We start from the raw sequence: 72089 nt of genomic DNA, 5'->3' as shown, positions 1-72089 counted from the left end.
TCTTCATCCACCGACAGAAATTAATTGCCCATAACAAGGCTGTTGACTGAATGAGGTCCCCTCAGTATCCATCAGCTTGACCTTAGGCCTCCATACCATCGCATCAACAGGAGGACAGCAACTTATTGCAGCATAATAGACGTCACTATTAGCCTTCTCTCGCGCCTTTCTCTTACGCGGGATAAATCCTTCAAATCCTCCTCTCGGGTCTTCTAACCTGTCAAGACCTGTATAAGATGAAACACGACGACATTCCTCCAACTTGCTCCCAAACTGGGGTGGAAGCGTTAAATCAATAGCAGTAAATGATTTAACGGAAGGAATAGAAAGAATATTATCAAGATCAACTAAAGGAATAGCAATACCTCTAGTCGGATAGGATTGGTCTTCATTTACCTTCTTAACGTCATATGGAATAGGCATGAATGACGAATCAACACTGTCCATAGCTAATAGATTCGATTGAAAGCTTTCTTCACCCAAACTGCTCGATCGAACAAACCCTATGACTGTTCGATCGAGGTCTTTTTCCTCAGCAATGCTCTATCGGACAGTCTCTGTAGTTGTTCGATCCAGTTCCTCTTCGAATAAACTGTTCGATCGAACAAAAAAATATGTTCGATCGAGCTCCTCCTCAAATAATTCATTCGATCGAATACTAAAGCTAGCTTGATCGAATTTTTCATACGGAACAACATTAAAGTCTTCATTTGATACTTCATTTTCGACAATATCATCAATTTTCGAGTCATACATATCAGCATCTTGCTCGGCAGCTACTTGAGCCAATTGAGTCTCAAGTCTCTTGATAGAAGCATCTCTAGCTTGCGCAGTTTCTTGCACTTGTAGAGCAAGTGCCTTCACTAAAGACTTCAATTCAGCAATCTCTTCCTTGTTGATAGTGGAGGGAGGAACCTACTGTGGCGGAAAAGAAAATGAAGGCCTTTGAAAGCCTTGCTGCTGAATCAGATGTGGCAGCGCATAGTAATTCTGCGGCGGAAGTGGAGAATAGTTTGGGTAACCCCCACTTTGAGAACCATAACTACCTTGTCTATACTGTCGATAAGCATAGACTCGGTCATTCTCCGCATAACAAGTAAAAACATCGTGCCCCACAGCACCACATCTCTTACAATGGACCACCTGCTGCGCCGTAATATGGGACTGAGGTGGACTACCCTAAGATCGTCTATTCTCCAGCTGGTCAGATCTTTCATTCTGAGCTTCAAACAGTGCTATAATTCTGTAGATGCTAGACATCTTGGCAGAAGAATCAAAGGTACTCAAGCCTTCCCTTTGACGATCTTTCTCCTAGAATCCTGTCTAGGTAGGACCTGTAGGACCTATCAAAACAACACTAAAGGAAAAAGATAAGAACTGCCTCAAGGAATAAATCCTTTGAGGCGCAAGACAGATGAAAATGGACAGATAAACAGGCTAGTTGCCTCCCCGGCAACGGCGCCAAAATTTTATAGGGCAGTCGTATAACTATCAAAAATAACTAACTAAACTAACTATATAGCTAGGGAAGTCAGGTCGATCTCCACAGGGAGGCAATGTATCTATCTGTAGTCCGTCTATCTAAGTCACAAGTGGGGGGTTTTGTATTTGATTCTCTAGACTACTGAAGGTTTAAGGGCAAGAGAAATAAAGTTCGAGCAGTTAGAGCGAGAAAATGTGATAAAAGTGATCAAGTAAAAGAGAGTATGTCAGGATTTCGGTTCACCATGGCAGTCTAACAACTCAATTGCAAATAGCCTAAACAATTTACTCTGAGAAGGGCATGGGAAAGGTCCTTCCGGTCCGCTATCCACCCTAAAATTCCACTAACTTAACTTCCGTCCTCATTAGGGTAGTCTACTGTTCATAGCAGGTCTGTTTATTCCAATCTTCCGATCCAGGAACAAAGTTAACTAAATTAAAATAATTTAGAAGCATGCATTCAACTAAATTGGTGTTACAGTTATATTGCTATGGGGACAGATTCTCACAAATAAATCGTCTAGTCTATTCGCTACATCGTCACAATCCTACCATGGATTCCCTAATCCCGACATAAAAGGAATTAGCTACTCATACTACTAAGGGTTTCAACAATAATAATATAGAGTGTACTAATTAAAGACATAATGAAATAACAACGATTATGCATAAACTGATTAGGGAAGAAATAATAAAGAGAGAAAGAATTAAAGCAAACAAATAATAAGATTAAGATTAAGAAAGAAAGGATGATTACAATCAAAAGCAATCCGGCGTAAGGATCAATCCACAAAAGCAAAGAGCAAAGGTATGAGATTAAGCAGTAAAGTGTATTAAGAAAAGTATTAAAAGGTAAAAGAAGAAGTGTCTATTAACCTAGTTACGACTCCCTTATATAGGGAAGTGAAAATTAACAAAACTAAACCTATCACGGGATAAAAATCCCGAGTATAATAGCTAAATACTCGATCGAGCAAATCCAAGCCAAAACCTCTCGATCGAGTACTTTAGGTACTCGATCGAACACTTATTAAATAGGCACTACTCCATCGAGTAGAAAAAGGAGTCGATCGAACACAATTGTACTCGATCGAGTACTTTCCAGCGCATAATTTCTACTTCCCGCACTGAATTTCAAACGACTGCCATTTCTTCGTTACTTAGGCGAACATGGTGTTTCTCATGGCGTTGGAAAGCAAAGACGACACGCTTTCATCTCCAATTGGAATCACCTGAAAATATGTTGTATAACTCGAGACATGACTTTTCAAATTAGGCACTAGTAATTTGAAGTTCTTCCTTTGCTCGCCTAGCTAACTTACTTCTTTGCGCATCTCAAAATAGTAGTCTTAAGGCTCCGACTCAACTAATCTCCTAAATGCATGCATAGGGACAGGTATTAAGCTTGATTATGCTCCTATTTGGTTCATTCATGCAAATAAGACAAAGTAGACAATTCGGGGGACATTTGTAGCTAAACACTACACAAAATACATAGAAATGCGTACAAATGAAGTACGAAATACTTATATAAAATGCACGCATCATTGCATGTATAAACACTATTTCTTACTCAGTGTTAGTAAATGGAACACCGAGAGACGTTTTTAGACCCACTCGAGGTATTCGACAAGGAGACCCACTTTCGCCATACATATTTATTATGTGCGCCGAGATTTTAGCAAGATCTCTATAAAATAATAGTGATGTTAGCTCTAGTGATATTGGTATTAGAATTGGATCCGGGGTGGAGAAAATTCCGTTTCTCACTTTTGTGGATGACACTATCATTTTCGCTAAAGCCTCTAACCAGAGTTGTAGAACTATTATGTCTATTTTAGATAAATTTTGCACGATTTCCGGACAATTTGTTAATTTTGACAAATCCACTTTTCAATGCACTAGAAATATTGAGCGTTCTCTTCGTGAATCATTTAGAGGCATTCTTCATATGAACGAGGAAGCTCATTTGGGTAAGTATTTAGGATGTCCTATAATTGATAGCAGAGTGACTAAAAATACTTTCGAGAACATTATTCGATCTTCTTGCACTCAATTATCGAAATGGAAAGCGAATTCTCTATCTCAAGCAGGTAGACTAGTTCTTGTCAATGCTAATTTAGCCGCAAAGGGAACTTCTCAGATGTAAAGCTTCCTCCTCCCTTCATCGATCCATAATAGATTAGATAAAATTAATAGAGACTTTCTTTGGAATAGGAATCCTTCCCAGGGTTCTCCTAATTTGGTTGGTTGGCATAAAGTTTGTTTACCAAAGTCGGTTGGTGGTTTAGGAATTAAATCTTCTCAAATGACTAATAAAGCTCTTCAAATGAAACTTTTATGGAAAATTCTTATGGATAAAGAAAGTATATGGGTCAAAGTGGTATCTAAAAAATACTTGAGAAATTGTTCACTCTTTGATCATAAGCCTAATTCAGCCTCTTCTTAGCAATGGCGTAAACTAATGAGTCTTCAGACTCTATTTAGAAAAGGACTGAGATGGCAGGTAGGTAATGGTAGCAACATTAAGTTTTGGTCTGATAATTGGGTTTTTTTACACCCACTTACAAGCAGTATGGTTGATGATGATAGTAACCGTGATCTTATTCTTTTGGTTAAAGATTTCATAACCTCAGAAAAGCAATGGGATGTTTTTAAATTATCCAGTTTAGTGAATAATGATATTATTAATCAGATTACTAACATTCTAGTGCCACATAACGATATTCCAGATACCCTTATTTGGGGGTTGTCCGTAGATGGAAATTTATCTACCAAAACAGTAACTTGGTTAACGCAAGGTTTGTTCGATCAAGCTCTTGACAAATGTGAATTTCAGTGGATTTGGAAATTAAATATTCCTCCTAAATTAATTTTTTTTCTTTGGAAAGCTTGTGTTGACGTCCTTCTAACAAAAAGTAGACTTCTCAAGAGTCATACTGATGTCCCACCTCATTGTGTTCTGTGCAACAATCCTATTGAAAACAAAGATCATTTCTTTTACGAATGTCCCTTGATTGGGTCTGTCATCCAAGATCTGAACATTATTAGTTTCAACGAGTTTTTGTCAAATTATGATACTATTACAAGTCAAAGTTTTCTAAAGAAACTTAATTATCTCAAGGATTTAATTCCAAAAGATTACTTTATAAAGATTATTTTTATTTGGTGGAATGCATGGTTCCATAGAAATGATATTATCTTTAATAATGTTAATTTAAGTATCAGCAAACTTATTATTTTATGTAATAATAGCACTAAGACATAGAATGTGACTAGATTTAAGGATCTCAACAATCCCGAGGTAGAAGAGTCAGCTAGAAACAATTTTAGTAAGGAAGAGATTTGGTGGGAAAAATCTACAAACGGTTTCCTAAAGCTAAATTTTGACGGATCGAGAATAGAAGGTAATAAAGCTGCTTTAGGTGTAATACTACGGTTTTATGAGCCTCTGGGTACTCTATCGAGTGGGCCTTACTCTGTCGAGTAAGGGTGTTTTGCGATTTAAAACAGTTTCTGACCTGTTGGGTACTCGATCGAGTAACCTCGATACTCGATCGAGTAGGCGGCACTCGATCGAGTATGTCAGCTACTCGATCGAGTAGCCGCTTTACGGGGGGATGATTTGTCGGGTTTTGTTAATAATGCGATTTAATATATAATCACTTCCGTCACTTTCTTAATACACTTTTACAAACCTAATTGCTTTCAAAAGAGAAAACAATCTACGTTCTTCGCATCAATCGCATTATTGGCAAATCCCGGAGCTTGGAAGGTCGGAATTCGTCTTTCTTTATACCTTTGTAATCCTTGCGTCGAGGGTAAGATCTACGTACTGTTTTTATGGTATTTCGTTAAAGTTAGTTAAACCCTAATTTGGGAATTTGGGGATTTTGTTGTATTTCTTGATTGGTAGTAATTGTATGATTGTATGTTAGGAGGAGGATTTGTAGAAGAGGCCTTTTGATAACAGCTGTTGAGATCGTCTAACTGTGTTGCTTTTCCGGTAGGGTTTCCCTACTCAGTATTAGTCCCATAATATGTGGTGGTGATTTGTGATTGTTGATTGTTATCATACGAGTATTGTGACGGTTGTTGGTGTTGATTGTTGTTTAGTAGTTGTGATTATTTGAATCTGTCTGTGTTCCTCGGGGCGCGTCCCTGGCTGAGTGGAGTCACTTGCGGGAGTGGCTTCACGCCCATTATTCGCCTTCTGAGGAACCCGCCACAGAAGGGATGTGCACATTAAAGAATTTGGGTTTATCGCTCAACGGAGATGAGCGGGGATTAGGTGGGAACGGCTGCGGTCCCCCACTGGCGGGGTGGAGTGACCTGTTGCGATGGGCACTCTGGCAGGGCTACACTCTTTAGTGTGTAGTTAGTATTGTGGAGTTGGGAATGGAGTCTGGAGTATATCTGTAACGATTGAGGTGTGTTGTTTGTTGTATTGTTGGATTATATAAATTGTGTGATTAGTACTGACCCCGTTTATTGTTTTAAAAACTGTGGTGATCCATTCGGGGATGGTGAGCAGTTGTTGAGCAGGTATGAGTCGAGTTACATAGGATAGCTGGGTTGTGCCACTTTCAGATGATAGAGTCTTCCACTGTAGCCTGAGTAGTTGTTAAACATTGCATTAGTTGAGTAGACAGTTGGTTTTGAGAACATGTAACCGTATTTTGGTATTTGGTTTTGGATTGTAACCTTTCACTTAACTTTATACTATTTAAATACTGTTTCGTTATTGTCTTATGATTATCATTGCCTCGGGCAATCGAGATGGTAGCATCTTTATACCTGAGTGATCCTGGTAAGACACTTGGAGTATGGGGGTGTTAGAAATTGGTATCAGAGCGACGATCCTGAAACCTGTAACCAATGAGTCTAATGAATATAGGGAGTCAATTAAAATGAACCCGGGGTAAAGGTTGTAGGAGCTAATGCAAAGACTTGGGAGACGTCCTAAAGTCGCGAACTCGGCCTACAATTTTGAACCGGTCACCTGGGGGGGGTGTATGTCAAGGTCATATGTGGTGTTTGTTAGCTTGTATGTGAATGTGACGATATATGTTGTGAATTGATGGATGTTGGGAGTAGAAGATTGATATGCTGATTGAAAAGTTAGTGAAGTATATATATATGTTGTTTGTATAAGAAGCATGATGGTTGTTTATTACGTGGCATTTGATAACATGAAATAGTTGTTTTGATGATTGAATGAGGAGTTGGGTAGTATATACGAGTCAGCATGACTCGATCGAGTAGGGGGTACTCGATCGAGTAGGTGAGGTACTCGGTCGAGTGGGTCTGACTCGATCGAGTGGGTATTTGACGTTTTTATAACCAGAATCGTATTTTGTGGTACTCGATCGAGTACATAGGGCACTCGATCGAGTAGGGGGTTACTCGATCGAGTGGCTATGCTACTCGGTCGAGTATGTTAGAGATCAGAAGGTCTGTTTTGGGTCTGATGTCGGGGCACTCGTTCGAATATGATGGGCACTCGATCGAGTAACCTCTACTTGATCCAGTAGGTTTCGGCACTCGATCGAGTGTGTTCTGGGCAGTCTGTTTTCGTGTTTTGGGGTTATAGTGCGTATGTTTATATCTACCCTTTCTTATATAGCTTCAAGATGCCGCCCAAGAAAAACGCTTTGTATGCGAGAGCTGAGAACATGAACATCGACGATGTAGTTAAGATGTTGGAGCATCAAGATGCTCTTACGGAAGCCTTAAAGAGAGTGGGAAAGGACAAGGAGGTTGATCACTGCAAGATCAGCCTTTATATAGCGAGGTTGAACCCAAAAGAGTACAAGGGGACCGGGGAGCCAAACCTTCTTGACAACTGGCATCGTGAGATGGAGAACATACTAGACCTGGTACACTGTCCTGATGAGATGAGAGTGGAACAAGCTGCGTTCTACTTGAGGGAAGCAGCTGGTGAGTGGTGGGACAAGGTAAAAGTGAGTGCTAGAGAGATGTATACGAAGCAGGGCTTACCTGCTATACCTTAGGAGGAGTTTCGGAGGGCTATGAGGAAAGAGTTTGTACCTGAGCATGTGAGGAGTAAGCTGAGAGAGGAGTTTGATGGGTTTAGGATGACATCTGATATGTCAGTTGCTGAGTACTACAAGCAGTTTAATGAGAAGTCTAGGTATGCTGAGGACATGGGTTTGAGAGAGGAGAACCTAGCGCTGAGATTTGAGAGGGGGTTGACCCCCAAGATCATGGACAAGTTACCCGTGAGAGTCCTTACTGATGCTAAGGAAGCGTATGAGAGTGCTGGGAGAGCTGAGATGTTGGTGGAGATGGCTCAGGAGAGAGCAGTTGAGAAAAGAAAGGCTGAGAGTGAAGGTGGTGGCCAATCTAGCCACAAGAAAGGCAACCACAACCAGGCTAGAGCGTTTTCTTCTGGGTCAGGGTTCAGTGTTGGGGCTTCCTTTGGGCGTAGCCGTATGAGTGGTAGTGGTAGTTGGGGGATGACCTGCTATGGCTGTGGCGGTGTAGGCTATAAGAGACATGAGTGCACGAGTGTACCTGGAGCTTTTCAGAGATCAGCTCAGGGGAGCTATTCTCAGGGGCCGGCACAGAGTAATGCGAGCAATAGACCGTCTGGGTCATGGTCTAACCGGGGAGGTCAGAGCTACCAGGGTGGAGGTAACCGCAATGGCGGTAATTCCTATCAGAAACCAGCTACGAACAACAACAACAACAACAACAATCAGGGGTCGGGTGCTAAACCGACCACATCAGCCAGTACTGTCCAGGGAGGTGGACAAAAGACCAGTAGAAAGCTGGTCATGATGGACAAGAAAGCAGCTGAGGACGACGCACATGTTATCACTAGTACTTTTCTAGTTAATGGTATTCATACATTTGTTTTGTTTGATTCGGGGGCGTCTCAGTCGTTTGTATCTTCGAGTCATGTTAAGCGGTTGGGTTTGAGGGTATATGAGTCTGTAAGGGAGAAAGTTTTTATACCTTCGGGTGAGCCTGTATCATATGGGAGGTTGTATAGGGATGTACCTATGATAGTTGGGCAAGTTGATCTACCTGTAGACTTGCTAGAGTTTCCTTTTGATGGTTTTTAGATGATAGTCGGGATGGATTGGTTGGGAAAGTATAAAGCTAAGATAGACTATCATCAAAACAAAGTGTCTTTGAGAGGTCCTAAGGGCGTTAGTGTGTCTTATCGTGAGTTTGTGGTCAAACCCAAAGTTAAGTTGATTGCAGCTGTTACCTTGAAGTCCTATCTGAGGAAGGGATGCCCTTTGATCTTGTGCCATGTGAGAGATGACCGGATAGAGAGTCCGACGGGTCATCAGATACCAGTGGTTGGTGAGTTTGCAAATGTCTTTTCAGAGGAGATTCCGGGGTTGCCACCGAAGAGGGAGATAGATTTCACGGTTGAGTTGAAACCGGGGACGGGGCCAATCTCTAAGGCACCGTACCGGATGGGTCCTAAAGAGATGGAGGAGCTCAGGAAACAGTTAGATGATCTGATAGAGAAGGGATACATTAGACCTAGTGTATCACCGTGGGGAGCACCATGGGGAGCACCAGTTCTTTTTGTGAAAAAGAAAGATGGGAGTTTGAGGTTGTGCATAGACTACAGGGAGCTGAACCGAGTAAAGGTGAAGAACAAGTATCCTTTGCCAAAGATAGATGACATGTTTGATCAGTTGAGTGGTGCATCAGTATTTTCCAAGATTGATTTGAGGTCGGGGTACCATCAGGTGAAAATTAGAGAGGTGGACATACCAAACACAGCTTCCACGTCGAGGTATGGCCATTATGAGTATGTGGTGATGCCGTTTGGGTTATCTAATGCACCGGCTGTGTTTATGGATTTGATGAACAGAATCTTCAGACAGTTTTTGGACAAGTTTGTGGTGGTGTTTATCGATGACATCTTAGTCTACTCCAAGACTAAGGAGGAGCATGAGGAGCATCTGAGGATTGTGTTGGAGACCTTGAGGGAGCATGAGTTATATGCTAAGCTGTCCAAGTGTGAGTTCTGGTTAGAGAAAGTTGCTTTTCTGGGGCATGTGATCTCTAAGGATAGGGTAGCTGTGGATCCGGCAAAGATTGAGGCAGTGACAAAGTGGGAAGCACCAAAGAATGTTGTTGAGATCAGGAGTTTCTTGGGTTTAGCTGGATACTACAGACGGTTCGTGAAAGATTTCTCCAAGATTGCTAGACCTATGACAGCTTTGATGAGGAAAGAGAACAGGTTTCGTTGGGATGAGATTTATGAGACGACATTCCAAACATTAAAGGAGCGTTTGACCACAGCTCCTATCTTAGCATTGCCTGAAGGGATCGAGAACTTTGAGGTTTATACGGATGCCTCAAAGAATGGGTTGGGATGTGTGTTGATGCAGAACGGATAGGTGATTGCCTATGCTTCTAGGCAATTGAAGCCTTATGAGGAGAACTATCCTACACATGATCTAGAGTTGGGTACAGTGGTGTTTGCTCTTAAGATTTGGAGACATTACCTTTATGGGGCGACCTTTAAGGTATTTTCGGATCACAAGAGTCTCAAGTACATCGTCACTCAAAAGGAGTTGAATATGAGACAGAGGAGGTGGATGGAGCTGATTAGCGATTATGACATGGATATTATCTACCATGAAGGGAAAGCCAATGTTGTTGCAGATGCTTTGAGTAGGAAGAGTGTACATTCTTTGTGTACAGCTCTATCTTTGATGAGGTTGAGAGATGAGGTGGGGAGGTTTGGGATACATATGATGCAGAGAGGGGATGCCATGGGAGATTTGATAGTGCAGCCTGATCTTTATGACGATATTCGAGGTAAACAGGCGTTGGATCCCAAGATAGTTGAGTGGAGAGCTGGAGTAGAGAAAGGGACAGTGTCTCGATTCTCTATTCATACAGATGGTAGTTTGAGGTTTGATGGTAGGTGGTGTGTCCCTAATGATGAGGAGCTGAAAAAGACTATCATGACAGAGGCACATTGTACACACGTATTCAGACATCCAGGTGGTGACAAGTCAGTACAAGGATTTAAAGAACACGTTCGGTGGCCTGGGATGAAGAAAGAAACAAATGAGTTTGTGGCCCGTTGTTTGACATGCCGAGAGTTAAAGGGGAACAGCGACGACCACAAGGTAAGATTCAGTCTTTTGAGGTACCTGAGTGGAAGTAGGAATCCATTTCTATGGATTTTATCGTGGGTTTGCCAAAGAGTCAACAGGGTAACAATATGATATGGGTAATAGTGGATCGACTGACCAAGTCAGCTCACTTTCTGCCAATGAAAGATACATGGAGTAGGCACAATTAGCTATGGCTTATCGGAAGAATGTGCTAAAGCTACATGGAGTCCCTAAGGACATAGTATCTGACAGAGATGCAAGATTTATCTCAAGGTTTTGGAAAGAGTTGCAGGAATCTTTGGGAACAACTTTGAAGATGAGTACAACATTTCATCCTGCGACAGACGGTCAGACTGAGAGAACGATCAACACTCTTGAGGATATGTTACGAGCTTGTGTGATGGACTTTGGTGGTAGTTGGGAACAGAGGTTGGATTTGATAGAGTTTTCTTACAACAACATCTATCACACTAGTATTGGTATGGCACCGTTCGAGGCCTTATATGGGAGGAGATGTAGGAGTCCGATTTGTTGGGACGACAGTCTTTGAGGCAAAGGGTTCTAGGACCAGAGATGGTACATGAGATGGTTGAGCAGATAAAGATGATCAGGGAAAGGATGAGAGCGGCTCAGGATAGGCAAAAGAGTTATGCAGATCTACATCGCCGGGATATAGAGTTTCAGGTTGGTGATAAGGTCCTTCTGAAAGTGTCTCCTATGCGTGGGGTTATGAGATTTGGGAAGAAAGGCAAGCTGAGTCAGAAGTTCATAGGGCCTTATGAGATCTTAGAGCGGGTTGGAGAGGTTGCATATCGTTTGGCGTTGCCAGCTGCGTTAGAGAGGGTGCATAATGTGTTTCATGTATCTGAGCTGCGGAAGTATGAGTGATTCATCACATGTGTTAGAGGCAGAGAGCTTAGAGCTAGACGAGTCTTTGTCATACCGTGAGGTGCCTAAGCAGATTCTTGACCGGAAGGTTAGGAAGACTATGAGTGGTTAGATAGTTTTGCTTAAGATCCTTTGGTCTAATCACGAGACTGAGGAAGCTACATGGGAGGCAGAGGAGGCTATGAGAGAGCGTTACCCTTTCCTTTTTGATCAGGTATGTATGGTTACGGGGACGTAACCTTGTTTCTTTTAGGGGGGTAGGAGATGATCACGAAGAGTTTTTAAAAGCTTTTATACCTTTTTCATGTTGTGTCGGTATGTTTGTTGTGGTTGAGTCGGGTTGAGTTTGGGTTAGTAACATGTTTTATGTTGAGTTTTGTTTCGGTTGTTGAGTCGGGAGTGTAGTAGTGTGTGTCTTTGTTTTGTTGTGGTTTGAACGTCGGGGACGATGTTCTTTTTAAGGAGGGAAGACTGTAATACTACGGTTTTATGAGCCTCTGGGTACTCTATCGAGTGGGTCTTACTCTGTCGAGTAAGGGTGTTTTGCGATTTAAAACAGTTTCTGACCTGTTGGGTACTCGATCGAGTAACCTCGATACTCGATCGAGTATGTCAGCTACTCGATCGAGTAGCCGGTTTACGGGAGGATGATTTGTCGGGTTTTGCTAATAATGCGATTTAATATATAATCAATTTCGTTACTTTCTTAATACACTTTTACAAACTTAATTCCTTTCAAAAGAGAAAACAATCTACGTTCTTCGCATCAATCGCATTATTGGCAAATCCCGGAGCTTGGAAGGTCAGAATTCGTTTTTCTTTATACCTTTGTAATCTTTGCATCGAGGGTAAGATCTACGTACTGTTTTTTATGGTATTTCGTTAAAGTTAGTTAAACCCTAATTTGGGGATTTGGGGATTTTGTTGTATTTCTTGATTGGTAGTAATTGTATGATTGTATGTTAGGAGGTGGATTCGTAGAAGAGGCCTTTTGATAACAGCTGTTGAGATCGTCTGACTCTGTTGCTTTCCAGGTAAGGTTTCCTTACTCAGTATTAGTCCCATAATATGTGGTGGTGATTTGTGATTGTTGATTGTTATCATACGAGTATTGTGACGGTTGTTGGTGTTGATTGTTGTTTAGTAGTTGTGATTATTTGTACCTGTCTGTGTTCTTCGGGGCGCGTCCCTGGCGGAGTGGAGTCACTTGCGGAAGTGGCTTCACGCCCATTATTCGCCTTCTGTGGAACCCGCCACAGAAGGGATGTGCACATTAAGGAATTTGGGTTTATCGCTCAACGGAGATGAGCGGGGATTAGGTGGGAACGGCTGCGGTCCCCACCGGCGGCGTGGAGTGACTTGTTGCGATGGGCACTCAGCGGGCTACACACTTTAGTGTGTAGTCGATGATTATGGAGTTGGGAATGGAGTCCGGAGTATATCCGTGACGATTGAGGCGTGTTGTTTGTTGTATTGTTGGATTATATAAATTGTGTGATTAGTATCGACCCGTTTATTGTTTTAAAAACTCGTGGTGATCCATTCGGGGATGGTGAGCATTGTTGAGCGGTATGAGTCGAGTTACATGGGATAGTCAAGTTGTGCCACTTTCAGATGATAGAGTCTTCCGCTGTAGCCTGAGTAGTTGTTAAACATTGCATTAGTTGAGTAGACAGTTGGTTTTGAGAACATGTAACCGTATTTTGGTATTTGGTTTTGGATTGTAACCTTTCACTTAACTTTATACTATTTAAATACTATTTCGTTATTGTCTTATGATTATCATTGCCTCGGGCAACCGAGATGGTAGCATCTTTATACCTGAGTGGTCCTGGTAAGGCACTTGGAGTATGGAGGTGTTACATTAGGATATTCTATAAGAGATCATAATGGTAAAGTCGTTTTGTTGGGAGCAAAAAAGTACGGATCCAATAGTATCCTTATTGCGGAAGTACTTGCTTTAAAAGAAGGTATTTTAGCAGCTAAATACTTAGGAATCTCAAAGTTAATTGTGGAGGGTGATAACTTATGTGTTATTAACTCGATTCGAGGTACTTGACAAATTCCGTGAGAAATTTCTAGTATTATCAAGGATGTGAAATTAGACCTTCATTTTTTCGATGAAGTGATAATTAAACATTGCTTTCGTGAAGCCAACAAGGTTGCTGACTTCATGGCTTCAGTTGGACATAACTAAGAATTCAAGAACTCGACCAAACATAAAACATGAACTTTTAACACCCACTCCGCCAACTATGTTTACTTCCCTAACATGACTCACGATATCCTATCCACCACATATATATCTCTCACGACACCAACTCCATACATAACCAACTACCATCCTCTAACGCTGCTAGCTCCATAATATCATCCACTATCAAATCCAAAATCAAGACACTCATAGACATCAAACGGAATGTTACATTCTACCACCCTTAAAAGGAACTTCGTCCTCGAAGTTTACTCACACTCATAATCTCATCATCCAACTGTCAACACTATCGAGGTATTCTCGCATTCCTAACATCAAACTACTACAAGCACGTCCGTGACCTTTTAACACTATCAACCACAACATATACAAATCCATATCTTATGCTACACCAACACTCTACTTCCAAATATACTACCATATGAACAACTATCAAAATCTCTTTTATCGCATCCTACTCCTCTTAAGATAAATGTTACGTCCTCGTAACCTACTAATACTATATTCTTAGTTATATCTTCTCATTATTCTCATCATCATCACATGTCATAGATAACCACCTATACTCTAAACACTCGCCATGCATGCATCCAAGGCTCTCTTACTTAAACAATTCTCATACTTCAACTCACTCGTCACACCACCTAACCTATACCTCAAAATCTTTATCTTAACCCAAAACTTCAACTTTTCCACATTACCGCAACATGACATACCTCTCTATATAAACTATATGAAACTCCCATCATCAAAAGCATAACTCACGATCCACACTTGTTACGTGCACTCATTCCAGATCCTCAAGTTCTTTCCTTCATTACCGCAAAACTCATACTTAACTTAATATGACACTAATTCCCCCAAAACCCTACACTCACTGTCCCAACAAAAGATTATGAACTACCTGCCGCTTTCGGATCATTACAACACATGTTCCACGAATCATTTTCCATTACCATGTCTACTAAAGCCTTATCTAGAACAAGATCAAAATTATCAGAATAACCTCTCACAACCGTGTCCCATCAAAAGAACATCACTATACCATGACAACAACGAAAACATATTCAACTCTATTTCATATCATACTCTACCTCATTCTTAACTTAACCTGGTAAAGAAAACATCAATAGGCAAGACAACTGTCTACATGTTCAACCAAAACTCACAAAGAACGACAGCAAACAAAACAACAATCTATGTATAACTGGTATGCACTTTCGAAAACTCGTATCATAATCATCCCGCCTACTCCACCACAACCGGTGACGGCATCACAACACCGCCACCAACAGCCACACCGTAGTGCGAAAATACCCGCATCACAACACTAAATATCGTGCCCGGATCACCACCCGAGGCACCACAACCACATCGATAGACATCACAACTACATACAATTCCATAAATACTGACTCGGAAATAATCTTTCGGACAAGAAAACTTACTCAAATCCACTTTACTCAATCACAACGCAACATATTATATGAATAAACAGATAAGCATCTCATGAATATCATCTCTACCATTTCACGGAATATACATGTGTTGTTAATACACATAAAATTATAACTAGCCATGTCAAATTAATCAAATTATTACCTTTTTGGATATCATTCAATTAAATTACCGTGTCCAACATATATATTACAGAACATTCATAAAACAACTTTATAATTATCACACCATACCACTTCTTGTGAGGTCAGAACCTCACACAAACATTTACACATATCATAGACCCGTAATCACAACCAACTAGTCAATCCTGACCACGTAAGTTACCACTCGATAAAGGTTACCTGTCACTTTGAGTTTAACTCATATGCCCCTCATAACATATTCCCCCATTCGCACAACCATCACTTCCTGCCAAATATAACCATACCTTTACTATTCAACTATTAGCATCCGCCTCATCTAACCACATCTTATACCCTCTCACAATCATACACAACAATCAGGTCCCTACCAAATCAACTTCTTTAGAATTGCTACCTTTCTAATATACCATCACTCTTAACCACTAGTGACAACACCACAATATCACCACTGCTCGTATATCCAACCTCTTACACTCATATCAAAATAACACGGTTTTTTTTTTTTCTTTTTTTTTTATCTTTGGTTATCATTCCAAATAACGAACATCAAACCCATCCACAAAATTACCTCAACATTATTCCCAATACTATCTTATTTGTGTTGTCATCCAACTCTCCACCAAATACCTCGTATCGTGCCAATACTCCACCAACTTCTTGCTCCCTTAATTCCTCGAAACTCATTATCAATCATGTTGTCCTGAAACTCCTATATAACCTTTAGCTAACATCCTCGTGACGCTATCACACATTTCAATGATTCCTTACCTTTATATCACATAACTCCGGTGAATATTTTCCTCAGCTTACTTTTATCCTTCTTTTCTCTTTACACTCAATAATACCGATTAATAGTTCAACTCCTTATTTCTTCTAGCTAACTCTTTAGAAATCCAGTTACCCCTTCGTTGCTCCAAAACTCAAATTCCATTATTTTCTACCGACATCATCTCACTCTTTCTTACCATGGATCTTCTCTTATTATGCTATCACTCACACTTGCCACTAATCCACTAGTAGAAAAAGTCTCATTGACATCGGTTATTTTACCCTATTTACATCGCTTTTGTGGCGATGTTTCTGGGGGCGACGTATTTAGTATTTTTAGCTAAACATCGGTTTCAGAACCGATGTAAATAGTATAAAATTAACATCGATTATGGGTAAAAAGCGATGTTACTAGTGTTTAATTACATCGGTTTTGGTCTAAAACCGATGTAAATAGTATATTATTAACATCGGTTATAGGTGAAAAGCGATGTTAATAGTTTCTCAATTACATTGGTTTTGGTCTAAAACCGATGTAAATAGTATATTATTAACATCGGTTATAGGCGAAAAGCGATGTTAATAGTGTCTCAATTACATCGGTTTTTGTTTGAAACTGATGTAATGTAAATGGCATTTTACATCGTTTTGTCCGAAACTGATGTATGAAACTGATGTAGTATGATTCAGAATGACGATTTACTCTTAAGCTATTTGTGAATTTTTACACTGTTAGGGGCCTGCACAATGAATCAATATAAAAATAACAACCCTGCATCTCATTCCTTCCAACAATTTTAAACACAACTACATATTTATTATACCAAAAAAATATCATAGCGTATACAATTCCGTCCATTCAAAGTAATTTAAAACGTACACTACAAGCTTCTACGACGCAAAATGTGTATTTTCAATTACAATTTCTAGAAATCTAAATCATACATACTCTAGACGTTCTTTCCACAATAAAGCGACCAAAGCTCTCGAACCTCGTTCATTTGTTCAATTGTCATTTGCGAACCTGAAATACACTACATACAAAAACAAGGATTATTAGGCCACACTTAGAAAATACGAACAATATCTACACATGGACATTCTATACGAACAATATCTATACATAAAAATTCAAACAGTTCGAGACAATATATAGATCAAGATACCTTTACTATGTCGTCCTCTGATGATGCGTAACGTAGAGTAATATCATACATCCACTTCATAACATAATAACCGCACTCATAACTCTGCGGCTGGTGAGGGCACTACATTTATACAAAATCAAGAGTAAGTAGACAGCCGACAAGGACAATCAGGTTGCTTTTGCTCGGCACTACATTTATACAAAATCAAGAGTAAGTACACAGCCCACAAGGACATACAAATATATGTCCTTAATATTCACTTGTCAAAACCTTGAACCTTTCCTTATTTTATGGACACATAATTATACCAGATTCATAAATCAAGCAAACTTAACAAAATTAAAATTACCCGAGGCACCCCACGCCCAAATAACTTCAATTTTGCTTGCCAATATATTAAAAGTTTCACTTGTATATACAAGTAATCTTAATCACCGTAATTCCAAATAAGTCATAGAATAAAACCAAACTCAATTGTCCAAAGCACTTGTCTAACTAGAGACACGCATAGGCTTAAGGTCAATCATATTGTACACAATACAATGAGGTTGCACGATGCTCTTAATATCAATCAAATGAACTCACAGTGACATGTAACAGAGTCTAGATTTACCAAACCCACAAAATAATAACCAAGTCTCACATGTGCCCATAAATAAGGAACATACCCTAATATAAATTTAGCCTCAAAATCCCATAGATCCTAATTCATCATATGCATAATGTATAAAACAGAATGCAAACGTACTATGCACATGAACCTTATTTTAATCCTTAGCCGAAAGCAGAGAACGTAATAGAAAGTGTGAAGATTATGCAGGTCTTATATCAAAACCCATAACTATCAGTTCAGAAATTTACTTAGATCCTTGGATTCATATAAATGTAATGGCCACAAATTAAAATTTTATAATCTTTCCGTGCAAAAATATTCACAACTTATAATCATATTCGGTTTTTGGTTTTGGTTATATGTTGATAGAATGGTTCACCTTTCCGTAAGGTTATGATGGATGGACCGAATTGCATAAGACAGTTGAAAATTTAATGGCCAAAAGCCAGCAAAAACCAACTCATAATTTATGACAAGGGTGTGTCCTAATGATGATTGCATATCAGCGCCAAGATCAGCAGACATATGCATCAACATACATGAGCAGCATCAATAATCTTAGTCTATCAGTCAGTTAACTAGACGTAATTGGTTCAGTTTGCTACTCAACACCTCAATCATATATGTTAAACAAGATCAGCCAGTTTGCAACGCACCAAATCGGCACCAAATCTTCGTATTGGACAAACAGAACACTAGACAAGTTTCAAAAACTAATTGGTATGACAGGGTGCAGGGTGCAGTATGACTGGTGGGAGACACGAAAAATGTAGAACAGCTCTTTTAAGAACATGATCAGAGAAGTATGTTGACAAACAAAAAAGTATGATGTTAAGATAAGAAATCATGTACATTATATCATATCTAAGTGGATTTCTAGAAAAACCATAGAAACTACGTGACAATACCTATGTCAGCCTGCACATTTCATCTATAATGAACAATAATGCTTTCTAAAAATGATTTCAGAAATCAGATATGTCCTCCACAATTAATCCTCGTGGCATCTACCTGGTTATTTGCGTTCAAGAGAATAAACTAGCTCGAGGCAATCACTTTCTAAGATGATCCTTTGCGCACCGACCCACTGATACGACCAACAATCTTACAACTTATTTGAAGCAACATGGCTAACTGGAAGTTTCACTAATTAGTACTCCTACTTGGTAAAAAAAAGGACGGAGTGAGATTAATTTGCCTCAGATTAATTGAGATTTGGTGGAAATTAAGTAGAGAAATTGGGTTTTTAGCGAGTTAGGTTTTGGGTTGATTGGTGGAAACTAAGTCTGAGGAGATTTTAGAAGCCTTTGTGGATTACTACCAGGAGTTACTAGGGTCCAGTTCTGCAACAATTGATGTGCTGCAGCATGTTGTTGATTCTGGCAGTAAAATTGATAGCTCAAGTTGGGAGGAAATGTGTATAGGGCCAAGTGAGGAGGAGATTAAGGCTACTGTTTTTGGTTATCTCAAAAATTCTGTGTGAAAGAATTGCAACCTCATTGTATTAGGGAGGATATTAAATTTCGGTTTAGTATGAATTTTGTAGGTCAAATGCAATATAGGTTGTTGGAATGGTGTAAAGAGAAAGGACTGTACTAGTGTCATGTAGTATGATATGCTAGGTTAGGCCTTCTCTGAATTTGCTGAAATGGTTGTAATGATGCTCTTTTGATCGTTTATTAATATATTCTCACAGTTCCACCAAAAAAAGAGAGGATAAGCCGCCACTAAGCACAACGGCTTTCTAAGAAAATCACAGCCACGCCTGAATAGTAGTTGCAGACTGAATCATAAAAACATATAAAGCCGCTATTAGCCTCATTTCCCGGAGTTCAGTTTCAACATCACTTAGGGAGCGTAGTGCAGATTGCTGCCCGCTATCGAGTATAGTTCTAGAAAAAATAAAAAATAACAGAAACCTGTTAATATCACCATGACACATTGCAAATGCGAGCCCACACACAAAAACACCAAAAAAATGTGTGGAACTATAATCCCCGCGACAACGGAAAAATGGTAAAATCTGAAGGCTCATACACTTAGTGACTAGCTGAGCTCAAAGAGTGGTATGGCTGATAAACTTGAACTCATACAATTGCATGAATGTAAAACTTTAACAAAGCATTGGCTTAATATAACTAAGCTGTTCAGATTCAATCCTTTATTATTCAATAAATAGGCAAAGAAAGATATTCAGTAACTTCAGTTCATAGTTGCAAAGATGCTAGTGATAAATTATCAGTAACAATGAGAATGCATGGCAAAACGAATTCTCATCAAGCTCAATAGGTGAAATTACGCAAGAGTGTTCTTCAAATGACGTACAAACATGATTATATAGCTATACACCCTTCAGGTATTTTGGCACTCCTACCTAATTCTAAAGTTCTAAACCAGCGTTCCATCCGTTTACTCTCATGTCACACCCTTGTTGGCTGATTCTCACACTTCACTAATATACAGAGGACACGTGAAAACCGTGAAATACAGAAACCACTTTTCTAAGTATCTGACCCATCAAACTATAAGAAATTTATAGACTCATAATGAGTGACTCGGGAAATAATCTTACTATGGAGTAGAATTTTAGAGAATTATGCAAAAAAAAGCCATTGTGACATCCTAAGCAGCAGAGCGGGGAGATAACAAGATTTTCAGTATCCCTAAGTAATGAATAAAACAAATTTTTCAGTTAAATTTTGCCTAATATATTTCATTAGTAACTCGGCCTCCCTCAAATTATCAATCTGTCTTTTATCTCTATCTCAAATCTCTGGCTCCGCCAAAAAATATTATATTAAAATTATTATAATTCTGGTAGCACAATAAAACTTATCATATCATAATTTTTTTTTACTAAAACTAGCAATTAACAAGTTAGACTAAAATTATTATAATCCCTTAATAAATTCACATAAAAGTATAAAACCAATCACCATTGAAGGAAGCAACAAGCCAAAGTTCCAAACTTTCCGTCAAATAGACCCAAATTTCCTAAATCCAAAGAAAAGTTCCTAAATTCAAAGCAAGGTTCTTATTCAAATAGTGTAAGACAAAGTAATCATCAATGGAGAGCGACTTTAGAGAAGAAAGGTAAAGTGCTTACCCCAAATTGGCGAGACTTCAATTTTGAGCAGCAAAAGCAAATTGAACTTCCCTAATTCACAAAGACAAACATTGGACCTTAATTAAACTAGATAATTGATATAGTAGGCTAAAACATTAAGAATCATACCTGTAATTGAGAAGGTAGGCTAACTGACGCCATTAATTTAGGTTTTAGGTTTTAGGTTTATGAAGCTTAGATAAAGGGGGAAATGAAACAATTTACAGTGTATTTGTTTGTTTTTTTTAAGAGTGGCTGAAACATAAAGTGTAAATATTGAAATGAAAACAAATTACTTGTATAAGAAATGAGCGCCAGTGGAAATAGTACGCGCGGAAGTGAAAAAAATAGCTAAGGCGACATTAACTGCAATTGTACGATTAAATGCCATGAGAAGTAAAACTAAGGTGGCAATTATTACTTGTGCTACTAGATAAATGTCGTCTAATATAGAATTTGTTGTAGTGAGCGTCTTACTGGTTGGTTTATGCCAGTTTTGTCATTTCAGGTCGCTGCCATATTAGTGAGGATGGAATTGTGGAACTGAAGTTTCAGTGACAGTTGAGTTAAGTGCATAGACAGTAGAGTCATAAGCAAAGTCTCTCTCTTACTGGTTGGTCTTTGCTTAAGTTCCATGTAGTTATGAATTTCGATTGTGTCCTTGAACTTAAGCAAAGTCATAAACAAAAAGTAACTTAACTTATTAATGAAACGCATTCGCAAAACAGCAACAATTTTCATCACTACCACCCCTTAAGCAGCTAATTTAATCAATCAATTGCATAGACACAAGATTCTCAAATGCAGCGGCATTTATTAATGAAAGTACACAAATTACTAGCGACTTGTACTAGTAATCAAACATAAAGCTGCATATCTTATCCGACTTGTACAAAAACCAAAACCATTAACAAACTGGCGGGGATGAACATTAAAACGAGCATCAATTCCAAAATACACAGAACTAGTTCACACGGCAACAACAACAACTAGACAGCAACAACAAGCGAATGAATTCTAACAAAGGCAAATTATTGTTTTCATCAGCAGTAGCATAAGACGGTGTTAATTGTAGCATAAGACGATATTACTCCGTAACAATTAACAGGAGTACCAGAACCCTAAATCGCTATATTGAATTCTAACAATCGCAAATAACTTCAGATTGCTTTCACATATCACACAAGTAACCAAATAGTTGTCACATATAATTGACTACAGTATATGTAATTGCAAAATATTGGAGAAACAATAAGAAAAATTAGGATGCAGACATACCTGATTAATAGATCATACGGGGTCAAAGCAGGAAATAGATTGAGGGGTTCGCAGGTGCGCGTGACGACGGGTAGATAAGGATTGTGGTGGCCGGATAAACAGGAGGCGACGACGACGGGTGCGTGGATTTGTGTGGGAAGCAAAGGGGTAAGGGTTTTGCGTAGGGGAAGGGTTTTGCGTGGGGATTATGGGGTAACTGAAAGGTCGGTGTACTAGTATTACGTGTTTGTCGCATGAAGGACTTGTTTTAGTGACATCGGTTACAACCGATGTATTTGAAAGACCTTTAAAATAATTGTCAACAGTTATGACATCGGTTTTCATAAAACTGATGTAATGCCAATATATTAACATCAGTTTTCATATAAACCGATGTTAATATAATATAAATAACATCGTTTTGATTTTTAAACCGGTGTTAATAACTCCATTATTAAAGATTACATCGTTTTTATTAAGAAATGATGTAACTAAGGCGATGTCCATAGGACTTTTTGTACTAGTGATCTATCCATAAAATCAACGTTCACTGTTCAAACAATTGCATCTCCTTCGTACATCTCTAGAAATCAAAATTCATTTAATACCGTTAATTACCCAAGGAAATCACACAGTAGTTTCGTCTCTCGATAACACAAATTTCCAAACTCAGTCACTACCTGCAAATCCACGTCGCGACATGTCCCATTAAGTTTGCTATATACCACTATTTCCAAACGACCTTTCATTACATATGTTCTTACTCAACACTATTTCTAGCCATCTCCCTCCATAATTTATTATACATCTCAGGTTGCTACTATCCACATCCTTTCTTTCAATCTTTTCATTCTCACGTTCCTTAAACTTACATCATGCCTTGCCCACATTCACTTACATTTTCATTACTCAACATACAATCATGTCACTCATCTCGTCTCACACAACATGCTCTATGCCTCAATTAAGTCTTACCAATCCCAACACATATAAATCATGTCCTCCCCACCGAACTTATACTCATCATAGGTGCCACTCTTTACACCACAAAATTGGGTAACTTACGCGTCAAGACTAACATACATGTAAAATAATGCATAAAGAAGCAAAATAACGCCTTTGAATTAAACATAATATGCAACGAAGTCAAAAGATAAGCATATGACCCAAAATAGGGGTCACTAGATCGAGTACAGGCCACTCGATCGAGTAATAGACTTACTCGATCGAGTAGGTGAAGATCAGAAGCACGTAAAACAAATTACCAGGGGACACTCGATCGAGTAACGACGTACTCGATCGAGTACCCCTACTCGATCGAGAACCAAGGCTACTCGATCGAGTACCTACGCATTTCTCAAAGACTTTGTCCCAGTTTTCGTAAAAAGCCATAACTCACTCATTTCTTGGTCGTTTTGGGCGTGTGACCTATCGTTAGAATCGTAAAAGAACAAGCTATCACCTCCAATTGGAATCACATTAAAATCATTTACGCATCTCAAGTTATAACAGTTTAAAGACAACTTTGTCAGAATCGGACGACATAATTATTTGATTTTTACTTCCAAACAACTTAAACAACAACCAAGTTAAACGAAAACAACCCAATACTCATGAAACCAGTAGCCCCAATCACATATTATTATTTTCGAAAACAAAGCAACAACATTCATCATGCACTACCCACATGCTTTTAATCTATAGCCTTTCGTAAGACAAATCATACTCATACATTACAAATCCTATTCCATGTTACTAACATAACAACACTATAAAATAACTTCCATTATATAACATGCTTAATCCGGAACCATGTTATCATACCATGATGATTCATTTTTTTTTTTTTTTTTTTTCCACTAATTCATCTATCATACCACATATTTACCCACCATATTCGTTCAACATATTCACCCAGCACATGTTCAATTCACACTCCAAACCTTCTGTACTTTTACTCAACATGACAACAACAACATGTATACTTACACATCGCTTTAAATATATATATATAGGCAAAACACTTTTCCTCACATAATTATAACATGCCAAATTACATGTATCAATCATTATACTTTCATGCTTTACAATCAACCAACATACAATTCACGCCATCATCATCAATTCATGCAACATACTACTACATAGATACACACAAAGACACAATATGCACATAACGATCCCGACACATATCCCATGGTGACCGGTTCAAAATTGTAGGGCGAGTTCGCGACTTTAGGACGTCTCCCAAGTCTTTGCATTAGCTCCTACAACCTTTACCCCGGGTTCATTTTAGTTGACTCCCTATATTCATTGGATTTATTGGTTACAGGTTTCAGGATCGTCGCTCTGATACCATTTGTAACACCCCCATACTCCAAGTGCCTTACCAGGACCACTCAGGTATAAGGATGCTACCATCTCGGTTACCCGAGGCATGATAATCATAAGACAATGAAGAAACATACTTTATTAAATAAGTTTTAGCGATTACATAACAAACCAACTGTAAGCAAAATACAACTGTTCTCAAACTATAAACCAACTGAAAGGAACTGTCCTAACAAACACAAAAGAAGACTAAAGACTACGATATGTGATGACTCCATCCCCGCTAGATCCCACGCGTATCCAAGATATACCGCTAAGCAATCGCTCACCACCCCGAATGGATCACCACAGTTTTTAAAACATTTAAACGGGGTCAATACTAATCACACAATTAATATATATGTCACAATAAGATAAACAGATGTACTTAATCACACACATACGCAACCAACCAACTCCAATCATCTCAATCATCGATCGTCCACTTTGGACCACGTCCACCGGACCAGCCGCCAGATGGGGGACCGCAACGTACCCACCAAATCCCCGCTCCACATAGTGAGCGATAACCCTGTCCATTAATGTGCACATCCCCTTCCGTGGCGGGTTCCACGAAGGGCGAAACTAGGGCGTGAAGCCACTACCGCAAGTGACACCACTCAGCCGAGAATCATCTCGAGAACCAGAGACAACCAATCACAATCACAATCACAATCACAATCACAATCACAATCACAACCGTCACAATGCAACCACGATATTAAACAATCAATCTCAACACATCAACAATCATCCCATTATGGGACTAATACTGAGTAGGAAATCCTACCTGGAATGCAACACAAACATCAGACGATCTATCAGCTGTCTCAAAACCTTTCCTCTACGAACCCTTCTCCTATACACATAATCACATAATCACTACCAACACAACAAATCATAAAAACCCCCAATCCCAAAATTAGGGTTTAAACAAAGTCAACCAAACGCTATAAAATTGGTATGTAGGACTTACCCTTGACGCAAGGAACACTATGATGCAAAGAACAATGAAATCCGCCACCTCTAGCTCCGGGATTTGCTAATGATGCGATGACAGACAAACTACGTAACTCCTTTTCTCCTCACTTAGGTTTTAGAACATATAAAAGAAACTAAGAAAAGTGACGGACAACCTTTTATACTTATCTCGCATCATTTAACAAAACCCGACAAAACATCCCCGTAAACCGGCTACTCGATCGAGTACCCAAGGTACTCGATCGAGTACCCCCTACTCGATCGAGTACCCAACAGGTCAGAAACTATTTTAAAACGCAACTAACCCTTACTCGACAGAGTAAGGCCTACTCGATAGAGTACCTAAAGACTTATAAATACGGAGTATTACAATGATATTGCGATATACCGTAATTAGAATCAGAATAATAAATAATTATGTTAACATTATTAGAAGATATATTATGATTATGTTTAGATATATTAGAGTACTATAAATACCGGAGCTATTGTAATGGTTAGACGAACGAACGAATATCAATAATACTACGATTATCTTTATGTTTTCCCCCCCTCTCCAATTCTAATATGGTATCAGAGCCTCACGCTCTTGAGGGCTAAAAACAATCTTCCACTGGCTTGCCGGAGGAACTAATGAATTACGGTGCCCTCCGGCGGGATTTTATCGTGATGATTTATTTTAATTAAAAAAAAAACCGATGATGATCTTTCTTTTGCACGTTGTAGTCTCCAGACTACTCACTCTCGTATAAATAAATTTATTGTTAGACAATGCCAATTAGATGGTAGTATGGTACGTACCATGTACGAAATCTAATAAGGGTGATACGAGCATCAATTTTTTTGTGTTATGATTCGTTGATCGAATAGAAGTTTGGAATATTGGCGTCCGATTGTTGTGTGCGCTTCTCTAAAATCTCTACCATTTACATGGTCTTTGCAATTGGGAATACAAACGAGTTCTCCATCCATTCAATATGACGGATAATCTTCCGTCTTTAACAAAGTCAAGTTCGAAAAATTGCGGCGTTCTTGACCATGATATTTCATCGAATTCCGAAATATTGATTATTTCACATTTCAACGAGTTCGAAAAATCAACGTTCTCGTTCCTTTCGAATTTTGACGGGTCTGAAAAGTTATGACGTTCCCATATACCGATGATCGAAGATTGACGATTAAAGATAAAAGAACTGGATTTTTTCTTCTTTCCTTGTTTGGCAAACCCATATGGAAATTTTTACAAACTGCCATGGGTTTGAGGGGGATGTTAGAGAAGATTACAATATTGCGATATACCGTAATCAAAATCAGAATAATGAATTATTATGTTAACATTATTAGAAGATATATTATGATTATGTTTACATATATTAGAGTACTATAAATACGGAGCTATTGTAATGGTTAGACAAACGAACGAATATCAATAATACTACGATTATCTTTATGTTTTTCACCCTCTCCAATTCTAATATGTTCTCTTGTAAACTTAAGAAAACAGTCAGCTGTGAGTCTTAATCAAATTCTTGCCACTTTTGTAATTTTATTAGAATGACCAACTCCATAACAATTGTAATAAACTACGAGAGCTACGATAACGGCCAGAGAGAGAACGGTTCTGTGTTTTTATTTAAAACGGTTTTCAACCGGTCTTGTTAACCATATTTGGCGCAGTGAGTTGTTGATTTCACAGTTATCCATGTTGCACAATCTAAAGACAGGAACTGGACCCTCAAGGGGTGAGAGTTGGAGAGGATCCACATAAAAAACAAAGGTAAACAAATGAGCCGGACAAATTAAATTGTCTTATTCTTCGTACAAATTGAAGTACTGAGCAATTATCTTCAATTGTTAATGATTTACTAACTTATCTATTAGTCCATAATAAACTGCTTTGACATTACACACAACTAATTTTCATTGCTTTACTTTATAATAAAATGCTCTCACATTATTCACAACTATTTTTGATTGCGTCAAAATCAATGACATTACTATTACATCCCACTACAACTTTTACGTTGTAATTCACATAATTTAACAAAGAAATATCAGCCTTCCAATTTAATGTAATCTAACCACATTATTATAACACTTATAAAGTCAAAAGTTAGTATTGAAAATCTTCTAACTCTTTCAAATTCGAACCAAGTTGCTAAAACACTTCTTTTTTTTGGCAAAAGTGGGACGTTAAATTAAATTAAGGCAACAAAGTTACAAGAGTACATTACGGGGAGGGTTCGAGGACAAAGCTACAATAGTAGATTCAATTTTACAAATAGAATAAACAAAGCTTGGTGCACTATTCTAGCGGAAATTTCCATTGCTTGGTGACCGGTCATGAAGCGGGAATCGGGCAAGAGAATCAGCAATGAAGTTGGTTAATCTTTCTTTGAATAAGATCTTCAAGTGAGGAGAGTCTCTTAATTGATCCATGCACTCCATGATAATATTAGCCAGAGAACACAAAGGTGTAATGGTAGACCAAATAAGATTAACGACAACTTGACAATCTGAGCTAATGACAAAGGTACCCGTGGTCTTTACCGCATACTTAATTCCATCACTAATGGGATAAACCTCGCTAGCCAAAGGGTTTAAAGCATGACATCGACGCGTCCACCCACAAACCCAACTATCATTCCAATCCCTCATAACACACCCAATCCCACAAGAAAAGAAGGTTGGGCAGAAGGAAGCATCTACGTTAATTTTGTAACAAGGAGGGGGGCGGGAGCCAGGAGCCTAAAGAGAAGCTATAAGGAGGGTAAGGGGAAGTGGGAGGTAGATGAGGGCCTGGTTTGTGCTGGGCAGAAGACCAAGCATAAGCTTGGTACGAAACGCGGTCAGGCCATTGGTTGTGAGGTAAGGTAAGATGATCACTAAAGAGGCGCTCATTGCGCCGAGTCCATAGACTCCAAAAAATAAAGGAGAAGAGGATGGAACAGTAAATGCGAGAATATCTAAGGTTAGAGGTAAGCCATTCATGGAGATTGGAAATGAAGAAGTCAGGGGAGGTCCGCAAAGAATTTCAGATTTGATGCGAAAAAGAGTACTCGCGCAAAATATGGAGGGAGTTTTCAATCTCGTGAGGGCAAGTATCACATGAAAGGGAATGTGTAATGGCTCGACGGAAGAGAGAATAACGGTGGGGGAGCTTATTCTACCAGACTAGCCACAAAAAGATTTAATCCTAGGTTGGGATGGGATCTTCCATATCCAACTCAAGTCAACCGGAGGGGAAGAAGGGTGAAAATCGGAGGAGCCATCAAGGATATTACTATAAGCGAGATGAAGGGAGAAAGAATTGTTGGTGGTGAAGGTAGAGGTAGCTAAGTCGGTTCGTGGCGAGGATGGGAGTGGAGTGGACAGAATAGCAGTAACTATCTCAGACGAGAGGGGGATTTCCGTGCGGCTAACATTCCAACACCCATTAGAAATAATGCTACTAAGAGAAGCCAAGGATGTTGACTCGAAGAGAGGACCGTGAACAAGGGATCTTAGGGGCCCAAGAGGGCACCAAGAATCAAACCAAAGGTTAATGTTGGAACCATCACCAATTGCCCAAATTAAGGATTTTGCAAAGGTGGGCCATCCTCTATCAATGTTTTTCCAAATGTGAGAGCCTTTAGAGAAGAGAAGAGGACTAGGTCTCCTAGACACATACTTGCTAAGGAGAGCATGGCTCGCAAGGTTGGATTGGAGAAAGCAGGTTCTCCAACACAAACGAGTGGCATAGGCAAGGTTAAGACTAGAGGAACATTGAATACCAAGGCCCCCTATAGCTTTTGGTTGGATAACAGAATTCCAATTCACAAGATGGAGTTTTTTAACTGACGCATTCCTAGATCAAAGGAGCCCTCTAATAATTTTATCAATACTCCGGAGAGAGTGGGAAGGAAGAGCAATGCATTGCATAAGATGGGTCGTAATAGCATTAAGAGTAGACTGGATGAGGCAAATCCTACCCGCCCAGGAAAGAAACTTACTTTTCCAACTGGCAAGTTTGGCTTGAATTTTATCAATGGTAGGTTGGACGTCAGCTCTAGAGGGTTTCCTAGTTGTAAGGGGAAAACCAAGGTAAGTACCTGTAACACCCCCATTTATTCAGGAGCCTTTAGCTAGACATTCCCAAATAAATAGGACTGTTACCATCTCGGTTTTCCGAGGTAGTGAATAACAAAGTACAACAATACCAAAGTACTTTACATTAATACTTAGCGATTACATGTTTATTACAAATTTAACTAACTAAAACTTAATATAAAATATTTACAACTCGCAGCGGAAATAAATAAAGTGATATAATTATTCTATGTGATCTAGTCATCAACTATGGTCCAAGTCGAGCTCTCATCCCAATGCTCCCGAGTCGGCTAATCTTTAGTACACCACAAATCTGCTCCCCATAAAACGGTTCACCGCAGGTGTTCACAAATACACAGTCAACCGCGAGGTTGAGTAGGAATAAATACTAACAACAAAAACATACGATAAACAATCCAATTTCCTTTTTCATTGCACAACCCCTGACAACGTGCTCCTTTCATTTACTACTCGTTACACTAATCATCCTGCCAATCCCTGGCCGGGACAGCCTCAACCCGAAGGTGAGTAAACACAAACTACATTACCAAAGGTAATTTCTGCCTCAACATATAGTTGATTAAATATCCACCAAATGGCCTGCAGACCAATCTGGGGCCTGCCTCGAGAAATCACGATTTAAAATCGTCTGCCAGAATAAATCTGAAATACGTCACTCGAAGGCTCTTACACGACGTCTGCCAAGATAACCATCCGTCATAACTAAACCAACCAGCCAAAGGCTTAAATCCGTCCAACGTATATTCCAGCACAAAATGTCATATAAATAACCGATATTCAATTTACTTCTCCCTTCCAACAATTACGATTATATCAACCAACACAATTCTCATATGATCAATTCACTTTAATACAAACCATCCAACAAACATTATCGAGTAAAAGTTGAGTAGGATTTATCCCTACCTGGCAAGCAATTCCAATTACGCAGCTTAAGCAATCCAATAAATAACGCAATCCGATTCGATTATAATTCTTCACAACCGTCACCTAATCAAAATATTATAATTCAATTCAATTCAATTATTTACTTTATTTATACTACATTAATAATTATCATTATTAATTATCATATTTTATTCACAACCTATTATGATTAATTATTATGATATACGAAAACCCGCATCAAGTCCAACTTAGAAACCCGATTCAACGATTATTAATTAATTAATTAATCCCGACTCAACTAAAGATATACCCATTTATTAAATTCAAAACCCGATTACCCACCAAAACACGAGTCAACCCGTCTTAATTATTAAATAACCAACCCATCCACCAAAACCCAAAACCCACGACAACATAAACACCCAACCATACACGACACCTATGAGAACTATAAACACGATAAACACAACCCGTGCACCTCCCTTTGAACCCGATTTCCGACCACCAAACACCATTCATACCACCAGCCATGACAACCACCGTGATCCCCTCACTACCCACAACAATAACCACCCAAAGTCTCCCCAACTAGGCCATGGCAACAAGGGTAACAATCTGTCTTAAGAGGTCTTAACACAACACCCATTAATTCCCCTGTTTCGCGAATTTCGGCCACCACCCGCAAAAACCACCACCTGCCGCCACGCCAACACCAACAACATGGTCGACTACCTCCCCCCATCACAACCCTACCATGCCCAGGTCAACTCTTGGCCATTAGAGGGTTCAATTACTCCCTAAAACTACCCACGACCTAAACCGCAACACCCCCCTGACAAGCCACCTTTAGCCGCTTGCCACCGCCACCCTAGGCCTGCCTAGACACCACCACTACACCCATTCCAACCCTTGCAACCCCACGAACCACCTCCCAAAGTTTGGTCTCATTCCGTCAAGGTTTGGGTCAGTTTCTAAGTGTCTTAAGATCGTCTGACATTCAGCTGTATAAGAAAATAAAACAAGATTAGAAATTGTTACCTATTAATTACCGCTTGCTAATTCCGTCTCCAAAAGCTCCTTCATTTAATTTATGAATTATTTTCTCAGATTTAAGGTGGTATTTATAGTGTAAGATTATAGAGAAAGCGAGTTCGATTAGGAAACTATCTTAATTTACCTATTCCAATTAATATAGGAATTACTATCATTATATTATTATTATTATCACAATTATATTATTATTATTACTACATATATCACAGGTAGGATTCCCTTATTTTATCTTTACTAATTTATTATTGTCATAAATTATTATTAGTAATAATATAATTACTACCTTTCCATATTATATTATAATTATTTTCCGATGCAAATCCCGATTATACTCTAACCTTATTATACTAAATTTCAGTCCAATTACTTAATGTCACATGGTCGAATACCCAATTATTAGCTAAGCCCAATTCCCGACTTGTTTTACTTATTTTATTATTTAATTATCGTCTTATTTGTAATTCATTATTAGAAATGCCTTTAATTAATTATTAAATTACATAAACTATTCTCATAGCTTATCATTAAAATACGGGGTATTACAGTCTTCCTCCCTTAAAATGAACTTCGTCCCGAAGTTCGCCCATAACTACAACCACAACATTCACAACATCACACCATTCAACATTACTAAGCAACTTCGATTATCAACTACATCAATCTCATCAAAACAATAATTCAAAATTTATGTAGTATTACATTCTTTCCCCCTAAAAATAAACTTCGTCCTCGAAGTTTGGAATACTAAAAATAGGAACAATCAATTCATTATTATAATGCCACAAAACCATGAAACACATATTGTAATATAGAACACTTATCGCTTCCAACATGAATTAACGATTGAATAAATGACAAAATTTTAATTACTAGCAAATCACATCATATAAGATATTCGAATTAATCTTTATTCCAACTTATTGCTTAACTACTGGCGAATACAAGCCAAAATAAATAATAGTCTATAATAAAATACACATAATGGTTTAGTCTTTTCTTAATAATGATATCTAACATAAACATGCATGCAACTAATATAAATATTTGGGCTTAGGGAAACACATTCCGCATATCACTAGACATGTCATCCTACTTCATATAATTGACAACATCATAGTATCAAGTGCAAAAGACAAGAAACAAGACTTACATATTTCCCAAAGGCTAAGAAAACATGTTGTTACTTCCAAAAATCATAAATAAATAATAACATAATTAAGTCTAAAGAACTTATGCTTTTTAGAAAATATAGAGAGTTAATAAACCATGAGAAAAATAACCAAGTCAAAAACTCAAAAGATCCATTTATAATGTATTTTACAAACAACTTTGTCGAAACAGAAATTTTACAGCAACTTGTCAGAATCTTATGTCAACTTGTAAAAATCACTATTAATTATCAAAAATTTACCTTGTAACGTGGCTTATCAATTTAGAAACATATAAAAATATTTTAAACAATGGAGTTGAAATTACACTAAATCGACAGGTAGTTTTTAAATGGCAAATTTTACAAAAACATGGCGCAAAAATATCACTGTACAGGAATATTTCGACTACTGTTCACTAAAATATTTATTTCTCCTAAACCGTATATTATTTGATCATGAGACCAGTGGCATATGAAAGCTAACTCACAAGGGTATCACACATAAAAATGTCGGGCACGAATTTTAAACCGACAGTAAATAGCAGCCAAAACAATCAAGCGATAAAATTTCGAGAAACCAACCAAAATCACATTCTTTTCACTTTCACACAATTTCCGTAATACTTCACATGTTAATCATGATTACACTTCCCACATACTTACCAACACACTTTTCCATACCCCTACACTTTATATCCATACTTAAATCAATTATTATCACATTCCGTTCCTCATAAAAGCAAGGTTACGTCTTCATAACCGCAATCATCAGTAACAACAACACTCATCCAAAGCAAACAATTAACTCCTAAGAAAAGAAACAACATTCATTTTAAATTACCCCACACTTCAACATCTCTCAAGGTAACCGGTTCAAAACTGTAAGGGCCAGATCAAGGACGTCTCCCTAACCTAATAAGGGGCTCCTAAATAGTGTCTACCCGGGTTCATTTTATTAGACACATCTTAAGTTCATTATTATTCATTAGTTAGGCCTGAGGATCGTTTTGCTCTGATACCACTTAGTAACACCCCCATTTATTCAGGAGCCTTTAGCTAGACATTCCCAAATAAATAGGACTGTTACCATCTCGGTTTCCCGAGGTAGTGAATAACAAAGTACAACAATTCCAAAGTACTTTACATTAATACTTAGCGATTACATGTTTATTACAAATTTAACTCACTAAAACTTAATATAAAATATTTACAACTCGCAGCGGAAATAAATAAAGTGATATAATTATTCTATGTGATCTAGTCATCAACTATGGTCCAAGTCGAGCTCTCATCCCAATGCTCCCGAGTCGGCTAATCTTTAGTACATCAAATCTGCTCCCCATAAAACGGTTCACCGCAGATGTTCACGAATACACAATCAATCGCGAGGTTGAGTAGGAATAAATACTAACAACAAAAACATACGATAAACAATCCAATTTCCTTTTTCATTGCATAACCCCTGACAACGTGCTCCTTTCATTTACTACTCGTTACACTAATCATCCCGCCAATCCCTGGCCGGGACAGCCTCAACCCGAAGGTGAGTAAACACAAACTACATTACCAAAGGTAATGTCTGCCTCAACATATAGTTGATTAAATATCCACCGGATGGCCCGGACCAACTGGGGCCCGCCTCGAGAAATCACGATTTAAAATCGTCTGCGAATAAATCAAATACGTCACTCGAAGGCTCTTACACGACGTCTGCCAAGATAACCATCCGTCATAACTAAACCAACCAGCCAAAGGCTTAAATCAAATCCAACGTATATTCCAAAGACAAAATGTCATATAAATAACCGATATTCAATTTACTTCTCCCTTCCAACAATTACGATTATATCAACCAACACAATTCTCATATGATCAATTCACTTTAATACAAACCATCCAACAAACATTATCGAGTAAAAGTTGAGTAGGATTTATCCCTACCTGGCAAGCAATTCGAATTACGCAGCTTAAGCAATCCAATAAATAACGCAATCCTATTCGATTATAATTCTTCACAACCGTCACCTAATCAAAATATTATAATTCAATTCAATTCAATTATTTACTTTATTTATACTTCATTAATAATTATCATTATTAATTATCATATTTTATTCACAACCTATTATGATTAATTATTATGATATACGAAAACCCGCATCAAGTCCAACTTAGAAACCCAACTCAACGATTATTAATTAATTAATTAATCCCGACTCAACTAAAGATATACCCATTTATTAAATTCAAAACCCGATTAGCCACCAAAACCCGAGTCAACCCGTCTTAATTATTAAATAACCAACCCATCCACCAAAACCCAAAACCCACGACAACATAAACACCCAACCATACACGACACCTATGGAAACTATAAACACGATAAACACGATAAACACGATAAACACAACCCGTGCACCTCCCTTTGAACCCGATTTCCAACGACCAAACACCACTCATACCACCAGCCATGACAACCACCGTGATCCCCTCACTACCCACAATAATAACCACCCAAAGTCTCCCAAACTAGGCCATGGCAACAAAGGTAACAATCTGTCTTAAGAGGTCTTAACACAACACCCACTAATTCCCCTGTTTCGCGAATTTCGGCCACCACCCGCAAAAACCACCACCTGCCGCCACGCCAACACCAACAACATGGTCGGCTACCTCCCCCCATCACAACCCTACCATTCCCAGGTCAACTCTTGGCCATTAGAGGGTTCAATTACTCCCTAAAACTACCCACGACCTAAACCGCAACACCCCCCTGACCAGCCACCTTTAGCCGCTTGCCCCCGCCACCCTAGGCCTGCCTAGACACCACCACTACACCCATTCCAACCCTTGCAACCCCATGAACCACCTCCCAATGTTTGGTCTCATTCCGTCAAGGTTTGGGTCAGTTTCTAAGTGTCTTAAGATCGTCTGACATTCAGTTGTATAAGAAAATAAAACAAGATTAGAAATTGTTACCTATTAATTACCGCTTGCTAATTCCGTCTCCAAAAGCTCCTTCATTTAATTTATGAATTATTTTCTCAGATTTAAGGTGGTATTTATAGTGTAAGATTATAGAGAAAGCGAGTTCGATTAGGAAACTATCTTAATTTACCTATGCCAATTAATATAGGAATTACTATTATTATAATTATCATTATATTATTATTATCACAATTATATTATTATTATTACTACATATATCACAGGTAGGATTCCCTTATTTTATCTTTACTAATTTATTATTGTCATAAATTATTATTAGTAATAATATAATTACTACCTTTCCATATTATATTATAATTATTTTCCGATGCAAATCCCGATTATACTCTAACCTTATTATACTAAATTTCAGTCCAATTACTTAATGTCACATGGTCCAATACCCAATTATTAGCTAAGCCCAATTCCCGACTTGTTTTACTTATTTTATTATTTAATTATCGTCTTATTTGTAATTCATTATTAGAAATGCCTTTAATTAATTATTTAATTACATAAACTATTCTCATAGCTTTTCATTAAAATACGGGGTATTACAGTACCAAGAGAAAGGGAGTGTTTTATACCATGGGTGGTCTCAAACAGAAGGTAGGAATCAGAAGGAACGGAAGGGGAGAAGTGATGCTTACTTTTGCTGAAGTTTTTCTTTTGCCTAGAGTTGAGGCAGAAGTCAAAGAGGGTGTTTTGGATGGCACACATATTCCTTTCAGTGGCGCTACCAAAGAGCAAAATATCATCGGCAAAAAGAAGGTGCGAAAAGGTGACACCTCCTCTCCTCAAAGGGAAAGGGGTCCAGTCAAGGTCAATGCATGATTGATGTATGAGAGAAGAGAGGGCATCCATGCAAATTATGAACAAGTACGGAGAGAGGGGGTCACCTTGGCGGATGCCTCTAGAGGGTGAAAAAGAGAGAGAAGGGGAGCCATTTATGAGAACTTGGGCGGAAGTAGAAGTAACTCAATTCATGATAAGGTCAATCGTGTCATTATCAATTTGGCACTTAATGAGACACTTGTGAATAAAACTCCACTCCATAATGTCGAAGGCCTTTTCCAGATCCAGTTTAATAGAAAACCAGCCAGATTCAGATTTGGACAATTTCATGGAGTGAGGGATCTCAAAGCAATGATAAAGTTAGTGTCAGTGCCTCTTTCAGGCATGGAGCTCCCCTGAAAAGGGGAGACGATGGAATGCATAAAAGGTTTAAGTCTGTTCACAATTATCTTAGTAACAACCTTGTACGTGGTGTTGCACAAGCTTATTGGTCTAAAGTGGCGAATGCTTTGTGGGTGAGGAATTTTCGGAATGAGGGAGATGAAGTTTCTATTTGTTCCTAAACAAATTTTTTTGTTCACAAAAATGTCTATGATGAAGCAGATAAGATCTCCTTTAATGATGAGGTCCCAACAACTTTTAAAGAAGCCAACACGGAAGCCATCCGGTCTCGAGCTTTACGGGAGCCCAGGGAAAAAAGGGCTTCTTTAATCTCCATGGGAGTGGGCAAAGAGAATGGGAAGAGGGGATTAACAATCTTAGGGGTAGTGAGAGGGGTGATGGGCAGGTTAGTGGTGAAGAGAAGAGTGAAGTAAGCGACAATATGGTTATGAAGGTCAGAGGTGGAAGAGATAGTGGCCCATACGTCAGACTGAAGGGAGACGATCCTATTCTGACTCCGGCAATGAATGACATATTTATGAAAGAAAGAAGTGTTCATATCACCATTAGCCATCCAGTCACAACGGGATCGGTCTCTCCAAAACAGTTGTTCTTGCTCAAGGATATGGTCAAGGTCAGATGTAAGGACATTATTAAGATCAATGAGGAAGGTAGAGGACGGGTAACGACAAAGGCTCTTTTAGACTCCATTAAGGCGAGCGAGCAGCCTGGTTTGTTTCTTTAGAAGTTTCCTAGAGTGTGTTTTCCCCATTCAGATAACTCTTTGCTAAGAGTGTCAAGTTTATTATTAAGGCTACCAAGAGTCGCAGTCCAAACGTGAGACGTGAGAGGGAGGAAAGTGGGTTCCATTAACCAGTATGACTCAAATTTGAAGGGTTTAGGAACTTTGTTACAAAAGAGTTGGGTTTTGAGGAGGATAGGATAATGGTCAGAGGAGAGGCGAGGGAGGTGGACGAGGTGGGAGCTAGGGTAGGTGTCGAGCCATGCTTGATTAACCTAGGCGCGGTCAAGTATTTCGAGAATAGGAAAAATTTTCCTACGATTGGTCCAAGTGTACTTGGATCCAGAAAACCCAAGGTCACATAGGGAACAACTATCCATAGTCTCTATGCATAAATTTGTTCTATGAAGCTTAACCGGGTTCCCCCCAAATTTTTCACTATTACAAACAACTTCATTAAAATCGCCAATGCACGGCCAGGGGAGGTTAATGCTTCCAGCAATATCAGTGAGGTCATTCCACAACAATTTTCGAAATTTGAACTTAGTGCTAGCACATATGGCAGAAAGAAAGTAATTAAAGTTGTTCTCTTTTACCTCGACCATCACATTAAGTGATTGAGCAGTTTTGATGATGGTAGTGACTCCCACATCCGTTGACTTCCACAGTAGAATGATTCCACCGGAGAAGCCAATAGGATCAAGTATCTCAAAGGAATCGAAAGGCAACCCTTTTACAATAGATAAAGTATTCGAATTTGCAACCCGGGTTTCCGTAAGAATAACGATACTAGGTTGATGGGTACGGACTAGTTGAAGAAAGTGCCTATTAAAAGAAAGCCTTGCAATGCCTCGACAATTCCAACATAAGATTGTCATACCTTCATGAATGAGGAAACTTTCTTCCTACTCCTTTCAAGCAACTGGGGAATCTGCTTCCGTCACTAAGTCGATCATCCACTCTTGATTTTTGCTGTACACGTATCTTTCGGCCGGTTGGATTTCCACCGTGGCTAGGCGGTGTGGGAAATAATCTGTATACTTCCCTTATTATTAAGGATTATAACGAATATAATGATGACGATCACTAGTCATAAAATTAAAATACATAAACAAAATATAGGATTCAGAAATAACCTTCGGTCCTAGCAAATACGGCCTAAGAACAATATCAAAGTAGATATTCGCCTATCAGTTGCACCCAAGACGATTTGAGATATGCCCTATTGATAATGCTAGAATCGATCTAAAATTTTCTATAAAATTTATTTGTTTTGTGTTTTTCTTCTGATGAGAGAGGAGGCTAGGTAAAAAAGAATTAGGGTAGAATAATGATCTCCCTTTTTCTTCTTATGGTGACCGAAAAATGGGAGTGAATTAGGGAAATATAATCTTCCCTAATTCGGCCCATATAACCGAAATAAGGAGTGTAATCTCCTTATTTTTGGTCTTTCCAAAAATGTATAAAATGTGTTAAATTGTCATCTAGTGAGGATCGAACCCATGACCTCTTGGTTTGTGTACCTTCACTATTACCACTATGACACATTCACCTTGTTGATATTAAATATAACTGATTACATTTAATTACGAATTAACAGATTAATTCGTCCAAGCTAACATTAAATACATTTAATTAAATATAACTTATTATATTCAATTTACGAATTGACAGTTAATTCGTCTCAACTAATATTATTTAATCTTCATTAAATAATTGTCTTATCAACACATTGACTAACTGTTTAGTCATATTAGGCATCAATGTGATTATATTTCTATAACCACATTTCTCAAACACATCCTATAGGTGTGACCTTTAGGGACCAGTTGATCACCGCCATCTGTATGATAATAACGTCAAACTTTCTAGCAAGCCAACCGTTATTAGGTAAACGTTAATCAATTGATTAAATATACGAAGTATACCCTTGTGAACTGTAAGAGATTTACAAATGTTATCACACTAATTTGTGGAGGACACAAGCTCCAACAAACTCCCACTTGTCCTCACAAGTGTATGTGCGATAACCGATTCTCATATCCTAAAATTTCTCCCACTCAATGTAAAACAATTTGCAAATCCGTATTCACAAAGGTCGTATTTTACAAGCGATCAATATCAAGAGTGGTTTCCCGACTAGAGAGTAACTTAACTGATAAACGAATCAACATTCGAGCATGGCCATGCATTTCGATTACAACTCCTTGAGTGGCCCCGAGAAATAACTATACCGATAAGGGTTGGATATTTTCCTCAACTCGAATCCTGCAGATGTAAGCACGATGAAATGACCCGAAAAAAATCTACTTAGCCTCCGATTCACGGCAGATCGTGAGAAAGAAACCAAAGTCACCCAAAAACTGCCTTAATCTCAAGAGAAAATCGATAGTCAAAAGAATCGACTCTAGGAACACAATGGATGTCCTATCCACGACCTGGCACCGAATGTTATTAAACATTTAGGACTCCATTACGTTGTCACAAAAAGTTGTCCTACGAGGTATCGTCATAATCTCGCATCTGTGATCGATCAGTCAACCGTTTGACTTATGGCTCGTTGAACCCACCATCAATCGACTGCACAATATAATAGCCGGAGTTATCAACTCACATTGGCGATTACGGACCAAAACAAATATAATGTAATTCAGTTCACTTTGTGGCGTTCAATGTTGTCAGTACAATCCACATGAAAAACAAAATATTATATATAAAACGATGAAGTTATAAATAGTATATGAAAAAGATAATGTAATAAATCCATAATCAAGTATTACAACTCAGGAACACGTTTAATTCCCATGGAATTAACGTGCCCTACATGCTTATCATAATTCAACGATTCAGTAGTAGAATCTGCTACAACACTCTGTTTGGAACTCTTCCAGTTGATCGCAGCACCATTAAGAGTGAAGACGAACCCGGACTGAGATTTTGAATCATCTCGATCCGTTTGGAAGCTAGCATCTGCGTAACCGATTGCGCATAGCTTAGTATCGCCTCCATAAGTCAATACCCAATCCTTAGTCCTCCGTAGGTACTTGAGGATGTTTTTGACAGCTATCCAGTGTGTTTCACCTGGAGTATTTTGGTATCGACTTGTCATACTCAATGCATATGCCACGTCTGGACGTGTGCATATCATGGCATACATGATCGATCCTATTGCAGATGCATAATGAACACGACTCATTCGCTCAATCCTTTCAGGCGTCGTGGGTGACTGAGACTTGCTCAAATGCATCCCAGTCGTCATTGGAAGGTTCTCCTTCTTGGAGTTGGTCATGCTGAACTTCTCAAGAATCTTATCCAAATAAGACTCCTGACTAAGTGATAACGTCCGTCGTGATCTATCTCGGTAGATACGGATTCCCAAAATGTGTTGTGCCTCACCCAGATCTTTCATCTGGAAGTGGTTCTTCAACCATTCTTTAACCGAAGATAGGAGAGGAATGTCATTCCCAATCAAGAGTATGTCATCGACATACAATATCAAGAATACAATCTTGCTCCCACTCGACTTGATATATAAGCATGGTTCTTCGACCGATCGAGTGAAACCATACTCTTTTATCACCTGGTCGAAACGATGATTCCAACTCCGGGAAACTTGCTTAAGTCCATAAATGGAACGCTTAAGCTTGCATAATTTCTTAGGATGCTCAGGATCTATGAAACCTTCGGGTTGCACCATGTACAACTCTTCCTCCAAATAACCATTTAAGAAGGCGGTTTTCACATCCATTTGCCAAATCTCATAATCATGAAATGCGGCAATCGCTAAGATTATCCGAATGGAACGTAGCATGACTACAGGTGCAAAAATCTCATCATAATGCAATCCGTGCACTTGAGTGAAACCTTTTGCCACAAGTCGTGCCTTATAGGTATCTGGTTGCGTCTACAGAACGCTTTATTTTGTAAAGCCATTTGTACTGTAGAGGTTTTACCTTATAAGGTAAATCAACTAGATCCCATACGTCATTCTCATACATGGAGTCCATCTCGGATTGCATGGCTTCGAGCCATAGCTTTGAGTCGGAACAGGTCATAGCACCTTTATAGGTAACGGGTTCATTACTCTCTAGGAGTAAAACGTCATTCTCCTCGACCATACCAATGTATCTGTCCGGAGGATGAGAGACTCTACCCGACCTTCTAGGTTCCTCAGGAATATTAACCGTATCATCAGTTGGAGGAACAACTTCCTCCATCTATTCCTCGGTTGTTGGTTCTGGAATCTCCGACAGCTCGAAGGTTCTATTACTCGTCTTGTTCTCGAGAAATTCTTTCTCTAAGAACGTCGCACTAGCCGCAACAAAAACTCGATGTTCGGTAGGCGAATAGAAGTAATAACCAAATGTTCCTTTTGGATAACCTATAAAGTATGTCTTGACCGACCGCGGGCCGAGCTTATCCTCGTGTCTCCACTTGACATAAGCCTCGCAGCCCCAAACCCGAATAAAGGACAAGTTAGGTACCGTTCCCTTCCACATTTCATATGGAGTCTTGTCGACAGACTTTAGACGGACTTCGGTTAAGTATAAGAGCAAAATGACAAAGAGCAAAACCCCATAATGAATCAGGCACTACCGTGTGACTCATCATGGATCGAACCATATCAAGTAAGGTTCGATTTCTTCGTTCGGACACACCATTCAATTGAGGTGTTCCGGGTGGAGTTAATCGCAAAACGATTCCACATCTTTCGGTGTTGATCAAACTCATTTGAAAGATATTCGCCACCCCGATCCGAACGAGTGCTTTAATCTTTCTACCCAGTTGGTTCCGTACCTGCCTTCGTATTCTTTGAATTTCTCAAAGGACTCACTTTTATGCTTCATTAAGTAGACATATCCGTATCTACTTAAATCGTCCGTGAAAGTGATAAAATATCTATAGCCATCTCTAGCGGTAATTGACATAGGTCCACAAACATCATTATGTATGAGTCCTAATAGGTCACTAGCGCGCATTCCTACACCTTTGAAGGAAATTCGAGTCATCTTGCCAATGAGACATGATTCACACGTGCCATATGTAGAAAATTCAAATGCGGGAATAGTCCCATTATCGACGAGTTTCTTTACACGTTTCTCATTTATGTGTCCCATTCTACAATGCCATAGATAGGTTTGATCTTTGTCACCAACCTTTAATGTCTTATTATTCACGTGTAATACTTCCGTGGTTTGATCTAAGATGTAAATTCCATTCATGGAAACTGCTTTGCCATAAATCATTTCATAAAAAGAAAATACAGCTATTATCCTTTATTGAAAATGCAAAACCGTCTATATCAAGTACGGAAATAGAAATACAGTCCTTAGATAAACTGGGTACATAGTAACAGTTATAAAAATAACTCAAAACCACTAGGGAGTTGGATTACGTATGTTCCTTCGAGATCGCAACAACTCGTGCTCCATTCCCTGGCTCGCAGTCCACATCACCTTTTTCGAGAGGTATGATGTTCTTTAGGCCATGGAAATGATTACACAGATGAGAACCACAACCAGTATCAAGTACCCAAGTTCTGAAACTTGCATGGTTAATCTCAATCATATGAATATAAGATGACATACCAACAGGAACGACGCGGCCTGCTTTGATGTCCTCACGGTAGACGGGACAGTTCCTCCTCCAATGTCCAGTCTTGTGACAATGGTGGCACTCTATGTCACCGCCCTTGCTCTTTGCCTTGCCCTGTGAGCCACTAGTCTCACCAGGCGCACTCTTCCGTTTCCTCGCTTCTTAAACTTTGGCTTACCTACTGCTAGGTCGCCATGAGCCTTGCCCTTACCTTTACCTTTGTTGTAAATCGTGAGAACATCCTGCTTCATGCTCCCACTCAATTTCATATCCTTCGCGGTCTGTACGAGAAGGGAGTGTAGCTCATGAGGACTCTTTTTCAAGTCATTCATGTAATAGTTCACCCTGAAAAGGGCAAAACCATCGTGAAGAGAATGAAGCATTCGGTCTATGACAATGCTCTCACCGATTTTACAATCAAGTGCCTCCAGCTTCTCGACATTCTCAATCATGTGAAGAATGTGTGGGCTAACCGGTTGGCCCTTCTGGAGTTTCGCATCAAAGAAGCGACAGGTATGCTCATATATAACGATTCTCGGTGCTTTTGAGAACTCGTTAGTGAGCGTAGTTAAAATCTTGTTTGCACTTTGGGCAATGAAGCGTCTCTGCAAATTGGTTTCCATTGCAAAGATGAGTACGTTCTTTATCGCACCCGCTTCCATAACGAAATCACTGTAACACCCCCATACTCCAAGTGCCTTACCAGGACCACTCAGGTAGAAGGATGCTACCATCTCGGTTACCCGAGGCAATGATAATCATAAGACAATAAAGAAACGTACTTTAAAAGTAAATATAGTTTAAGTGATTACATAAATCAAAACCAAAACCGATAAACAAATACAACATTCTCGCAGACGGTCTCATCGCTAAGACTATCAAAGCTATAAAGCATCATCGACACAATGGAAGACTTCTAACCGCCACGTGATGACTCATCCCAGCTATCCCATACGCGTCATATCATACCTGCTCAATAACTGCTCACCACCCCCGAATGGATCACCACAGTTTTAAAAACATTTAAACGGGGTCAGTACTAATCACAAAACTCAATATATATATCAACAATAAGATAAACAGACAGCTTAACGTCACACACACAACCACACCAATTCCAACAATCTCAATCACCGACTGTCCACTGGACTACCACGCGGGGGGACCGCAGCCGTACCCACCAAATCCCCGCTCCACATAGTGAGCGATAACCCTATCCATTAATGTGCACATCCCTTTTGTGGCGGGCTCCACAGAAGGCAAAACTAGGGCGTGAAGCCACTCCCGCAAGTGACCTCACTCAGCCGAGGCCACGCCTCGCGAACCATAGACAACGATCACAATCACAATCACAACCACAATACAATTACTATATCAAACAACCAATCACAACACATCAACAATCATCCTATTATGGGACTAATACTGAGTAGGAAATCCTACTGCCAAACAAAGAACACAATCGACGGTCTCAACAAATTGTATCAAAATTCCACTCCTACGAATCCTCCTCCTAACATATAATCATGCAATTGCTACCAATCAAGAAACAAAACAAAAACCCCCAATCCCAAAATTAGGGTTTAACGAAACTTGACGAAATACTATAAAATTGGTATGTAGATCTTACCCTCGACGCAAAGATCACAAAGGTATAAAGAACGATGGAATCCGACCTCTCAAGCTCCGGGATTTGTCAACAACACGGATGAATGCGAAGAACGTAACTTGAATCTCCCTTTTAATGTTATTAGGTTTGTAAAAGTGTATTATGAAAGTGACGGAAAGATTTATATATTAATCCGTGTTATTAACAAAACCCGTCGAATTATCACCCGCTAACCGAGCTACTCGATCGAGTAGCTAAGGTACTCGATCGAGTGCCCTCTTACTCGATCGAGTATCCTAGTTACTCGATCGAGTACCCAACTAGTCAGAAACTATTTTAAAACGCAATTCACCCTTACTCGACAGAGTAAGGCCTACTCGATAGAGTACCCAAAGACTCATAAATACGGAGTATTACAGTCTTCCCTCCTTAAAAAGAACTTCGTCCCCGAAGTTCAACCCATACATAAAAACAAACATACTAACTCGGTCAAGACGCAACAAAGCTACTAAGAACTCAAAACAAAACCCCAACTTACAGAACATGAAACCATGGACTCTTAACACCAACTCTACCAACTATTCCTACCTCCACACCTCGCTCACGATGTCGTATCAACTACATCATAAACTCTCCCGACACTAACTCCATACATAACCAACTACATAAACATCAAACGGAATGTTACATTCTACCACCCTTAAAAGGAACTTCGTCCTCGAAGTTTACTCACACTCATAACCTCATCATCCAACTGTCAACACTATCGAAGTATTCTCGCATTCCTAACATCGAACTACTACAAGCACGTCCATGACCTTTTAACACTATCAACCACAACATATACAAATCCATATCTTATGCTACACCAACACTCTACTTCCAAATATACTACCCTATGTACAACCATCAAACTCTCTTTTATCGCATCCTACTCCTCTTAAGATAAATGTTACGTCCTCGTAACTCACTAATACTAAATCCGAGATATATCTTTTCATTATCCTCATCACCACCGCATGTCAAAGATAACCACCAAGAACCTAAACACTCGCCATGCACATATCCAAGGCTCTCTTACTTAAACAACTCTCATACTTCACTTCACTCGTCACACCACCTAACCTATATCACAAAATCCTTAACTTAATCCAAAACTTCACTTGTTCCCTATTACCGCAACATGACACACCTCTCTATATAAACTACATAAAACTCTTATCGTCAAAAGCATAACTCACGATCCACACTTGTTACGTACACTCACACTAGATCCTCAAGTTCTTTTCTTTATTACCGTAAAACTCATACAAAACTTAACATGACACTAATTCCCAACACCCTACACTCACTTTGTCCCAAAATCTGATTATGAACCACCTACGTCGTCCGTATCAATACAACACATGTTCCACCGATCACTTACCATGACTATGTGTAAAGCCTCATCTTAAAACAAGATCAAAAGTACTGTAACAACTTCTGACGACTGTGTCCCATCAACAGAATGTCACTATACCATGACAACAACGAAAACATATACAACTCTCTTCATATCATACTCTACTCTCATACCAAAACTGAACTGGTAAGAAACATCAATAAACAAGACAATCGTCTATCTCGCACCAATCGAAACTCGCAGGGAGCAACATCAAACAAAACACAATCTATGTATAACTGGTATGTAATTTCGAAACTCGAATCATAAACATCCTGCCTACTCCACCACATCCGGTGACGGCATCACAACACCGCCACCAACAGCCAACCGCAGTGCGAAAATACCCGCATCACAACACTAAATATCGTGCCCGGATCACCACCCAAGGCACCACAACCACATCGATAGTCATCACAACTTACACAATCCCATAAGTACTGGCTCAACATAACTTCACGAACAAGAAAAACTTACTCAAATCCACTTTACTAAATCACAAGCAACATATTATATGAATTAAACAGATACTAACCTCGTGAATATCATCCTCTTACCATATCACAGTTTGACATGTATCATGAATACATACAAGTGTAACCAGTTATGCCAAATCACTCAAATTATTACCTTTTTGAATATCATTCAATTAGATTAGCGTACTCAACATGCATTACAGAACATTCAAATAACAACTTCATGATAATCACACCATACCACGTCTTGTGAGGTCAAAACCTCACACAAACATTTATATATCACAGACCCGTAATTACATCCAACCAGTCAATCCTGATCACGTAAGTTACCACTCAACATAGGTTACCTGTCGCCCGAGTTTAACTCATATGCCCCTCATAACATATTCCCCATTCGCACAACCATCACTTCCTGCCAAATATAACCATACCATTACTATTCAACTATTAACATCCGCCTCATCTAGCCACATCTTATACCCTCTCACAATCATACACAACAATCAGGTCCCTACCAAATCAACCTCTTTAGAATTGCTACCTTTCTAATATACCATCACTCTTAACCATTAGTCACAAACCATAACACTACCACTGTTCGGACATCAAACCTCTTACACTCATCTCTAAACATCACGGTTTCTTTCCTATCTTTGGTTAACATTCCAAATAACGGACATCAAATCCACCAACAAAATTTACCTCAACATTCTTTTCAACACTATCCTTGACCGTAGCGTCATCTAACTTTCCACCAAAAATATCATATTGTGCAGATATTCTACCAACTTCTTACTCCCTTAATTCCTCAAAACCCATGAATAATCATGTTGTCCCGAGACTCCTATGTAAATCGTTAACTCAAATCCCCATGATAGTATCATACATCTTGACGATTCCTTACTTTTATATCACATAACTCCGGTCCAACAGCTTTTCCTAGTTTTACTCCCCTCATTCTTTTCTTTTACTCTCGACAAAATCAATTAACCATAAAACTCCTTATTACTTCTTCTTAACTCTTTAGTGTTCCTACGCTTTCTCATTGCTCCAAGACTCACATCCCATTATTTATATCGATATCATCTCATTCTTTCTTACCATGGATCTTCTCTTATTATGCTATCACTCACACTTGCCACTAATCTATCCATAAAATCAACGTTCACTGTTCAAACAATTGCATCCCCTTCGTACATCTCTAGAAATCAAAATTTATTTCATACCGTTAAATGCCCAAAGAAATCACACGTAGTTTCACCTCTTAATAAACCAAATCTTCCAAACTCACTCACTGTCTACAAATCCACCTCGCAACATGTCTTCATAAAGTTCACTATATACCACTATTCTCAACCCCCTTTTAAAACGAACTTTCACTACATATATTCTTGACCCACTCGACTCCTAGCCATCTCCCTCCATAATTCTTTACACATCTCAAGTTGCCACTATCCACATCCTTACTCTCAATCCTTTCATTCTCACGTTCCTTAGACTCACATCATCCCTTGTCCTTATTCACTTACTTTTACATTACTCAACTTACAAACATATCACTCATCTCATCTCACAAAACATGCTCTATGTCTCTATACACCATACCAATCTTCCTTTTCTTTTTCCACTATCTATCACAACACATATAACTCATGTCCTCCAACTGAAGTCCTACTCACTACAGGTGCCACTCACTACACGATAAGATTGGGTAACTTACGTATCAAGACCAACATACATGTAAGACAATGCATAAAGAAGCAAAATAACACCTTTGAATTAAACATACTATGTAACGAAGTCAAAGGGCAAGCATATGACCCAAAACAAGGGTCACTAGATCGAGTACAGGCCACTCGATCGAGTAAGGGACTTACTCGATCGAGTAGGTGAAGATAAGAAGCACGTAAAACAAATCACCAGGGCTACTCGATCGAGTAATTGGGGTCCTCGATCGAGTGCCCCCTTACTCGATCGAGTACCAAGGATACTCGATCGAGTACCCCAATTCTCAAAGATGTCCGTTTTTAAAAACAGTCATAACTCACTCATTACTTGGTCGTTTTGGGTGTGTGACCTATCGTTAGAATCGTAAAAGGACAAGCTATCACCTCCAATTGGAATCACATCAAAATCATTTATACATCTCAAGTTATAACAGTTTAAAGACAACCTCTTTATAATCGAAAAACACAACTACTTGATTTTACTTCCAAACAACTTAAACAACAACCAAGCAAACACAACCAGTCCAAAACTCATAAAACCAGTATTCATAATCATATGTTACTATTTTCAAAAGCCAAGTAACAACATTAATCATGCACATAGATTATTTAACTTGTCAATCACGATTTACCACATGCTCTTATTTTATAACTTCACGTACACAATAACATAATATACGACATGAATTCCCTATTCACATGTTACTAACATAGCAAAAGTAGAAAATCCACTTCCATCACATAAACATGTCCTCCACATGAATTTCATATTCTCATGCAATTCCTTAACTCATCTTTTCAACCAATTCAAAACAACATTATAAACCAACCGTCTTGCAATTCATGTATTCAATCAATGACAATTATAATCATATCATCATTATCCTTCACTACACATCTCACATCCTCCACATGTACACATCCATTGATTCATACAACACCTTACTATATAGATACACAACACACAAAGTATGCACATAGCGATCCCGACTCATATCCCATGTGACCGGTTCAAAATTGTAGGGCGAGTTCGCGACTTTAGGACGTCTCCCAAGTCTTTGCATTAGCTTCTACAACTTCTACCCCGGGTTCATTTTAATTAGACTCCCTAGGTTCATTAGATTCATTGGTTACGAGGTTTCGGGATCGTCGCTCGATACCATTTGTAACACCCCCATACTCCAAGTGCCTTACAGGACCACTCAGGTAGAAGGATGCTACCATCTCGGTTACCCGAGACAATGATAATCATAAGACAATAAAGAAACGTACTTTAAAAGTAAATATAGTTTAAGTGATTACATAATCAAAACCAAAACCGATAAATCAAATACAACATTCTCGGACGGTCTCATCGCTAAGACTATCAAAGCTATAAAGCATCATCGACACAATGGAAGACTTCTAACTGCCACGTGATGACTCATCCCAGCTATCCCATACGCGTCATATCATACTGCTCAATAATCGCTCACCACCCCGAATGGATCACCACAGTTTTAAAACATTTAAACGGGGTCAAGATAAATCACACAACTCAATATATATATCAACAATAAGATAAACAGACAACTTAACCGTCACACACACAACCACACCAATTCCAACAATCTCAATCACCGACATTCCACCGGACCCGCCGCCAGGGGGGACCGCACCGCCCACCAAATCCCCGCTCCACATAGTGAGCGATAACCCTTTAATGTGCACAACCCTTCGTGGGCGGGTTCCACGGAAGAGCGAAACTATGTCGTGAAGCCACTCCCGCAAGTGACCTCACTCGGTAGAGAGCCACGCCTCGCGAACCATAGACAACGATCACAATCACAATCACAACCACAATACAATTACTATATCAAACAACCAATCACAACACATCAACAATCATCCCATTATGGGACTAATACTGAGTAGGAAATCCTACCTGGAATAGCAACACAATCAGACGGTCTCAACAGCTGCATCAAAATTCCACTCCTACGAATCCTCCTCCTAACATATAATCATGCAATTGCTACCAATCAAGAAACATAACAAAAACCCCCAATCCCAAAATTAGGGTTTAACGAAACTTGACGAAATACTATAAAATTGGTATGTAGATCTTACCCTCGACGCAAGGATCACAAAGGTATAAAGAACGATGGAATCCGACCTCTCAAGCTCCGGGATTTGTCAACAACACGGATGAATGCGAAGAACGTAACTTGAATCTCCCTTTTAATGTTATTAGGTTTGTAAAAGTGTATTATGAAAGTGACGGAAAGATTTATATATTAATCCGTGTTATTAACAAAACCCGTCGAATTATCACCCGCTAACCGAGCTACTCGATCGAGTAGCTAAGGTACTCGATCGAGTGCCCCCTTACTCGATCGAGTATCCTAGTTACTCGATCGAGTAACCAACTAGTCAGAAACTATTTTAAAACGCAACTCACCCTTACTCGACAGAGTAAGGCCTACTCGATAGAGTACCCAAAGACTCATAAATACGGAGTATTACATAAGCGAGTGTCTCGTTGACTTCTGCATTGGGGCCTGGGTTGACCGGTATTGGCTCAGTTAAGTACTTGAGCTTACCGTCAGCAATGGCAGCATTCCGTAGTGCCGCCACCCAGTCCGCAAAGTTGGACCCATCATTTTTCAGACGTGTGAACTAATTCATCCGGTCCATGAATACTTTTAGCCCTGGACGCGCGATCAAGTGTGGCACTAGGCATTGGGATTGCGTTATTTCCAGCCATTTCGTTGTGACAAAGATATGAAAAATAATCGTGTTCTACATCATGAGAAGAAGAATAAAAATAATAAGCATGTGCATCGTTTATATTTTTAAGACTAATGAACTACTGTCATAACGCGAAGACTCAAAACATTTATACAATTGACCTCCCTCAAGAATTATATAAATGATCCCAAGACTCAATTCTCTGTAAATTGATAAGCTAACCTTTTAGCTAATTCTACCGTTAGAATTCTTGGTCGATAAATTTATGTAAATTCTATCTTTAGTCCATCATAATCACGAGAAACTCTTCGGACTATGATGTTGAGGTAAACTAAGTCAACACAACTACTTACCCAACGTAGAAGGGGTCATATTATGCCTGCCGACGAAGAAGGGATTCATAGTTGTTTGCCCTTATAAAGACTAATCTCAATTTCCGTTTTAGAGGAAGATCCCATCAACTTTATTTTAATTCATTTTAAGTGAACTAATATCTAGCATGCAAGAATGAATAAACTAAGGTGATGGCTTAAAGACTGTGACATCTGTATGTCCATGAAAACTAACATACAACCTATATGAGTCAACTTTCATGCATTTTAGTAGTAGGTGGTTTGGTTTTAGGCGGAATATGATGCATAAACTATCATGTGAATGAAAAGCAATAAGAATGAAAACGTAAAAACAGTATAAGTCCTAGTGTGGCCTATCCTATCAAAATGAACAATAAATACAAGTTTGGAATCCATCCTTGGACCCGAGAAGCTTGTCTTGATGTTCCATCTTGATCCATGTAGCGGGAGTGAGCTCCAATCTCCATCTTTAGTCTTCTTTTGAAAAATACAATAAATAAAATTTACATAATAAACCTATTTATTACATTCTAATTTCAGAACCCAAAAACTAAAGAAAAATAAAGGAGATTCGAGATCTCATAATTACATTAAAAAATTATGTTTCCTTCATTACGAAAACATAATTTGACTAAGGCCACACTAAGTATTACAACTGATTGCAAAAATACGTAAATTAAATTCATTCAATCGATTCATTCAACAAAATTAAAAGCATCAACTAAAAATAAATTAAACATACATGACACAATTCCTTAATTATGTTGATTAATTTATCCAAACCACCTATTTAAATCAAATTAAGTGACAATTCCTCAATTAATCACATTAATTTCAATCGTAATCCATATTAAACTTGTAATATGAATTCAATCCGTCAAAATTTTAAACTGCTTTGAAATAATTTGGTATCTTTTAATTGTGAACCGTTTCACAATAACTAATTGGCCAAAATCAAAACAAAAACAAATTCCTTTATTTATTTTGTCTCGGCATAAACAAAGAAAAACAAAACAAGCATGTTTCTTATTTTATACACGGTTTTATCTGTAAAAAAACCGAAACAAAAATTTTTTTTTTTAAAATTTTGTCCCCTGTGAACAGTAGCACGTGAACAGTAACAACAAATTTTTTTTTTTCCGGATGCTTTTCCAAAACGGCATAAACAAAACAACCGCAAAAAAACTTTAACCGGTTTTTCCAAAAAAAAAAACAGCAATTTTTTTTATTTTTTTTAATACTGTTCATCCGTGAACAGTACAGAAATAGCAAAAAAAAAATTCACGGTTTTTAAACTAGGACCCTAATGCCTTTTTGATTTCAACTTAATCTGCATTAAATCAAACATGACGATTCCATTTATGTTTTAACTTAATCTGCATCAATTCAAACATCTACCAATTCTTCATATGATAATTTTAACTGATTAAAACAACATTATGAAAAATAAAAATGGAAATCTCGCATCAAAAAGAACAAACACCGGCTGCAAACATTTTTTTTTCAATCGACATTAACAAAAAAAAAAAAAACAGCCGAGCCCTAATTTTTTTTTTCCCGGAAACCCTAAAAGTTTACATACAATTTTTATGAAAATCATCAAAATTAAAATTCGTGGTTTTTGCTCTGATACCACTTGTGGGAAATAATCTGTATACTTCCCTTATTATTAAGGATTATAACGAATATAATGATGACGATCACTAGTCATAAAATTAAAATACATAAACAAAATATAGGATTCAGAAATAACCTTCGGTCCTAGCAAATCCAGCCTAAGAACAATATCAAAGTAGATATTCGCCTATCAGTTGCACCCAAGACGATTTGAGATATGCCCTATTGATAATGCTAGAATCGATCTAAGATTTTCTGTAAAATTTAGTTGTTTTGTGTTTTTCTTATGATGAGAGAGGAGGCTAGGTCAAAAATAATTAGGGTAGAATAATGATCTCCCTTTTTCTTCTTATGGTGACCGAAAAATGGGAGTGAATTAGGGAAATATAATCTTCCCTAATTCGACTCCATTAAGGCGAGCGAGCAGCCTGGTTTGTTTCTTTAGAAGTTTCCTAGAGTGTGTTGTCCCCATTCAGATAACTCTTTGCTAAGAGTGTCAAGTTTATTATTAAGGCTACCAAGAGTCGCAGTCCAAACGTGAGACGTGAGAGGGAGGAAAGTGGGTTCCATTAACTAGTATGACTCAAATTTGAAGGGTTTAGGAACTTTGTCACAAAAGAGTTGGGTTTTGAGGAGGATAGGATAATGGTCAGAGGAGAGGCGAGGGAGGTGGACGAGGTGGGAGCTAGGGTAGGTGTCGAGCCATGCTTGATTAACCTAGGCGCGGTCAAGTGTTTCGAGAATAGGAAAAAATTTCCTACGATTGGTCCAAGTGTACTTAGATCCAGAAAACCCAAGGTCACATAGGGAACAACTATCCATAGTCTCTTTGTATAAATTTGTTCTATGAAGCTTAACCGGGTTCCCTCCAAATTTTTCACTATTACAAACAACTTCATTAAAATCGCCAATGCACAGCCAGGGGAGGTTAATGCTTCCAGCAATATCAGTGAGGTCATTCCACAACAATTTTCGAAATTTGAACTTAGTGCTAGCACATATGGCAGAAAGAAAGTAATTAAAGTTGTTCTCTTTTACCTCGACCATCACATTAAGTGATTGAGCAGTTTTGATGATGGTAGTGACTCCCACATCCGTTGACTTCCACAGTAGAATGATTCCACCGGAGAAGCCAATAGGATCAAGTATCTCAAAGGAATCGAAAGGCAACCCTTTTACAATAGATAAAGTATTCGCATTTGCAACCCGGGTTTCCGTAGAATAACGATACTAGGTTGATGGGTACGGACTAGTTGAAGAAAGTGCCTATTAAAAGAAGGCCTTGCAATGCCTCGACAATTCCAACATAAGATTATCATACCTTCATGAATGAGGAAACTTTCTTCCTACTCCTTTCGAGCAACTGGGGAATCTGCTTCCGTCACTAAGTCGATCATCCACTCTTGATTTTTGCTGTACACGTATCTTTCGGCCGGTTGGATTTCCACCGTGGCTAGGCGGTAGCTGGACTAAACCATGTCTGTCCAGGTTGCCCGCAGGTCTAATTGTGGCAGTTGCTAAAACACTTTAGGAACGAACAATATAACACATAAAATTGATTACGATGTACCAATCTAATGACATAAGGTTAGCAGTAAGTAGAGATGACAGTTGTCCAGGACCCTACCCCAACCCGTTGGGTTTTACCCTAATGGACTTGGTACGGATCTTCTTATTTTAGACCCTTTTGGGTATGGGACTATGCATAAAAAATAGGGTATGGGTATGGATCGAAGATCTGACCGATACCCATACCCTTGGACTCCTAAAAAAAATTACACATATATATTTAGCTTAATCTTTTCAGTTAAAGAATTAATTTGTACTTAAGTTAATCTACATTATAGTTTTCTATCAATCATGTTTCCCTCCCTCAAGATCTATCTTTGTCATCATCTTGGTTAACGTTGGCATTCATAATCAACATCATGAGTGGTTTTAAATTACGTGTATGGTGTTTTGATATATTGTGAACTAGGTTTGTGACCCGTGAGATTCACGGGTTTATCTGTTTTAGTTTTGTTTCTTTTATCGTATTGTTTATATTTGTCTGAGCAATTAATTGATCCATTTAAAAAATATAGTCTTGAAATACATAAAAGTTAGTTGGTTAATGCCTTATTTCTTTGACAATTTTGGTTTATTTTCAAAACTATATAATGTATTTTAGTTGTTATTTTGATTTATACTAAAAACACGTGGTTTTAAAAAAAGTTCCTTTCATTGAGTTCCATTCATGACACCATGTACAAAAAATTAAATGCTTAAGGTTGCTTTTTGATTAGATTGTATAAATTTTGTACTAAATTTTCTATGTAAAAGTTTGAACGTCACTTTGTCTTCCGGCAAATAAAGTTAGTAAGTAAAGACGAAAGTGCAAATTAATGCATAATGTTGAATTATTTCTCTTTTTTTTCCTTCTTTTTTTGAGAATAATAAATTTCACAATGTAGGAAGCTTAAAACATATAGAATTATAAGGTTTTTTATCTTCTCAATATTTTAATTCTCATAAATCATATAGTAGCATAGTTATGAACCTTAATAAATGCTAGTCTTACTATATCATCTATAACAATTTGTCAAAAATTCTAAATTTTATATTTTTGCATAAATGATATAATGAGTTAAATAATAGACAACTACAAATCTCATTGCAATCTCTTATGTGGTATAAGACATATGTATTAGATAATATGACATGTACGCATAAATATTAGATAATAATTTACATTTAGCCATTATCTATGTCAACAAAATTTTTTTGTCCAACTTGTTAATAAGATTGAGATCCTCGCAACTCCAAGTTCATTCTATGAGAGCTATTTTTCAAAGGAAAAATTATGAATAAAAAAAGAAACACATACCCAAATAAAAACATACATTTGAAAGTTTCTGAAATACTAAATTTTATTTATGAACGAAAAACAATTAGTCATTCACATTCATGTAGTCAATTTTGTAGTTAGTTTATAACTTAGTATTGAGTGGAATGTAGGGAATATTTGTTTAAGCAATTCTAGTCTTTCTCTTCTTCAAATAGTCTTCTTTCTCCAATGAACTATCCCTAAAAAAATATCCACTGAGGGATTAATAAAAAACAAAATGGTGGAATTTCATTTATGTAATATTAACCTTATCGTTATTAATTTAAGTTTTCCTTTAAATAATGTAAGAAATAGGGTATTGAATCATAAAGATGTAAGTATATTTACCTATGAATAACACAACTCCACAAATCTTGATAGCTCCCAAATGAGAACAAAACAAGATATATGTGAAGGTTTAAAATGTGAAGATTACTTCATAACCAATGGAACTTAAAAATAATAAATAAATTATTAATTTAAAATCTTAGTACACTTATCTTGATGTTGATACAATGATAAAAAAGATTATTGACACATATATATAATTCTTTTGGCGATGGGGTAAAAAAATATTCGCTTCAATTTCGGCTCACAAATGTTGCCTTCTATCAAACATTTATAGCCAAATGAGGATGCGTTTTATGACTTTTGGGTTTTTTTATTATTACTAAATTTAATATATTCAGAAATATTTATTAATGTTTTATGATTTTGAGCATTGATTTTCATTATTAGCAAATTTAATATAAACATAAATAAAGAGTAATGAGAAATGAAATATAAAAGGTTCACTTTTTTTTTTTTTTTTTTTTTTTTTTTTTTTTTTTTTTTTTTTTTTTTTACAAAATGCACATTGCATGAGAATTGTTTAGGGAGTTATCTTACGAACTAAAAAATAGTAGATATTTTGTCTTCCCTTTTATTTATAATTCATATTTATAGATTTACAAATGTATTCAATTTAATGAAATTGAGCAAGTTTATTGCAATAATATTTAAGAAGGAGTTGCACATATAAATAATATAAAATTAGAGTGATTTAAATTTTTATTTTTCGTTTAACCAATTTTAGTTTTAAAAATTAAAATGTCAATGTTTAATGTTAAGTATGTTATTATTTGCCCTTAATATTTACAAATTCTTTATTATTTCATAAACGGCGCAAAATTAGAATAAACGTTGAAAGTTAAAATTTAGTATGAATTTTGATTTTTAATTGTTTTCTAATTTATATAGAAATTAAAAAGGTCAAAATTTAATGTTTGTTACACTAATTTATTTTTTTATGTAAATATTTTTTAATTTGTGTATCGTTTTAAGTGAATCATTATACGAACATAAATTATCATCTTAATTAAACAAGTCATATTATATGGAGGATTGGTGACGTGGAATTTTGGTAATGCAAGGTGGCATTTAGTAATGCGAAGTCACATTGTCTACGTGGCTTTTAAGGTTTACCCTTTTAATAATATTTATAGATAGATGTAAACGTGAAAGATTTTATTGTTTGCCTTTCTTGTTACACTTTCAATAAACTTCATGATATTTTAAACTAAATCGTACATATTAAGTTAAATGCACGGTAAATTAAGCGAGATCAAACCCATGGGTAAACCTAGACCCTACCCAGACTCTTTAGGGTCTGGTATTGGTCTATCATGAAAATACTGGTATGGGTATGGGTCTTGTAGGACCATATTCATCGCCGTCCCTAGCAGTAAGTCTCTCTTAAGACGACACTATCTGTCTTAAATTTAAATAGACGATTGCATAGCACTTGTGTAAATAAGAATGCATAGATAAAAGCAATATATTTAAATTATATAAGTGGTGTGCATGGGTGGAACTAGGGCCTGGCTATCTACTTGGGCCTTAGCCCAAGATGATTTGGATAAATAAAATTTTATGTATAAACAATTGTAGCAAATGTGGGATGGTTTAAAGTGCAACCCCAATGTCAGCTATTTATGTTTTTTTTTTTCAATTAACAGCCCATTGCTATTCATCTTTCTCCTTTTTTTTTGTTATTTTGCTTTCGGATTTAATATGTCTTCTAAAGTCTAACTCTATTATTTATTAACTAAAATCTGAGTATTCTTATTTATTTTCTTCTCACAACCTTTATTACTGCTTATAAGGTTTTTCATAAAGACATTTTTCCGAGAGTTATATGCAAATTTTATAAATTAATTTTTTTTTACAACAATAAAATTTGGAATAATATGGAAATGATGACCTAACTCCTAAATTGGAATTGAGTGTGAATCGCTCAAATATAAGGTCTCTTTAAGTTGCATACTAAAAAGACTTTTCTTTTACGAACTTTTTGGATTAATTTTTAGTTGAAAGATCAAGGAGACAAGGACCATAGGATGAGCCTATTAAAAAAAAATTATCAAATTGTTATATCTTTAAATTTAGGCCTAGATACATTTAGTTTTTGGTTTCACCACTGGTGATGTGATATTTAATCCGTTTTAAGCTTAAGACGGATAATGTCCGTTTTAAATGAGAATATTGTAAGGGTATTTATTTAGTAAGTGGAATATGCCCCTTTAAATAGAGGGTAGATACTAAGCAAATCAGGTATTCAGAATCTACATCATTACAATTTTCTAGACTACTCATTTTATACAAAATTATGGTTTGGTTAGGAATACAACAAATTTGCGTAGCTCTGAGTGTTATTTACGTACTTTTCACATGCTACGTTAAAAGAAGAAAAATGGTTTGGATTTGGTCAGTAGCCACTGATTCAACACCATGGATTCTAATTAACATTAATCGGTTTCATGATGTTGCTATAGACCTTATGCAACGCAAAAATGGCACCTACACCAGTCTGGGTTCATGGTTCGGGTCCACCGACTATGTTGCGACAGTGAACCCGGCAAACATCCACTATATGACTACTACCAATTTCCAAAATTATCCAAAAGGGGATGAATATCGCAAGATATTTGAAGTCATGGGGTATGCCCTATTCAATAGTGATGACGAGGAATGGAAGCAACATCGACGATTGGTTCACACGTCGATGAAGAGTCCAAAGTTCCAAAATTATTCAATTGAGACGGCCTATGCAAAGCTGGACCAAACGCTTGTTCCGTTACTAAAGCATGCGTCCGAACACAACGACCGTGTGTTGGACATGCAAGATTCGTTTCAACGATTTGCCTTAGACGTTGTGTGCATGTCTGTGACGGGTCATGATCCAGAGTCTCTTGCTATTGATTCGCCAAACGTGCCTTTCTTGGGCGCGTTGACTGATTTCGAAGGAGGCATCGTTTACCGCATTGCCTTTCCTGAGTTGTTATGGAAGTTACAGTTGCTACTAGGAGTTGGGCCCGAGAATAAATTGAACCACGCTCGTAAGGTCATTAACAGTTATATTTCCAACATCGTGTCCAAGAAACGACACGAGGTGGTAACCATGTACGGTGGTAACACCCTCATGGATGATGATAATGATGACAATGATCAAAGTGTTGATTTCTTGACAATACTGATGCAAGTTGTCATGAAAGACGGTTTCACACAAATTACTGATATTAACGACAAAGTTTTTTTCCATGACACAACCTTACAACAGCTTATTGCAGGTCGAGATACTAGCAGCTCAGCTTTGACTTGGTTCATTTGGCTAATGGTGACCCACCCGGAGGTCGAACAAAAAATAAGGAATGAAATTAACGTTAAAACTCCGGGTGCAAAAATCAAAGAATGGAGAGTCTTTAACCATGACGAGAACAACAACCTGGTTTACCTCCACGCGGCCTTAATCGAGTCCATGAGGCTATACCCGCCGGTTCCATTCCAATACAAGTCATCCCGCCAACCCGATACTCTACCTAGCGGGCACCAGGTACACCCCAAGACGAAAATATTGATTCCATTATACGCGATGGCGAGAATGAAGTCGATAGGGGGATAGAATTGCTCCGAGTTCAATCCGGAAAGATGGATTTCCGATCGAGGTACGATTAAGCATGAGCCATCAAGCAAGTACTTTATTTTCTATGCGGGTCCAAGAAGTTGCTTAGGGAAAGATTCGGCTATGACCCAAATGAAAATGGTTGCAGCCACATTGGTCCATAATTTCCGGTTCGAGCTTGTTAAAGGTCAGATAATTGAACCGTATGTGTCCATGATTTTGCACGTGAAGCATGGATTGAAGGTAAAAGTTCATAGTAGATGGGCATGACGCTAAGAATGTAGAGAAACGTCGAAGTTACATTTATCAAAAATCAAGTAATAAATAACGTCACGTTATTCTTGTACGTCCGTCCGTCCGTGCACTACTTCTGAGGTTCCTTACGACTTAAGTAGGCAATTGACTACTTGAGAGGATAATAATGAAAAGACGTTATCAACTATCCTTGAGTTTTAATTATTTTTATAGATATTCTCCTACTTGTGTTTTGAAAATCTCATATGCATACGATCAAAATATATATAATATGGTTTGTGTTGAATTTATTACTTTTTTTATTTATTAGTTACTGAAAATTTGAAGTTTTATCTAATGTTTCTATTACGAAGTCCAAACAAGCACACCAAGCCCACACTCTTGATCCTCTTTCAACGGACTGATTTCAAAACTATCAGTCCACTTGATATGCTTCCAACGGCACTCCACTGATCAATCACACACACAAGGCAAATATATCTCTTTGCCTATTATAGTTTAGTTGTTGAATATTTATTCCATGTTTATAGTTGTCCCCTAATCATATAAATAACATAGCTTTGTAATCATACAGTCAAGATAATCAATCAATAATATATCATTCCTGAGATTACACACTTCTAATATGGTATCAGCCAGTTTTGATTCCTTTTAATCTTCATCTTCTTCGTTTTCCCCCTGTTTTTTTCCGATCTCGAACTCGATAAATTATGACGAACTCCGAAAACACTCAAGTCATTGATCCTACCCCGAAACCCCTACCCTATACCTATGTTCCTGTCGAGAATTCCAGTACCAATATCACTCAAATTGCCTTCAATGGAGCCAATTTCGACGAATGGTCTCGTGGACTCACCCTTGCTCTTCTCGCCAAGGGAAATCCGACGGTACCATTCCAAAACCTGCTACTAATGCTGCTGATTTTGAATCATGGCGATCTCAAAATTCTCTTGTTACCGCGTGGATCTATAATTCCCTCGACTCCACCATTAGAAGAACAATTTCATATCGTCCCGAAGCAAAACTGATGTGGGTCGACATCCGCAACCGTTTCTGCCAGAATAACGATAGACACATTTTTCGATTGCAAGCAGAATTGGTCTCGTGTCGACAGGGCCCACCGGAAACTCTTACCAATTACAATGGTCGTCTCACGAAACTATGAGACGATATTCAAGAAGCCAATCCTGTTCCGCCTTGCACATGTAACCCGTGCACATGTATTCTGGTGAGTCTTCTCGACACTCGACGTGACAAGCAGCGCGTTCGTGATTTTCTTATGGGCTTAGATGACCGTTATGATAATGCTCGTTCTCAGTTACTCGGTATTTCTCCTTTACCTGCTCTTGATTTTTCTTATAATAGACTCCTTCAAGAGGAGGGAATGCGTAATTTTTCTGCTCATAAGATCGAACCCAAACCCGATACAATAGCTTTTGCTACCCGAACCACCAATAACTCTTGGCCTGCCGGAGAGGGAGGGGACCATTCTCGCCCCATCGACCCTACCAGGCCCTACTGTATTTCCTGTCGAAGGTCAGGTCACCTATACCCTGTCTGTTATCGTGTTACGGACGAGTTTCCCGAGTGGTGGGGAGACCGTCCTAGAGATCGTATTTATATTAATGAAGCCGATATGAGTCCTACTGTCGTTCCTGATATTCAAGGCTGAACCAACTATGACCGTAAGAAAAAGGGTCACAGTACTACTCCCCGAGCCCATCTTGTCACAACGCAATAGCCGCAACAACCGTCTGCAAACGGGGCTGCCAGTAGCGGGAACACGGCTCAGGCGAACTTACTGACCGCACCACCGCCATCTATTCCAGACCCTGGTCAGTCTTCTCAATTTGATCAGATTGATTTTAATACCTTACTCCGGCCCAACTCGATGAAGTTCACAAACTGTGGCAAGCTCGCCAGCCCGGACCATCTTCAACGACTCGTCTAAGCGGTAAACCCTTATCTTTCTCTTGGATCATTGACACGGGAGCATCCCGTCACATGTCGGGTTGTCTATCTCATTTTAAAAATATTCGATCAATAAGTCCATTATCTGTTGGACTTCCGAATGGCAAACTAGGCCATGCCACGCAATGTGGCGACGTACATTTTCCGGCCAAATTAGTTTTACGCAATGTTTTATATTTGGAAAAATTAAATTGCAATCTCATTTCCGCCTCCTCTATTTTACCTAACTCATCATTAACCATCCAATTTTCTCATCTTTTGTGTTTTATTCAGGACCGTTTTTCGAAGATGATGATTGGTGCGGGTGAACAAGTCGAGGAGCTATATTATTTGACGGAAGTTCCTGACCCCAAAGCTCATGTGTTTACTACTGCTGTCCCTGACACAAACGAACTCTGGCATCGGAGGTTGGGGCATCCCTCCTCAACTATTTCTCGTTTTTTACCTTTTTCAAAAACATTAAATCCTCTTTCCATAGAAAAAACTGTGATATTTGCTTCCGAGCTAAGCAAACTCGGGAACCGTTTCCTTTAAGTTTGAATAATGCTGACACTATTTTTGGTTTAATTCATGTTGATTTATGGGGTCCATACTCCGAACATGCATCATGTGGGTCACAATATTTTTTAACTATTGTCGACGATTTTTCACGCTCCACATGGGTCTATTTCCTTCGTCGGAGAAGTGACACATGAACGACTATTAAATTGTTTTGCTTACGTCGAGCGACAATTTAATAAGAAAATAAAAACATTACGAAGCGACAATGGGAACGAATTTACAAGCTTTCATAATTTTTTTCTCGAAAATGGCATACTTTTTCAACACTCTAATATCGATACTCCTCAACAAAACGCCCGAGTCGAAAGAAAACACCGTCATATTTTAAATGTCGCTCGCGCTCTTTTATTTCAAGCTAATTTAACAATAAATTTTTTGGGGGACAACATTCTTACCGCCGTCTACCTAATTTATCGTACCCCAAGCACTATTCATCACGGGAAAACTCCGTATGAAATCGTTTTTAACAAACCTCCTCTGATGGGCCATATTCGCACATTTGGCTCTGCTACGCGAAACAAGTTAATTGTTCACGAGACAAATTTGCCTCACGAAGCAGCAAATGCATTTTTATTGGGTATCCTCTTGGAAAGAAGGGGTGGCGGGTTTACGACCTTGAAACAGGCACACCTTTTGCTCCCGAGATGTTAAATTTATCGAGCATGACTTCCCTTACAAATCACAAACCAATCACAACATACCACACACAACCCCACCGTTCTTTGACGAAGACACCCCTCTGATCTCCATACCTATTCACCACGACATGAACCCCTCATCTTCGGCTTCTGTCGACACTTCATCCACCGAAACACCAACGACCTCCACAATAAACACCACACCCGCCGGCACACCCAATGAGCCAACCGAACCCCCTCTCCCCTCAGATTCCCCTAACCCAAGCCCACCTAGCCCACCACCCATGGGTAAAGGGCAGCGTATAAAAATTCTGAATTCCCGTCATAAGGATTTCGTTAAAACAACGAAACGCCCCTCGACACAAGCTCTCACCACCTCGACATAATCTTCAGGTACACAATACCCAATTTCCCACTTTATTGCTTACGATAAATTTTCTCCAAACTATAAATGTTTTCTGTCGGACGTGACTAAAACCCACAAGCCTAGTACGTTTAATGAAGCAATGCAGGCACAACAATGGTGGGATGCAGTGAAGAGCGAAATTGACGCCCTCGAAAGAAATGCCACTTGGACCCTCGAAGACCTGCCACCTAACAAAAAGGCTATCGAGTCCAAATGGGTATATATGATTAAATACCACGCATATGGTACAATTGAGCGCTACAAGGCTCGATTGGTGCTCATGGGAAATCGTCAAGTCGAAGGAGTTGACTATAATGAGACCTTTGCTCCGACTGTTAAAATGGTGACAGTTCGCACCCTCCTTGCAATTGCAGCTGCCAAACGTTGGGACATCCATCAAATGGATGTCCACAACGCCTTTCTCCATGGCGACCTTCATGAAGAAGTATACATGAAACCTTTACCTAGGTTCTCCTCCACGACAAATGGTAAGATTTGCAGGTTAAGAAAATCTCTATATGGTCTTCGTCAGGCCCCGCGCTATTGGTATGCCAAACTCGCTTCCGCTCTTAAATCCTATGGCTTCCAACAATGCCCCTACGACCATTCTCTTTTTTCATTTACTTAAGACACAACCAAGATTCATGTTTTAGTATATGTCGACGACCTAGTCATTTGTGGAAACACCGCATCCAAAATTGAACATTATAAAACATATTTAAGCCATTGTTTTCACATGAAAGACCTTGGCCCACTAAAATACTTTCTGAGGCTCGAAATAGCCCGAAACACCACCGACCTCTTTATTTTACAAACGAAATACACTCTTAACATTTTGAGCGAAACCGGGCTTCTAAGCTCCAAGCCCACGACCATTCCGATGGAACCCAATCACCGTCTTGGAGTATCCACCTCACCCGTCATAACGGACCCCCAGCCATACCGTCGTTTAGTCGGTCGACTTGTCTACCTCACAATTACTCGACCCGAACTAATTTACTCCGTTCATACTCTTGCTCAATTTATGAATGCTCCACGGCTTGACCATTGGCAAGCTGCTTTACAAGTTATTCGATATCTTAAAAATAGCCCAGGTCAGGGCTTACTCTTCAAGACAACGGATGCCCTATGCTTACACGCGTATTGTGACGCGGACTACGCCAGCTGCCCTACAACACGCCGTTCGCTCTCCGCTTACATCGTTTTCCTAGGTGGCTCACCAATTTCATGGAAAACCAAGAAGCAAAACACGGTTTCCAAATCGTCCGCCGAATCCGAGTACAAAGCTATTGCCTACACGGTTTGCGAATTAAAGTGGCTCAAAGGCCTACTACACTTTCTCGGGATCAAACATGATAAGCCGATTGAGCTCTAATGCGAGAGTCAATCCGCACTCCATATTGCCCGCAACCCGGTCTTTCATGAACGAACTAAACATATTGAGGTTGATTGTCACTTTATCCGGGACGAGATTACAAATGGGACCATTCGACCAAGCTACATTCACACTAAAAGTCAATTAGCTGACATCTTTACCAAGGCACTTGGTCGGATACCCTTTGATGACCTGCTCTCCAAGCTGGGCGTTTCGACCCTGCACGCACCAGCTTGAGGAGAGGTATTACGAAGCCCAACTAAGCACACCAAGCCCACACTCTTGATCCTCTTCCAACGGACTGATTTCCAAAATATCAGTCCACTTGATATGCTTCCAACGACACTCCACTGATCAATCACACACACAAGGCAAATATATCTCTTTGCCTATTATAGTTTATTTGTTGAATATTTATTCCATGTTTATAGTTGTCCCCTAATCATATAAATAGCATAACATTATAATTATACAGTCAAGATAATCAATAATATATCATTCCTGAGATTACACACTTCTAATAGTTTCATTTATGTCATTAGAATTTTTATACAAGAGTAACTATCGATTGCACCCCCGCTTAATCCACTTTTTTAAAATTACTCCCACGTTAATTTTAATTTTAATTTTTTTAATTACACCCAAATTAATAGCTCAAGCTATATTTTCCACCAAAAGCTATTTTCAGGTGAAAAATGACCAGTTTGCCCCTGCGTGTATAAGTCTCAATTTTACTTTGACTCTTCATTTACTTGCCCTATTTACTTGCACAATTTCACTGTTTAACCTAATTTCTCCCATAAAAATTCCCCCAAATATTGCCCCTAAAAATTCACCCAAATTTTATCTTAATGTAAAATAAAAATATTCCCTCTTACATATATTTTACAAATGGTATAATTTTAATGAATGGGAGGGAGTTATGTTTATGCTCGTTGATGATTGATGGTTTCATAGGATATTAGAATTGATAAACATGATCGTATAATGAATACTATGGCATCAGTTGAGCCACACGAGTTACTAAAATGGAAGGGGTGAGGTCGCTAAGTATGAGTGTGGTGATTGCCCGACACTGGCCGAGAAGTATGACGGGACGGGTGAACCGACTCAGCTATTGGAGTGGTTAAGGGAGTTGAAAAGTTGTTTCAAAAAAAAATAAACTGCCCTGATAGGATGAAGGTAGCTTAAGCTGCAAATTGTTTAGGAGGATGAGCTAATCAATGGTGGTATAATAAGTAGCAAAAATAATTGTGTTACCTTGAGGATGAGGAACACAATGAAGAAAATTAAATTGGGGAATGAATGAGAGAGAAGGATAAAGAAGGGAATGAATGAGGGAGAAGGATGAACACATATATATGCTTTGTAAAGGAAAGAAGGGTAAAATCGTCATAATAAACAAAAAAAATTGAAATTTGACGGAAATTTGGTCTGAATCTGGTACTGGGGGCAAAATATAGCCTAAGCTATTAATTTGGGTGTAATTTTAAAAAAAAAAAATTGACGTGGGAGTAATTTTAAAAAAGTTGATTAATTGATAATTTACTCTTTATAAAAGGCTTTTGAAGATTGAATAAATTAATGTGAATTGAAGGAATTTGGGTGGATGATGGAGTTTGATTTTTTTTTTCTTTTTTTTTTTTTTTTACTGTTATCCGTTATATGAAAGTACTATATATATAAAGAAGCGGGCTTTTCTGAGAAGGAATTCGGGTGGATGATGGGTTACTATATATTAAACAAATTTTCACTTTAGAAGGAAACTATCCGTGTAAAGCTGTAGACGGATAGGGTCCCTCTCGCAAAATGAGAGTGGATAGTGCAAGTGGATGGGAAATGTATACCCCCACTTGCCCTCCCACTTTGCATTTTATGAGAGGGACACTATCTGTCAACAACTTTAGACGGATAGCGTCTGTCTACAATGAGACGGATTATTTGTATTATTGTATTTCCATATTATAGGCTCCTTGTAAACTATAAATACGTTGTAATTCTTTGCTAATGAAATTAAGCTTTCTATAGTTATTCTTCTTCTCTTATATGGTATCGAGCCAAAACGATCTCAAAATCCTCTCAATGGCCGGCCAAAGCTCTTCAATTCCCAACCCTCATGAACCTAATTAATGTTCCCTTTCTCATCCTTAATCTCACATAATGCACACAACTCACACCCATGGCTTTTCCGGTTATTGAGGAAAAAGCAATATACTTACAATGTCGAATTCGAATCAACTAAGATGGAAATAAAGTATTGGGTCGAACTCTTCTTTGGTGTCAAGGTAATAGTTATAAATAGTCATCGACTCCTCCGAAAGGGTAGAAGAATGGGACCTATTATGGAACATACAATGCATTACACACGTATGATCATTACGCTTCAATTGGGTTATTCTATTCCACCTCTTAGAAAGAAAATAACTTCAATAAAAATACTTATTAACATGGCGATACATTTATACAAAACTTATACCCCGAGCACACGCAATGGAACCGTAGACAATCAAGTGAAATCCAATTCACGAAATAATTTGATCTATGGACAACGTCGTTGCGGTAAAGGTCGTAATGCTAGAGGAATCAGTACCGCAACGCGGGGGGGGGGGGGTCATTAGCGTCGATACCGTAAAATAGATTTTCGATGGAATGAAAAAGTCACATGTGGTAGAATCGTAACCATAGAATATGACTCTAATCGAAATGCATACATTTGTCTCATACACTGTGGGGATGGTGAAAAACGATACTCCCTCCGTCCCGGTCATTTGTTGTCCTTTGATTTTGGCACAAAAACCAAGGAAAGGGGAGGAGGCCAATTACTAAATGACAAGTGGAATAAATTGACCGTGAATGATCAAATTACTCATCAAATTCATTTTTGAAATAGAAAGGACAACAAATGAATGAGACACCCAAAAATGAAAAATGACAACAAATGATCGGGACAGAGGCAGTATATTTTACATCCCAGAGGGGCTATAATTGGAGATACCATTGTTTCTAGTACAGAAGTTCCTATAAAAATGGGAAATGCCCTACCTTTGACCGATATGCCCTTAGGCAAGACCATACATACCATAGAAATCACACTTGGAAAGAGTGGACAATTAGCTAGAGAAGCGGGTGCTGTAGCGAAACTGATTGCAAAGGAGGGGATATTCTTCAGTCATTGATAAACAATTTGTTGGACAATACTCAACACAATTTCCACAAAATATACAGATTCCGAAATCAATGCTGTAATTAAGCAATCGTTTTTTTTTAATATCTTTTTCTAATTTCCAATCAACAACAGGTAAATCTATCGGACATACATGAACACATATTTCACAAGCAATACATTTATCAAACTCAAAGTGCATTCGACCACGAAACCGCTCTAAGGTTATCAATATTTCATAAGGATATTGAATAGTTACAGGTAAACGATTGGCATGAGATAAGGTAATCATAAAACCTTGACCTATACTCGTACTGTTTGTTGATCATAATTGATGAACCCAGTTACCATAGGGAACATATAGTAAATATCAAAATAAAAAATAAGATTTTTTTTCTTTCTCTTGTTTTAGAAAAATAATAATTCTCGTGAGTATCAAATATTATCGTTTTTTTATAATGAAAGAAGTTGGGAAGTGGTTGTTAATAATAGATTACCCAAAGAAATAGGTAAAAGAAATTTCCATCCAAGATTTAATAATTGGTCTGTTCTCAGTTTAGGTAAAGTCCATCTTGTTGCGATATGAATGAACAAGAACAAAAACGTTTTCATTAATGTAATAAAAATATTAAATGTCGTTACAAAGACTCCTTCCGTTTTATGTATTTCAAAAAACGCAGGAATGAATATATTTGGAATAGAAAAATCCCAACCACCCAAGTAAAGAACTGTTACAAATAATGAGGAGATTAGTAGATTTAGATATGAAGCGACATAAAATAAACCAAATTTAATACCTTAATATTTGGTTTGATAACCTGCTACTAATTCTTCTTCGCCTTCTGGTAAATCAAAAGGTATTCTCTCGCATTCTGCTAGAGAAGAAATTATAAAAACAATAAATCTTATAGGTTGCCGCCACAAATTTCATTCTAAAATACAATATTTTGAGTGCGCCTCAATTACGTCAACTGTACTTAATGGATATAAAATTAACATCAAAACAATCAGGTTTCCACATTGTCCAAATTCTACCTCCTTTATGCCAACTGCAGTTGCTGGAAATGGCAACCATCACAAATAGAGGTATCTTTTTTCAATAAATTCCCAGGTTTCAGCTTAGTTTCTAATAAGCCAAAAAGACCCACCGTATTATTCACTACTACAAATCCAGGCAACCACAACGGCCCTTTAACAACGCTTATTCACGAAAATCACCAAAAGACGTTGTAGAATTGATTGCGCGAAATTTTACAAACTTAATTACATCGGTTATGTGTTGTTAACCGTTGTTATTGGTTGTAACAACAGGTCAAACTAGCACAACCGTTGTTAATAGAAAAACTAATAACAACAGTTTACTCTGTAATACATTATACCGTTGTTAATAATTTGGCGCAAAATTAGTGAAACGTAATTACAACGGTTATATTAGTACCCGTTGTTATTAGGTTTTAACAACGGTTGTAGACGCAATAATCGTTATTATTGAAGTTTTGAAGAAAGAACAAACACCACGTAAAGATCGCTTTATTCTGCTATACGCTACAAAACACAAACACTAGCTAATACTGCTACACAAATATCATCCTCCATTCCTCCCTGATCGTCTCTCTCTGTCTTCATCTCCGTCACTGTTGTCACCGTCTTCTCTCCCTCATCGTGTTTATCAATCAGGTATATATGTTTCTTATTAACTATTTCTCATTAAGATTTTCAAGCTATATATATATATATATATATATATATATATATATATATATATATATATATATATGTATATATATATATATATATATATGTATATATATATATATATATATATATATATATATATGTATATATATATATATATATATATATATATATATATATATATATATATATATATATATATATATAGGATTGTTCAATTTCCTGGCCTATGAATGTCGATTATTTTTGAATTTGTGAATTTGTTGGGTTATTATCTAATTTGTTGATAATTTAGCTTAATTGATTTCCAGAATTTCGTTTATTTGTTTGCCTATTATTTTTGGATTTTCTGAATTAGTTGCTTATATATTACGAATGTAGAAAAATGACTCGAACTTGGATGATTGCTGCAAATATGAGTGACCCCAACTATAAGGATGCTTTAGCTGAATTTTATGAAGTCGTCGCGAACAATTTGAAAGGTTCTTCTAGTATTCCATGTCCTTGTGAAATATGTGGTAAAATTAGGTATAAGGCTTTTCCGGACGTTAAAATACACCTAGAAAAGTGGAGATTTAGTCGATCCTATACACGTTGGATTTTTCATGGGGAACCATTAGAGGACGAGAATAGCTTTGAAGAAGATGATGTTGAGGTATATGAAAGGCTAACTGATGATCCTGAGTTTGCCGAGTTTTTTGAGTTGGAAGAGTTGGAATCAGACAAGTTCAATGTTGGGTCTATAGATAATGAAGAGAATGATGATGAGTCGAATGCTTTTCAAGATGTAGGCGATGACACTATTAATTGGGATGACCTTAACATGTATGAGAAGTTGTGTGAGTCTGAAGCACCTCTGTATCCTGGTTGTAAGTTCACAAAAATGTCGGTTGTGGTGAAGTTGTATAATATCAAGGGGGCAAATGGGGTGAGTGACACGTGTTTCACTAGTTTTTTAGCCTTGATAAAGGAGTTGGTTCCAGATGGTAATGTTCTACCTGTTAAGACATATGAGGCTAAAAAACTAATAAGAGGAGTGGGTATGAAATATGAGAAAATACATGCATGTCCAAATGATTGCATATTGAATCGGAATTATATCAAAACTTAACCAATTGCCCTAAATGTTTTGAGTGGCGTTATAAGGATAAGGAAGGGATCTCGGCTAAGGTGTTGTGGTATTTTCAAGTGATACCAAGATTCATAAGGATTTATACGAATAGTGATGATTCAAAAATGTTAATTTGGCATGAAACTGGAAGAATAAATGATGGAAAGCTAAGACACCCGGCAGATGGTATGCAATGGAAATCGTTCGACGCTAATTATCCCGAGTTCGGCAATGAACCTAGAAACTTACGTCTAGCGCTGTCCACTGATGGAATGAACCCACACGGAAGCATGAGTAGCCAACATAGTACTTGGCCAGTAGTGTTGGCTATTTATAACTTACCTCCATATGTGTGCATCAAAAGAAAGTATTTGATGTTGTCGTTGTTAATTTCCGGCCCTAAACAACTTGGAAATGATATAGATGTCTATTTGGAACCTCTTCTAGATGATTTGCGAATGTTGTGGGATAGAAGTATTTGATGCATATAAGAACGAAAATTTCAATTTGAGAGAGATGTTATTGTGTACAATATCTGACTATCCGGCCTATGGCGACTTTCTGGGCACACAGTTCATGGGAAAGAGGCTTGTCCATTGTGTGGGGAGGATATCGAGTCTGAATACTTGAAGTCTTCTCGTAAGTACGTGTATATGGGAAATAGGAAGTTCTTGTATCATGACCATTGTTATCGCAAGATGCAAAAAGCATTCAATGGAAGACAAGAACTTCGTCAACCTCCTAGAATTTTGAGTGGGCATGAAGTTTATCAGAAAGTAAAGCATATTGAGATAGAATATGGGAAGAAGAGCGGCTCTAAATTGTCTACTCGTGGGTATAAGAAAATATCCATATTTTTTTGATAAGCTTTTATATTGGCTGTGGACAATGGGCCC

At 38.1% G+C, this 72089-nt stretch overlaps 1 protein-coding gene across 1 annotated transcript; it reads left to right on the top strand.

The window, feature by feature from the left end:
• Nucleotides 1-58809: 58809 nt before the first annotated feature.
• On the top strand, nucleotides 58810-59441 carry LOC141617347 (alkane hydroxylase MAH1-like). Its single transcript, XM_074434534.1, has 2 exons — nucleotides 58810-59365; nucleotides 59413-59441. The coding sequence occupies exons 1-2, from the start codon at nucleotides 58810-58812 to the stop codon at nucleotides 59439-59441; spliced, it is 585 nt and encodes a 194-aa protein (XP_074290635.1).
• The last annotated feature ends 12648 nt before the right edge of the window (nucleotides 59442-72089 follow it).

The sequence above is a fragment of the Silene latifolia genome, chromosome X (assembly GCF_048544455.1).
Source record: "Silene latifolia isolate original U9 population chromosome X, ASM4854445v1, whole genome shotgun sequence".
NCBI classification, from domain to species: domain Eukaryota; kingdom Viridiplantae; phylum Streptophyta; class Magnoliopsida; order Caryophyllales; family Caryophyllaceae; genus Silene; species Silene latifolia.
This window is presented reverse-complemented; position numbering and strand designations above follow the sequence as displayed.

Coding starts and splice junctions, on each gene's coding strand:
- LOC141617347 (XM_074434534.1), top strand. CDS start 58,810: ATGGTTTGGATTTGGTCAGTAGCCACTGATTCAACACCATGGATTCTA. Junction 59,366..59,412: donor GTTGACTGATTTCGAAGGAG/GCATCGTTTACC, acceptor TGGAAGTTACAG/TTGCTACTAGGAGTTGGGCC.